Source organism: Prunus mume, linkage group LG5 (genome assembly GCF_029339155.1).
Source record: "Prunus mume cultivar Tortuosa linkage group LG5, ASM2933915v1, whole genome shotgun sequence".
Taxonomy (NCBI): domain Eukaryota; kingdom Viridiplantae; phylum Streptophyta; class Magnoliopsida; order Rosales; family Rosaceae; genus Prunus; species Prunus mume.
The window spans coordinates 14,172,385-14,244,473 of record NC_142702.1 but is presented as its reverse complement, the minus strand read 5'-3'; the positions used below and the strand labels follow the sequence as shown (position 1 = coordinate 14,244,473).

The 72,089-nt window shown below is 41.3% G+C and overlaps 4 protein-coding genes and 1 long non-coding RNA gene across 5 annotated transcripts; 1 reads left to right on the top strand and 4 right to left on the bottom strand.

Annotated features, from left to right (window-relative positions):
• Nucleotides 1-9,805: 9,805 nt before the first annotated feature.
• Nucleotides 9,806-11,146, bottom strand: LOC103343554 (uncharacterized). The gene has a single exon (XM_008247211.1). It carries the CDS (start codon nucleotides 11,144-11,146, stop codon nucleotides 9,806-9,808), a length of 1,341 nt encoding a protein of 446 aa, XP_008245433.1.
• A 17,043-nt stretch (nucleotides 11,147-28,189) lies between these two features.
• LOC148917033 (uncharacterized) lies at nucleotides 28,190-49,202 on the bottom strand. The gene is made up of 3 exons (XR_016127510.1): nucleotides 49,081-49,202; nucleotides 29,409-29,472; nucleotides 28,190-28,423 (listed from the first exon to the last, which is right to left on the bottom strand). It is a non-coding gene; the product is annotated as an uncharacterized LOC148917033 (long non-coding RNA).
• Nucleotides 31,285-34,263, top strand: LOC148917034 (uncharacterized). The gene is given in 3 exon segments (XM_089053683.1): nucleotides 31,285-31,466; nucleotides 31,851-34,111; nucleotides 34,114-34,263. Coding segments are annotated over 2 exon segments (2,349 nt in total). The 5' UTR covers nucleotides 31,285-31,466; nucleotides 31,851-31,854; the 3' UTR covers nucleotides 34,206-34,263.
• LOC103343556 (uncharacterized) lies at nucleotides 37,405-41,852 on the bottom strand. The gene is made up of 3 exons (XM_089051648.1): nucleotides 41,007-41,852; nucleotides 40,724-40,890; nucleotides 37,405-38,863 (listed from the first exon to the last, which is right to left on the bottom strand). The coding sequence occupies exons 1-3, from the start codon at nucleotides 41,850-41,852 to the stop codon at nucleotides 37,531-37,533; spliced, it is 2,346 nt and encodes a 781-aa protein (XP_088907774.1). The 3' UTR covers nucleotides 37,405-37,530.
• Nucleotides 49,203-54,981: 5,779 nt separating the features above from the next.
• LOC103343557 (uncharacterized) lies at nucleotides 54,982-56,661 on the bottom strand. Its single transcript, XM_008247214.2, has one exon. The coding sequence runs from the start codon at nucleotides 56,564-56,566 to the stop codon at nucleotides 55,154-55,156; it is 1,413 nt and encodes a 470-aa protein (XP_008245436.1). The 5' UTR covers nucleotides 56,567-56,661; the 3' UTR covers nucleotides 54,982-55,153.
• Nucleotides 56,662-72,089: the final 15,428 nt, after the last annotated feature.

Genomic DNA, 72,089 nt, shown 5'->3' with positions numbered 1-72,089 from the left:
AAAGATTGCATTAACTATTCCAAGGGATGTGAATCTTGTCAAAGACACGGTCCAATCCAGCAGGCTCCATCAGTTCACATGAATCCAGTAGTAAAGCCATGGCCCTTTAGAGGATGGGCAATGGACCTCATTGGCAAGATCTATCCAGCCAGCAGCACTGCTTTATCATTGTTGCCACAGACTATTTCACTAAGTGAGTAGAAGCCAAGGCTGTTAAATCCACTACATCTCAAGAGATCATCATTTTCATAGAAGAACAGATTATACAAAGATTTGGCATCCCAGAATCAATCACAACTGATAGAGGATCCTCTTTCATATCCAGAGAAATGCTGGACATGGCAGAGGCATTCAAAATCAGACTGCTCCAATCCACTCCTTATTATGCCCAAGCCAATGGACAGGCAGAATCAAGCAACAAAGTGATCATCAACATTATCAGAAAATGCTTGAGAAGAATCCAAAACAATGGCATGAGAAGCTGTCAGAAACTCTGTGGGCATATAGAACTTCAAAAAGTGAAGCAATCGCACGACTCTATGCGTTAACCTACGGTCATGATGCAATTCTGCCTATGGAGATAGCCGTTCAGTCCCTCGTAATTGCTCACCAACATAACTTAGTAGGAGAAAACTACTCCCAGGCCATGCTGTTGGAACTGGAAGGATTAGATGCAAGCACAAGAGTTTTGAAGAAGGAGAGATAGTCTGAAAGCAGTTCTGCCCCTTGGAAAACATGTGGCTGGTTATGGAAAATGGTCACCCACATGGGAAGGCCCTTTCATAATCAATCAGATCCTCGGAATGGGGGCATACAGGTTGCAAGATAGGGATGGAGAAATTCATACTGCCCCAATCAATGGCAAATGGTTAAAAAAGTTTTATCCAACCATGTGGGATTTGCAGGCTGTACAAACAGACCCTGGGATAGACACAAGACTACACTAAAAATCTTTTGATTCCTTTTAAAATTACCTTTGTTCTAGAATTATTTTGAGTTTGTTCCTTTTTGTACTTCTACTTCTGTTTTCTGTTTATTTCATCAATAAAAATCGAAAACTAGAGTTGCAACAAAAATAAACTTTATTTAAAATAAATAAGCCGTAGGGCTTTCCCCATGGCACTGTTCATAAAAAAGCGAAGATAACAAAATCAAAATCCTAATTTTCTGAGAGTCTCCTGCAGATTGGTTTTCTTGATAGAAAGTTCTTTTTGGAGCAGCACACCCTGATGAATTGAAGCCTCTGCAATCTCCAAGGCTGGCCTAGAAGCCGCAACCATGCTCTGCACAAGGAAGGTGGCCTTGGTCTTGGAGCTCAATCCAGCCCCGAGCCTATGCTGCACTTCCCGGCGCTCGCTAATTGCTTTTGAAGCCCGCAACTGCTTTCTCCAATTTGTCTGCAGAGCTTTGGCTTCTTTATACTCGCAACCATCCGGTCCAGTTCCGCTTTGCTAAGTCAGCCAAGTTGGCTTCGTGAGTGGCCTTGCAAAACTGAGGTTTTGAAGGTGGGCCTCAGATCTTCATAACGGTCGTGAAGGTTGTGCACATCCCTTGCCAAGCCAAGGCTCATCTAGAGTATGGGTTTTGGGGCCATGTTCTGCCTGTGCAGCAGATCCAGATCCTTCATCACCGGTCAAAGGCCTCTCGCCTCATTCATCTCGAGATCGGATCTTGATCTCTCCATTGCCTCTTCCACGCCTGGACTTTATCTTGCCTACAGGAGAGCTGAGCTTTTCCAACCTATCCACTGGGCATCTAGGTCCATGGCTTCAAGCCACCCGGTCAAGAAAAGAGGCCGTGGCAGATGAACTGCAAGGGAATGAATAGGCATCTGTGGAAGGAAGCATAAGTTAAAACCAGGCAGAAAAGAAGAAGACAAAAAGTACAAAAACACTCACAGAATAATCGGAGGTGCGAGGGGTAGTCCTCACCGCCAAGATCCCAGCAGCTTTTGGTATTTCTACCTGTAAAGGTTTGAGGGTCGAGAGAGAAGAAGGAATAGGACAAAACCACACAAGATAGGAAAAGACAGAGTAAGGGCGAACTCACCATAAAGCCGAACAGCGGCCGCCACTTCTACTACGGTTTCAGGAGCAGAATCACTTGTTCTGCTCCCGTGCTCGATCCGGATTGCTCCTTCCGGTCCTCACCGTTGGAGCAGCAGAGAATGTTCTACCTCTGATCATCAAAAGGGCCACCTCGGAGTTAGTTAGCCCTGTCCCTATATCTTCCTGCCGCCCGAGCCAAGGCAATGCTCTCCGCTATCACCTCAGCAGAATTTCATCCTACAGATGCAAGTCGAATGAAGAAATAAAAGTGCAGCAAGAACAAATACTGCCAAAAGTATAAAACTCACCTCTTCTTCCACTGTCTTGGCCTTCTCTTGAGGCTCCTCTCCTACTTCTTCTAGCTCTTCTAGCTCCCTTTCTTGCTCCACAGCCAAAGCCTCTCTCGATCATCATCCGTGCCAGAAGTGGTGGTAGGAACTGCCCTAGTTCCCTCTGGGGCCACATATTCTTCTACAATCTTCTTTCTAAGTCTTTTTGACTTAGTAAGAGGAGGAGAAGGACTTCCAGCTGCAACAAACAGAAAATGAGCCTTAAAATTATGACAGAACAGGATTATGAAGAACTCAAAAAGCTAAACTCAAAAGAATACCTGAGTCACAGACAAGGTTTCTTTTCTTTTTCTTCTAACAGGAGAAGTGGCCTCAACAGAGTCTGTTCTACCTGATCTTCTTCCTCTTCCTCTTCCTCTTCCCCATCCCCGGAGGGCAGCTCCAGATCCCCAAAGAGCAATAATGAATTAACTATGCAGAAAACAAAGTCAAGGGTCAATCCAGGTAGAGGAGTAATAGGAGAAGCTGAACAAACATCAAAACTTACCAAACACCTCTTCACTCTGGGCAAGTCGGCTACCAATATTCTTTGTCAAAGAGGGATCTGATTACAGACAGAATAAAAGATTAGCATCATCACTAAAATCAGAATGGGCAACAACATGCACTGAGAAATTACCTTCTATAACTTGCACATTGATGTCTTTAATGGTCTGCACCATGAATTTGTGAGTCTCCTCGTCTGCATGGACAGTCCAGTTGTCCCAACCCTTAAAGAGAACCTGAAGTGCGGTACTAGAAGCGTGCAGATCACGAATCGGCCTTCCACCAAGCATCAAACTCCGCAGAATCGCAAGAATTCGGGTTCCATGAAGGATAAAGGGATCTGCATTATTGTTAATCTTATTCATGCACACTGCATCTTTGTGGACCTCCAAGTCATCTGCATCCCTCCAAGAAGAGCCCGATTGCAACTTCATATGACTTGAGAGGTATGAGCCGAGGGCAGCCAAGCCGCCTTACAGGTTGGGATGATAGACTTCCGCCCCAAATGATAATTTGGAGGCTTTCCTCCTCCATGAGGCGATCTCTGGTAAGGTCACACTCAGAACTTCTTCCAAATCAGTCTGGCAGATTCTTCTTGGCTCCTTCTCAAACAGACGATGTCCAGCCGAAACCAAGGATAGGTTCTCCGATCACCACTGCAGACCTCTTGGTACAATGCTCAAGAACATCGTACTCATCAATTGACCTCTTGAGGGCTTCACGACAACAAAGGTTGAGCGTAACTCGATCCTCGTGCAAAACTATGTCCGAAACCTCAATTCAGAAAATAGACTCGCAGCGATCTGAATCATCCGTAAGGCACCAGGCAGATTGCGGGTACTCCAGGGGTGGCGATGCGAGTTCTTGAATAGATGAGCCGTAATCAGGCCCGAGTCCAACATCGCAGGATTATGCAAACTTCGCGGATGTCTATACTCAGCGAATCGCAGAAGAGCGATTAGGCAAGAATAAACTGTTCAGCCAATACATAAGAAACAACATACTGCTAGTCCTTGTCCTTCTCAAGATCAATTTTCGGAGATAATTGGAGAAGGAGCAATTACAGTTGATCGTATGGAGAAATGTTGAATGGCTTGGCTAGCTTCACTGGTTTTTCTTCGGTGGTAATCACCGACAACATCAACAGTCTTCTATGAGGCCTAAAACCAAAAATCTGAGCCATATCCGCAGAGTTGGAGCCATGGGGCCTATACGAAAGTCGAAGGTATTCTTGGCGAATTCCGAAACACAGAGCAAAGCGAGTTCTCATCTCTGTTGATAGATTGCCTGAGAAGTATGGCGTCATAAATTCCAGCCCGTTTCAGTGAGCCCCAAATCGGGAAGAAGCACATCAATCAAATCACCTACTTGATCGGACTGTTTCTCACTTCACTAGATGGGAACGAATGGCTCAAATTCTTGCTAACCCAAGAATGAGAAGCCAGTGAAGAACTCTCGAAACATAGAGGGGCCTCAGCATCCTTCTTCATCACTCCGTCATCTCGGGAGGAACGAGACCAAACCAGTGAGGCCCCAGCACTAAGGTATTTTCAAACAAATGGAGGACATTTTCATCTAGGTTTTTCTGGGCAAAAGGATGGAGCTTGCTCCTAACCTCTATCTCATGCTTATCTATCCCAATAATGTAACTGGAGGGACTGGAACAGAGGAAGGAGCACGGGATTTCGGGAAGACATTTCTCGGAGTTATTTTTCTAAAAGGAAGGTTGGCAGGAAGGGCAAGGCGGATTGAGCGAAAGGAGTTATCAAAAGAAAGAAAGCTCAAGAAGAATGAAGTCGAAAGTGCTAAGGTTTTGGTGAACAGGAGCAGTGGTTTTTAAGTTTCTTTTAAGAAGCGAAAACGTGGGAAAGAGTAGAACAATGACGTGAGAAGACAAAGCGTCACCGATATTGACTAGCTAATAAAGAGCTAGTAATGAAAATCGCCGGGCACTAGCTTAGTGGGGAAGAGTGGCGACGTGGGGTAACAGAGGAATTTACCACGCGCCAATTTAATGGCCATATCATTTAAGTCCAAATCGTTCCAAAACGATTCGGACTTAAGGCATTGTTTGGGCCTAAAAATTGACACACTCAGCCTAAAATAAGGCCCAGAGTAAGGTGCAAAAAATCAAAGCAATTTGGTCTTCGAGAAACAAGAAGATGGAAGCCCAAAAACCAGAAAAGCCCAGCCAAAGCTCATCAAAGCAAACAAAGCTAACCTGGGCCTCACAGGCCCGATGTGATAAAAAGGGAAGCCCAAAAATAGGAAACAATCCCACGTGACATCTCTGGGATAAAGAAAAGTCAGCAATGGCAACTATCATAGAAGAAGTGATTGAAAAGTTTATGACATCAAGTGTTCTGAAAAACCAAAACCCTGAAGATCAAATCCCTCTTACATATATATATATATATATATATATATTCAGAGATTTTTTCTATTTTACAGAGAAGGAAATTTTCCCAAAGAGATAAGCAAGTTACAATCTCGAGAAAGATAAGCAGGAAAGCAGGAAGCTGTCCAGAAAAGAAGTCAAATTAACCATCACGGGTGAAATCTCACAAGAGGCAGTTGAAATTGGGAAAAGAGATTAGGTTCTTTTTCAAGAAAAACAGGGAAGTGATTGCCTATTTGAGAGCCTATCTGCCAAAACTGATGAAATCCTATTTTCTTTCTTTCCATTAAAGAAGAGAAAAGGGGAGATATCTTTTTGCCGCCCAATATTAAACAGGATCACCATACTCCAGAAAAACATTTTACTATAAATACAAGAAGGAGTGAACAGGGTAGGACACACAAAAAATTCATCATCCAATCAAACAAAAATCCTACACAAGGAAATCATCAGCCAAATAGACAACTCAAAATCAACCAACAAGCCCACTTGAGTTTCAAGTAAAACCAGCTTCAGATCAGAATTCCCAAGGCTCAGACTTAAGAAGTAAGTCATTCAAAACGAGATTTCTCTCGTTACAAATTTGGTTCAAAAAAAAACCAAGGCAGGTAGAGCTTGAGTTCTCTCCAAATATGGAAAACCTCAACAAAATATATAGTGCAGTCTCTAGCCCACTGATGTCCTCAAAATCACTTCGCCTGCAGATCAAGAAACCACATTACTCGGAAGCTTCACAAAAGCTTAAGGTACATTGAAGCTCGCCAGAATCAACCTTTGGTATCGATTTATGATTGAAACCTAGCAGTCAAAGGTGTCAACGGTCGATCCGGCCCGGCATTTCCAGTCCGGCCGGATCGTAACCTTCCATCTCGACAGAATCAAGTTCCAGTTGTATCTTCATCTCTCTCTAGCATGAGTATTTATTGTTATAGTTTTGTAAAAGGCAGGTTCCTCCTGAAAAGCAGTTTAAATTCCATCAACCATTCTGGCCAGAACAACCTCTTTATACTGAGATAAATTGTTAAAGTCCTCACCAGTCTGAGGCAAGAAAAGAACTTACTTGGGAGATATTCCTCACCCAAATTCACAATCGTTTGTTTGCAGAAATCAGTAACTTGGGGCGCAAGTTATCCATTCCAAACTAAGTCTGCTAGAATTTTTATTATTAGTAGTGGCACGCTCGCACACCAAAGAAAGCTGACTTGTTGACCAGTCTATGGTTCTCAAGGCAGTGGGGAACTTTGCCCTTCCATCATAGGAGTAAACGCAAAACGGGTGAACACCAACATATGAGGTTTTAACCTCCTATCATACTCGCATCTCGTTTTCACCCAAATTTCAGGACCAACGATGAGGTCCGAACTAATCTCAATTAAACAATAAGAGCAAAGTTTAGCTCGTGGCTGCACCTAGTAACCATAGGCTGCCTACGTACCCTTACTAAGGGATCAAGCCACATGTAGTTCTTTCCTAAAACCCTTATACTTTAAATCACAATCACCAATTACAATCTCACATATCTCCCCATACGCCGGATATCCCAACGCCACGTATGAGGTCTGTCAACACGCTGGCTACTCCTACGACACGTGCAACCTCAACACAATATCACATATCTCCCCATACCCTAGATATACCAACGCCACGTATGGGGTCTGTCAATACGCCGACTACTCCTACGACACGTGCGACCTCAACACAATATCACATATCTCCCCATCGCGGATATACCAAAGCCACGTATGGGGTGCATCAACACGCCACTACTCCGACGACACGTCGACCTCAACACAATATCACATACCTCCCCATCGCCGGATATACCAACGCCACGTATGGGGTGTGTCAACACGCCGGCTACTCCTACAACACGTGCGACCTCAACACAATATTACATATCTCCCCATATGCCGGATATACCATCGCCACGTGGGGTCTGTCAACACGTCGGCTACTCCTATGACACGTGTGACGCGTCAACACAATATCACATATCTCCTATCGCGGATATACCAATGCCACGTATGGTGTCAACACGCCGGCTACTCCTACGACACGTGCGACGTTAACATCATAGGGTGGTACTTACGTGTAATCAATATCCGGGGAGGTACATAGGGTAGTGGATATAACACTTCAAACAGACATTATAAACTCCTTTTTACACCTTTATATACACACATAACTATATATATTAATTTCTAATATTGTAGAAGCCTCAACAACAATCTAACATCCGATAATCCCCTAATTTAGAATTATAAACTAATATCCTAATCCCACATACAATCAAGACCTGTCACTACGGTCATTTTAATCTTCCTAGGAAGGTAACACTACCTAGGAAGTCTCACGGTCAACACAGGGTCAAACTACCCAACCTTGATCAAACTGGCCCGTGGGGCCCACCACCTCCAAATCCTGTTCCAAAAGTTCCTATAGATTCTACAAGGCTTAGGACACACGTCCTACAAGTTTGGTCCAGATCGGACAGTCGGATCGCTAACTATCGCAAGATCGGACGACGACTATAAACCTAACCCTAGGGTTGGCATTTCCGGCGTACCCAGGACTCCGTTTTACAATCCGTCGGATCCTACACAATCCTAGGAATACCTAGATCAACATATAATAAATTTAAGACCATCCAACGGTCCAAACCTATCGAACCCGGATAACGCGTAATAGGTGATATCCGTTCGAGACTCAAACATTAACCAAATTGGAATCCGAGCACACCTATGCGCTCGTGACATCAAGGGGATTGCATTGGGACAAAAATGCCCGTGAGCCACATTGCCCACGTGCCGCCACACGCGCTGGCAGCTCGTGGGTGTCCAAAGCAATTAAGCATTGTCGTAAAATCTCAAAATCTCGACTCAAGACTCCTATCTTAGGTGTAACACCCTATTTGGAGTTACTTTTGTTCTTGGGCATACCCTAAAAACTGACCGGAAGTGGCCGGAATCGTGATCCCAAAACCGGCCGAACCCTAACTCGAAAATCAGACAATCTAGGCTCAAAATTATTGAAATCCTACTCAACCATCAGCTAGAGCTCGAGGAATAAGTGGATTTCCATACCTGATCACCAAAAATGGCGGCGGAAGAGAGAGATCGAACTCTGGAATTTTCCTCTCGAAACTCGTCGGTTTTCTGCAAAAATCCGGTGGTGTGGCTGCCGTCGGCATCGAGAACAGTGAGGATGGGCGCGGAGATTGGCGGTCATTTTGGGATCGCCCGCCCCAAACGTGGGCGGACTTGGCGGTGGCGGCTCGCGGAGCGTCGCGGCTGCTACATGGGGGTTTCGACGGAGAGAGAGAGCACTGGGAGAGAGAGAGAAAAAAGGAGGGCATTTCTGACTTTTATCCAAAAATCCCTTTTTCAAATAATTACGATTATGCCACTGAGTTTCATTCGATCATAACTCTCTCGTTACAACTCCCATTTGAGCCCACTACGTCTTTACGAACTCATCTCAGTACGACCTACATAATGGTATAGCCGGAATTCCAAAATTCCTTCCGAATAAGAAAATGACCAAAATACCCCTATCCTAAGGGTAAATTCGTAATTTCACTCAAATTAATTAAAACATGAAATAAATTTTGAGTCGGGGTGTTACAATCCACGAGTTTGGGATAGTCTTGATCCATTGTGGAGGATGAAAAGAAGAATGATCAAATCAAGAAATGCTTACGGAGATTGGGGAGGAAGCATGTACTCAAATATGTGGTTTTTGTTTTTGAATACAATGTTTACAATGTGGGGTACTCTTTTTCTTTTGTTTGGAGTTTTATCCCATTGGGTTTTCCCCAAACAAGGTTTTAATGAGGCACCAAAGTGTTCTTCCTTATCTTTTGTAAATTCTTATAATTTTAATAAAATTAATTAGTTAATAAATAATTTTTTTAATTTTAGTGTTTAATTTGTATAAAAGGGCACACTTGAGAAAATTTGCCCTGGACCTTAGAAAATCCAGGACCGGCTCTAGTATACGGGCAACATCCTCACGGTCGCTTTTGAGCGATTGTGGATAGCAATTCTCTAGGTGGTAAAACTGCAACAAAATGTGGTCACGTTACACACACGTGACTCTTTTTGACAATAGGCATGTCTTTCCTTATTTGTCCTTGATGGAGTCCAGAGGTGTTGGGCCTGAGCATAGAATGGTGTCGTCACACCTAATCTAAAAGAACAATGACTGTTGGCCGATGGAAAGTTGCCTTTAATTAAGACAGTCTAAATATAAAACATCTTTTGTCCAGTTGCCCTTTGATTTATTGAGCTGGAAACAAATCCAAGCAATGTACAAGTAATCCCATTGAAAACTTCTTTTAATTTATTATTATTATTTTTTTGGTTAATTTAATTCGGGAACAGTCAAATTCAAGGAAGATGAAGAAGAAGAAAGTTTTATTAAGCTCACAACAGGTTTTTGAAGACATTCGACAATCCATATTCTATAGCTGTATGTGAAGGTAGTCTGCTGGAATTACAGTGTATTGGCTGACTGGTGAAATGTTAAAGCTTTTCTTCTGTGGTCTCGAACTTGAAGTTGAAGGTATTGGTGCCACAATAAACCCCATCATCCATGTCGTTGGTAATTATTTTCCCGTCAGCAAGAGTTTCGCGCTCCGTATAGGAGAAGGGAACATCGTAAGAAGCCTTGGTCGCTAGAAGCCTCACCTTCACCATAGCCATTGCCGTCAGCACAACCTTATAGACAGCAACCTCGTTTACATTACATGTGAATGTTGTGGCTGTCCCGGTTTTTCTCCTCTCCACTGATTCTGCAAACTCATCAACCTCGATCTTTCCGTTGCCTGCGATGACTGGAACCTCACCGTCGATGCTTCTTTGGACGCCCAACTTGAACACGTTGGACTTCAAGCTTCCGCTCCTAGTTTTTTTATACGAGAGCTTCAGCTCTACAGTTTGAGTTTCTTCTGTACAGTTAACCGCCTCTCCCATGACAATTTCGACAACCTTCTTGTTGTAGATCATGGCCTCCCCGAGGCGGAAAGTGACGTTATAGATCTCCTTTGAAACTCCAAGCTCTTTCACCTCCTTGTTGTATGCTTCTGAGTCGTCGCTTGTAATTTTTTCAGTGACGGAAAATCTCTGGATGCTGGTTGAGTTATCTTCGTCTAGGCAGATCCAATCGCCCTTGGTCAGCCTCCACAATTTGCCCGAGGAATAGGAAAGGCCTCCATCGGCGCTGGCGAAGACCTCGTTCAAGCGGGTGCCGAGCAAGTTACCATTATGGCCCTTGAACGCCACATGTTTGGGAAGCATCATGAACAGCGATTCCCAATCGGTGACAGTGAACACATCGAACAACTTGGGGTTAGGGTCTCTATCTCCTACGTACAAGCCACCTCGAAGTGCTGGCTTATTTTGGCCGCTGAGCGTTGGCTCATATTGGCCGGTCTGATTGCCCTGATAAATGGTTAGGTATTCTTTACGTCCGGTATGGCGGACTCGGAGCACCAGTATATGGTTTGTGCTTTTATCATCGTCGACTAGGACATCATCATTTATGTACACCGGCTCGAACAAGGTACACAAGAGCTTAGATTTGTCTTCCTCTGGCTCATCAGCCACAGCAGTGATCAAGTAGCTATCAAGCCTACGCCTTACCCAGTATTTGTTGTTGTAGCAACACTTAATGTGGACAAGCCCCTTGTTGCCGCTACTCTTTGCCGTCTCCACTTCAAACTTCGCATATTGGCTCCCTGCCTCTTGTCCAGAGAACTTGAGATACCCTGCTGGCACATCGTTCTTGATGTCTTCATCTATGTACCGCAAGTATTTCCCGTTGGTATTTGATGTCACCACCACAAACCTTGGTAGGGTTGGCATTTTCTCTCTTCTTTCTCTCACTTTAATTCCTCAATTCTGTGTGCAAGATACATTCTGTCTTTGATGTTATTTGTAGTAAAACAAAAAATACTCAAAATGCCAGGATCAACAACGCAGCTTCTCAATGCTCAAGCAGCAAAATGTTCTCAGACAGACACGGAAGAAAATAGAAGGAAGAAGACTGAAGCAAAAAACTCAGAAGGAATAGAGAGAAAAAGCTAAAGCAACCTCACAGATTAATTCACCGTCAATGATAAAGGTTTTGCTACAACACTCATTACAAATAGAGACAACGTCTCTTTGAGAGACATAAAGACTTTCCAGCAAAAAAGAGAAAAGTTGCCCAGAGACAACAACCGACAGCATGCTTCATAGGGTAATACCAAAATAGTAAATTTAGGTTTTAGCTATAAAAAAATTTCACTTTTGGAAAAGGCCAAAACTTTTTCGAAAAAGACAGAAAAACCTCTCAACTTTCAAACTAAAGACATACAAATATAAAGAATTCCTTAAGAAATCCAAAAATAAATAAGAGCATTTTTGTCCATTTTAGCCTTTACAAAAATAAGCTCATTGTACCAATAAACAAAGCAAACCTTGCCGACAATGCTCTCATGCTTTTACTAAATGGATAAAGTATCAAACTTGGCTTTGGATTCCTTTGGCTTGGTTTAACTTTCAACATTATTTATCAAAAAAATGACCATGGCCTCGTGATGTCATGATCTCATGACATCAAGGCATCTCATTTTTAAGTTGATTGAATAAAGTAAGCTCACACCGACCATGAACATCACGGCATCTCATATTTTTAATGCAGCATTCAAGGTTAAAGAAAAGAAGGCTTTTTATCACAAAACATCTTTGACATTTCTGAAACTATCAGATTGCATCCTTAAATTTTTTTTGTATCATTCATGGTCCATAACATTAATATAGGTGCTCTTAAATAGTCCATCTGTTAAAAAAACTATTAAATCCAAGGACATAATTGTCAAATCAATCCAAAATTATAAATATATATATATATATATTTTATTTCCTTCCCTTCTCTCTATCTTTCTTCTTCTTCTTTCTCTCCATCAGATTCTTTGATGCTGCGCAGCAATGTCTATCAGTAAACAAATGAGATGCAGCCACAATTATGACATTCATTGATGCAGCCACAAAATATATCAAATAAATAATCACCTTGCTCAGATGAATATCATGGATGGTTAAAAAAAATTCTGTATAGAAGAAGGAGAAGGGGGGAGAGAGGAAGACTTACTGGGAAAGAATGAGTAACAAGGTTGAAGCTTAATCCTTTTCTGGTGGTTTCTGTTTGCAACTTCAATCAATGACTTGTTGAAATATAGACGTTTAAAGCTCATATTTTTCTCCTAAACATATGGGTTCTGTTAATATTTGAGTATCGGATTTTGATTAGTTTGAAAAGAAAAATGTTTATTTTGTGGGGGACCCATATGAATAAGCACATGTCGTTTTAGAGGCGCCTGACCTGATTCAAATGTAAATTGGGTACTTTTAATCACTTGTAAAATTCTTGTTGCTTGAATTGTCATATATAATATATTCCCAAAAAGAGAGAGAGAGAGAGAGAGAGAGAGAGATTAGCACAAGTGAACAAAACCGTAGGTTGTTAGTTCATATCGAGAGTAAAGCATCTAAAACCAAGTTCTGTAACTTTAATTTGATGGCTGTATATTTTTTCTATGCTTGTTAATTTTTCATGAGGACCCAACATGAAAAACCATTTCCCCTGGCATGCGAAATTTATTTTACTGTATGCCAAAGCTGGAGGAGAACTCCCTGATACAAAGCCACACTGTGTTCTGATCCATGACCGAACCGTCTCCTCGCCAACTAGTTGGAAATACCGATGTTACTACATCAGGGTGTTCGTGGCCTCCTAATCAGAGACAATATACTTCAACGTATAACTGTAAGGCTAACAAGGTTGTAGACATGGAAATTTTAGTGAAATAAAAATTCACTAATTTACAGTCAAAACTCAAAATTTAAAATTTCACTAGTCAAAGAAAATTAGAAAATTTGTGAGTCCTACACAAATACATGTGGCATATGACTCACGCATAGACCTGGCAAACGGGTCGTATTAACGGGTTTCGGTCGTGTTCGTGTCAACCCATTAAGTTAACGGGTTAACACGTCACGACCCGTTAAGTTAACGGGTGACAAATACTAGACCCAAACACGACCCGTTACAATTCGCGAATATCCGACACGACCCGTTAACCCGTTAAGACTAAACCAGAAAAAAAAAAAAAAAACTATCACAGTTTCTCTACCCGACACACCTTCTCTGTCTTTTTTCCCCCAAACCCCAACCCTAATTTTTCTTCCCTCTTTCCCTCTTTATTTCAGTCTTCTCACCCCAAAATAGTATATCTCTCTCACACAGATATATTAAAAACTCAACAACTACATAAACTGAGGAAGAAAGAAAATTCAAAATTGACTGAGAGAACCAAAACCAACAACCTCCTTCTTGATCCGTGATGGATGGGCTGCCGGAGTCTATTGAGTGAAGAGAAGAAGAGCATAAGAGAATCTTGACCAAAAAAGAGCAAAGAAGCAGAGAAGCAAAGAAGAAGAGAAGAAGAGAAGAACGGGAGGAAGAAGAAAAGGAAAAGGGGAAAGAGGAAAAAGACAAAAAAGAAAGAAGAAACAGACACGGAAAGAAGGAAACTAAAGAGGAAAAGGGGAAGAAGAAAAGAAAAGAAAAAATATTTTGCAAAACTACCAAATTACCCTCTTTAACGAGTGGATGCGAATATTCGCGAATTGACCCAACCCAACCCGTTAGCTTAACGGGTAGCTAACGGGTTCACCGTTTTCAACCCAACCCATTAAGCTCAACCCAAATCTGATAATTTCGTGCGAATTAGTGTCGTGTTAACGGTCGTGTGCAATATTGCTGTGTCTACTCACGCATACAAAGGTGTGCGCTGGAGATGACACATGTCAGCATCTAAGAGCGTCATCAATCAAATGAAATCATATGCCAAAAAGGAATAAATTAACCTTATTTGGTTCCTAAATCATGAGTTAATTTCCCTAAATGAAGGATTTTGACTTAATTAAGAGCTAAATTAAATCAATTAGTTCAAATTAAATCAAATCAGAAATCAATCTCACAAAACAAGGGATTCAGATTGGAATTCCAAATCAAGACCCAATTCTTTGCCTATAAATACTAGGCTCAAATTTGTGAGAAACGACCTGAAGAAAAAGAGGCACACACACTTTGGAAAACTTGAAAGCTCTCTACCGAAAGCAACATCTAGACTCTCAAGTTCTTCATCAAGCTCGAGGAGAATCACCAAGCATAACAAACACGTGTTGGTTCCTTCACCACCAAAGTTGAAGACAATCCACCATGTGACATTACTCATGGTCATGGCGTGTTCGAGATCAAGCTGTAACGGCCTTTGACGAAGTCTCAAATTCCAATTCAAGATCAAGTGCTTGGGACCTTGAACCACACACACTTTTGGAGATCAAATCAGAGTAAATTCTTTTATTTTTGTAAAAGAATACCCACAAAGATTGTAACATACACACTTGATAAATCAATACGAATATTATTATGTACACGTGTTCTTGTCTCATTTGTCGCAGGATTTTCATGTTTACAAAGGTATCCGAACTAAGTTTCTGAGTCGACTTGAGTATCTAAGAGTGGCCAGAATGGCTTTTGGTGAAGCTTAGTGCCCGTTTGGCATTGCTTATTTGGGGTGATATGTGATTTTTTTGAAATTTTTGGGAAGCCCAGCCCGGGAAAGTAGCTAATGAGATGCTTTCATTATTTGATTATGCAGGAATTAGTTTCGAAGAAGCGCTAGGTTTAGTGATTATGTGAGAATCATTTTTTGATTATGCGGGAATTAGTACCAACAACACTTTTAACAAAAAAGTTTACCAAATTCCAAACTGATTTCTCTCACAGCAAATCTAACAACGATTATTTTCACAGCACAGCAATGTCAAACTGGCCCAGTTTAAATCAAAGTGTCTGTTTGACATTGCTTATTTGGGGTGATAAGTGATTTTTAAAAAAATTTGGGAGCCCAGTTCCTTTGGTAAGCTATGAGAATATCACTTATTGTTAAAAATTGTTGTGAGAGAAAACTATAAGGAAAAGTAGCTAATGAGGTACTTTCATTTTCTGATTATGCAGGAATCAGTTTTGAAGGGGCGTTAGGTTTAATGATTATGCTGAAATCAGTACCAACAACACTTTTAACAAAAAGGTTACTAAACGCCAAACTGCTTTATCTCATTGTTGATTTCTCTCATAGCAAATTTGGCAGCGATTATTTTGTGACAGCATAGTAATGTCAAACTGGCCCTAAGTCTTGCAGTGTACCTGCCTAGTTTACAAGGCGGTTGTGTCCTTTTCTCTTTCTATCGTGGAAGAAGATGAAGTTTTTGAGCCTGACTCTTACGAAGAAGTGATGTCCATAGTCTTTGAGAACTCCTTGGATTTAGAAGATCGAACAGAGCACTGTATCACCCTTGTTGGCCTCCATATATCACAAACCACGAACCCTTCCCCCTCCCCCAATTTGTTGTCAAGGAGGTCCTCTGCGTCCTTAGGAACAATATGGGTCTTGTCAAAGTGGTGAAATCTAAGGAAAATGTGTGCGCTATGATCGTGGAAGATGAGGCCGTCACCAACCGGCTTTTGGAAGGTGACCCATGGTTTGTTAAAAGGCATGCCTTTACCTTGAAACCATGGCCATTGTATTGCTCCATAAAAGACATTGAAGTAAATCGGCCTATCTTTTGGGTTCAGGCCCATGGGATACTAAGGAATTTGTGCACAATGAAGAATGCTAGGTAGTTGGGAGAGAAAATTGGGTTAGTAATGGAAGAAGGAGGTGGCATTCAGAGGATTCTTAAGAACGAGAGTTGATTTGGATACCTCCAAACCTCGCCCCCCTGATTTTTCCATGCCTTATCCAGCCATGGGGCGTCTAAAGATTCGCTTAAAATATGAAGGGCTCGAGGATTTTTGCTTAGTCTGTGGCAGATTGGGCCACTCAAGAGGCTGCCAACATCCACCCAACCTTAGTTTCACAGTGGATGGATGGGGTTTTGGTGATGAAGTGAGAATGGCTGTCATCTCAAGTGCCCCAAATTCTCTCTTTCCTAGTCACCGGAGAAAGAGAGCTAGACTGGGATAACTGAGAAAGCAAATGGGAGCGAGAGGGTGGTGACCGGTGCGGCTTTCCAGCTGATACGCATGAGAGGGGTAGTCGTGATAATTTGGCTAACAACAATACAGGTTTATTGCCACAAAAAACAAATGAGGGAGAAGAACAGGGTCAGATGTCAGCAGTGCAGAGCCATCCTATAGTGACAACAAGGTTTGTCTCTACATCACAGTTTGCAGATCTATTTCCTAGGACTAGCAGCGCTGCAACCTCAACCCATAGGCCTACCTGGCAGATTATAGCAGGAAGTTAGAGAGAACAACAAGGAAGAAAAGAAGACATTACTTAAACAAGCAGCAGGATGCCACTAATAAGCAAACAAAGAAAATACCAGGACTTTTCTCGCCAATGATATGCACAACATAGCCTATCACACACCGTGAACAAGGTGATTGGTGTTAGGAAGGCCACAAATAGGCCCTATTTGGCTTCCTCTATGGCAACTTCCTACCTTACCCAAGAAAGGGCATCGGTGATGTTTCCTTCTATAAATCGTATCTTTTGGCATAGGTAAATTACACAAGAACTTATGTAAAATTGAATCCTAGAACTCACCCTCCAACACAATTCTTAAGGGAAGAAGGTGTCATTAGGCTCAAAGTGAATTGACGATATTAAATCATAGCACTTTGAATAGGGCTCAGGAGAGTTATAATCTCCATCATCAGAAATGTCGCACCCATGGTGTAACACCCCGACCCCAAATTTATTCAATGTTTAATTAATTTAAGTGGAATTGAAAAATTACCCGTGGGATAAGGGTATTTTGGTCATTTTCTACCCGGAAGGAATTTGGGAATTCCGGTTGTACCGTTGCGTAGAGCACGGTGAGATGAGTCCGTAGACACGTAGTGGGCTCGAATCGGAGTTGTAACGAGAGAGATATGGTCAAATGAAGCTCAGTGGCATAATCGTAAATATTTGGAAAATGGATTTTTGGTTAAAAGACGGAAATGCCCCCGTCTGTCTCTCTCTCTCCCCGCGCGTCTCTCTCCCGACAGCTCCTCCTCTCTCTCTCTTGAAACTCCGCCACCGTCCCATGGCGTGGGCGGACCGGTCTAAAGGCCGGCCACCGTCGAGACTGCCCTTCCCGACGTCGGCCGCCGCTCCCGCCGGAAAATGCGAGTTTTGGCGGTTTCGCGAAACCGCCGGCTCGATCTCCCTCCTCCGGCCACCGTTTCGGGTGATTGAGGTATGGATTCCTACCTATTTTTCATGATCTAGCTGATGGTTGGGTAGGAATTGATCAATTTGTAGCGTAGGCAACCCGATTTACGAATGGTGGGTTTGGCCGGATTTCGAGGGGAGATTCCGGCCACTTCCGGTCAGTTTTTGGGGTATGTCCAAGAACAAAAGTGACTCCAAATTAGGTGTATTACCTAGGGTAGGAGTCTTGGCTCACGATTTGGAGGATTTCCGGCGATGCGATATCGCTAGACACCCACGCGCCGTGGCGTGTGGCGGCGCGTGGCACTGTAGCTGAGGGCATTTTGTCCCATTGTGATCCTCTCGATGTCACGAGCGCGTAGGTGTGCTCGGATCTCATTTTGGGTACCGTTAGAGTTCCGAACGGATATCGCATATCGTGTATTTTCCGGGTTCGCTAGGTTTGGACCGTCGGATGGTCCTGAAATTATAATATGTTGATCTAGGTATTACCAGGATCGTGTAGGATTCGACGGATCGTAAAATGGAGTCCCGGATACTCCGAAAATGCCAACCCTAGGGTTAGGGTTTTAGCGACCGTCCGATCGTGCGATCGTGAGCGATCCGACCGTCCGATCTGGACCAAACTTGCAGGACGTGTGTCCTAGAGCCTGTAGAACCTATAGGAACTTGCGGATCGAAATTTGGAGGTCGTGGGCCCCGCGGGCCCGTTTGACCAAGTTTGGGTAGTTTGACCCTGGGTTGACCGCTAGACTTTCCTTGTAGTTCCCATCCCAGGAGGGCTAGAATGACCCTAGTGACAGGTCTCGAGTGTTGTTGAGTGAAACGGAGACCGTGAGCTTAAGATATAATTTAGTGAAATTAAATGGGGGAGTTTACGGTATGCTTTATTTGTGGAGGTTTATATAAGTTTAGAAATTATATCTTATATAATTAATTGTGTGGATGTTTAAAGGTAATTAAAGCGATTGAATGTTAGCTTACAGTGCTATACGCACTACCCCACGTACCCCATATTGTGATCATGTTGAGGGTGGTGAGAATGTAGCGGGCCCGGTGTGAGGTCGCACGCGTCTTTGGATTAGCCGGCGTGTTGCAGACCATACGTGGCGGGTGCGTCCCGGCGTATGAGGAGATATGGTTGTGTGAGTGGTGAGAATGTAGCGAGCCCGGTGTGGTCGCACGCATCTTTGGATTAGCGGCGTGTTGCGGACCCCATACGTGGCGGGTGCGTCCGGCGTATGAGGGGAGATGTGATTGTGTGAGGCTGGTGAGAATGTAGCGAGGCCCGGTGTGGTCGCACGCGTCTTTGGATTAGCCGGCGTGTTGCGGACCCCATACGTGGCGGGTGCGTCCGGCGTATGAGGAGATATGGTTGTGTGAGGGCTGGTGAGAATGTAGCCCGGTGTGAGTCGCACGCGCGTCTTTGGATTAGCCGGCGTGTTGGCGGACCCTACGTGGCGGGTGCGTCCGGCGTATGAGGAGATGTGATTGTGTGAGGTGGTGAGAATGTAGCGAGGCCCGGTGTGAGTCGCCGCGCGTCTTTGGATTAGCGGCGTGTTGGCACCCCATACGTGGCGGGTGTGTCCCGGCGTATGAGGAGATATGGTTGTGTGAGTGGTGAGAATGTAGCGAGCCCGGTGTGAGTCGCCGCGTCTTTGGATTAGCGGCGTGTTGCGGACCCTACATCGTGGCGGGTGCGTCCGGCGTATGAGGAGATATGGTTGTGTGAGGTGGTGAGAATGTAGCGGCCCGGTGTGAGGTCGCCGCGCGTCTTTGGATTAGCGGCGTGTTGGCGGACCCCATACGTGGCGGGTGCGTCCGACGTATGAGGAGATATGGTTGTGTGAGGCTGGTGAGAATGTAGCGGGCCCGGTGGTGAGTCGCCGCGCGTGTTTGGATTAGCCGGCGTGTTGGCGGACCCCATACGTGGCGGGTGCGTCCGGCGTATGAGGAGATATGGTTGTGTGAGGGCTGGTGAGAATGTAGCGGGCCCGGTGGTAGTCGCCGCGCGTCTTTGGATTAGCCGGCGTGTTGGCGGACCATCGTGGCGGGTGCGTCCGGCGTATGAGGGGAGATATGGTTGTGTGAGGCTGGTGAGAATGTAGCGGGCCCGGTGTGAGTCGCCGCAGCGTCTTTGGATTAGCGGCGTGTTGGCGGACCCCATACGTGGCGGGTGCGTCGGCGTATGAGGAGATATGGTTGTGTGAGGGCTGGTGAGAATGTAGCGAGGCCACTGTGGTGAGGTCGCACGCAGCGTCTTTGGATTAGCAGCGTGTTGCCCCATACGAGGCGACGTCCCGTCGTATGAGGGGTGATATTGTGATTGTGTTTGGTGGATTGTGATGGATAAATATTAGAATATATGAATTGGGTATGGCTGTAAAGGTTTATTTGATATTAGGAGCCAGGATAGATACGGAAGAGCTACGTGTGGCTTGATCCCTTAGCAGGGTACGTAGGCAGCCTGAAGTTACTAGGTGCAGCCACAGATTAGACCCCACTTAGGTGGTCTTGTTGAGATTGGTTTGGACCTCGTTGTTGGTCCCAAAACTTGGTTGAATTGAGGCTTGTCCTGGGGACTAAGTGAGTGAAGGTGCGCGTGAGTAGATTTTGAAGTTGTTATATGCATGTTTGATGCATTAAGTTATATTAAGAACTTTGTGGGCAGTCTTGCTAGAATCATTTGAAGGCCGGAGGCCATTTATGTAAATTGCATGAGCTTATATTGTGCATGCTGCCAGTTGGGTTATAAAATGCGTTCTTTGCAGGTGGAAATTTTGGGGAATGTTCAATTTATAGGGGAGACTCTGCCGAAATTTCGGCAGAAAGTCTCGTGCCCTTAATCCTCTATGGCAAATGAGGACGTAGATTTAAGGAGTGAACCCGGCATGGGGGTGATGCCGGGGTCTCCAGGGTTCGCCCCGAGTTCGGAAAATTCGGGACGGGTCCTGTCACATGGACATTAAGTCAGCAAAACCATAATTGAAATTTTATAAATATTGTATGAAGAATAAACAAAGAAACGAAGAAGAAATTGAACGAAGAACCAAAGAAGAACTGCACTCACTGTTTGACTATGGAGCAATACGTCTACGAACAAACTCTACGTACAAAGATTCCCAATCTAATACGGTTTTCTTTTTTAGGTTTATGTGGGTTTTAAATTTGAGGGCATTTGTGTCTATTTAGGTGAGTTTTCTACTATATTTGTAATTTTTTACAAAAATGAACATTTTTAAAAAAGAAAAATTAGGTATTAGACATAAAAATCTTTACTAATGAGGATTTGATACCTAGAGTATTTTTGTTTCGGTTTTGATATATAGGAATCAAATTTTGTTTTGGATTTGGCCAAATAGGAGGCCCAGATTCGTTGGGCCTGTCTAAATTATAAAGGTAAAATACAATTTTACCCTTTTTGCTTAAAAGGGTTCCAAAATCAGATCTCACTCTTTCTTCATCTCTCTTGGACCGACGCCGCTTCCTCGGATCATGGCTTCTCGGCCACCAGCGATGACAACTGGTAACAAGTAGGGTGCAATCTATGCTGCTATGGCTTCTAACTTTCATGTGGTTAGTCTTGAGCTATTTTCTGCTGGTTATATATCTGATTTCTTTCAATTTATGGTCCTTCAAAAACTTCTTGATGACCCAACTTCCAGGCTTCTCTTGCCTCAACAACACCATGGCTGTGCAAAATTCTCGTTGTCCACACTCCTTCTGCATGACAGGACCCGCCGGAATATCCTCAGAAGGCGGACCGTCTTGTGCCGACATCATACGATGCGGGCCCACTTACTAAAACCCAAGACATTCTACCAAAATTTTGGCGAGTCTCCCCTGTAAAATGCTCAAACCAACAATAAACAACCTGCAATAATTTACATCAATATACAACCCAATGCCAGCATGCTTTTACAAACTACAATCCAACACAAAATGGCCTCCGGCCTCAAGTAGTAGCCTAACATGGGCAATAACAGAGCGTCTACAGAATTTGTTTACAACAAACAGGGGAGTAGAAAGAATTTATACAGACCCTATTAGCAGACGACAAGTTCGGAGCTCGTGACTTGCTCGAATGCCTTCAGAGCAACTCATGCTGGGGGCGCAAAAGCAGAAAGATGTGAGTGGACAGAAATAAAGTTTCACTTTAAAACAACATAGTAACCCCACCATGTAAAAATAATGCTCTAGCATGCAGTTTCACAATTCAGAAACCAAAACTCAAACACAAAAATCCCAAAGTCCAAAACATCTCCACAACTCAGGCTCACAACTCATTTCCCAAAATATATGCAACTCTCAACACCCGTAAATACCCATATATAAATATACATATAGCTAGGACTCTAGTATAGTATATATATACTCCACTCCAAACTAATGTACCGGGGAGACAATCCAACCGGGGGATTGTTGGCTGGTACGCAGGATTTTCGAACGAACCAGCGTCCGGGATGAGTAGTCCAACCGGGGGACGGAACTCCATAGCTCACACGCCGGCACTGCCAACGACACGTGTAGCTCACAAATCTCATATCAAGTCCTACGCGCGCAGATATCATCACCCCACCGGCACGCCAACGGCGTGTGTGATGATACTCAAGCATTATACATACTCTCCCATACGCCGCATCGCCAACGACACGTATGGAAAGTGTCTCACACACCGCATCGCCAACGCCATGTGTGAGACCCGTAATCTCATGGCCTTCCCACCCCACCGGCACTGCCAACGACGTGTGTGGGAAGCCTAGTAACTAGGGAATGGTACTCACCTACCATACTCATATCTCACAACCATCCATCAAACTCCTATCTTTCCACAATCTCACCACAACAACCTCTCATACTCTATACATAGACAATATAGATAGCCATCCCAAAATCCATATCAACATAATCATCATACTCAAATATATATGTTCATATTCAAAATATATATCCAAGATATATAAACATATTCAAATCATCGACCAAAGACTTATTACATCAAAGTCACCATCATTTAAAGTATATGCACAAAACTTTCATAATTAAAAACCATGCATATGCTTAAAACAAAGTCCACTCACAAGTAATCCCAAGCTGCCCGGCCCCGTGAGGGTCCCGCCTGCTGCGAGTGATCAACCGAAGTACCTATTCCAAGATACAAATCCTTGATTAACGATCGTACTTCCAAAACGGAAATTCACGAAAGGAAATACTTAAATCCCCAAGTTCCCGGTGCGCTCACGTCCAAAGGAACATCCTAGGGTCCGGTTACAGATTGGAATTCGCTTCCCAATCGCACGGTGATCGCGATTTCCCTAAACTTCACATTATTGAATCGGAACATCCGGGGCTCCAATTCACGATCCGCGAATTCCTACAGGTTTCTAAGAGTACCTAAATCAACATACTTCAATTTGGAAACGATCCAACGGTCAGAACTTATCGAACCCGGATAACGCACAATATGCGAAATCCGTTCGATAGTCAAACGATATCCAAATTGAGATCCGCGAAATCCTACGCACTCGTGACAGCCTAAGGATCTCAACAGGACGAAAAACAACTTCACCCACCTTGCCCACGCGCCGCCACACGCGCCGGCAGCGCGGTGTGTAGAGAGATTTCCGGCGACGGAAAATCTCCAAACCAACGCTCACCCTTCCAATCCTAGATACTACTCGAAGAGTGGAGCAACTTTTTCAACTACGGCAACATCCAATTCGGACGGCAAGTGGCCGGAATTTCAAATTGAAATCCGGCCAAAACCTAGATTTCCAATTCGGTTCCAAAACTCAAAATCGATCCAAACCTAAACAACAGTCAGCTAGAATACGTAAAAAGGAGAAGAAACCTCACCGGTTCACCGGAATTGGGCGGAGACGACAGATCAACAATCGGAAACTTCCGGTTTGAACCAGATCAGACGTCGAATTGAGGTTTCCGGGAAATTGGGTGGGTCTTGATCGGGCTTGAGACGAGTCGAATGGGACCGGTGCCCCTTCCGTTGCGGAGCCGAGAGAATCGAAGAGAGAGAAAGAGAGTCGGGAGAGAGAAACGGGAGAGAGAGAGAGAGTGTACGCGGGAGGAAGAGAGAGAAAGTGAGGTAAAACTGAAAATCTGATTTTTACTAAACCCTTCGAATATTTACGTTACGCCACCGAACAAGTTTTGATCGCCAAAACTTCGTTAAATCTCGATTCAGGCCTACCGCCTTTGTCTACGGTTTCGTCTCAGTACCACCTACGCAACCACACCACTCACGGTCCCAAAATCTTCCCGGATAAGAAAGTGACCAAAATCACCCTTAACCCAGGAATAATTAAATATTTTCCCTTAATTAGATTAAATAGGAAAATAAACGGGGTCGGGGTGTTACATTCTACCCTCCTTATAGAAATTTCGTCCCCGAAATTCACATACCTGTCAATGGAAGAGATAAGGATACTTGGCCCGCATCTGCTCTTCGGGTTCCCAAGTAGCTTCTTCAACAGTTTGACTTCTCCACAAGACTTTCACTACCGGGATGGATCTAGAACGCAACTTCTTTCTTTCCTATCCAAGATCTGTACTGGTTGTTCCTCATACGTCAAATCTTCTTCCAATTCCACAGGTTGGTATTCTAATACATGGGAAGGATCTGGCATGTATTTCCGAAGCATAGATACATGGAATACATCATGAACTTGAGACAGTTCTGGAGGTAAGGCTAGTCTGTAAGCCACAGGTCTAATTCGCTCCGTGATCTCATAGGGTCCAATGTAACGAGGGCTTAACTTCCCACGTTTCCCAAATCTCATCACACCCTTCCAAGGAGATAACTTCAGGAACACCCAATCCCCAACTGTAAACTCAAGATCTTTGGACCTGTTATCTGCATAACTCTTCTGTCGGTCTTGTGCAGTTTTCAACTTCTCTTTTATAATCTTCACCTTCTCATTTGTTACTCGGATACTATCCACTTTTTCCAGTTTCTTGTCACCCACTTCATTCCAACAAATAGGAGTCCTGCACTGCCTCCCATACAACGCCTCATAAGGAGCCATCCCAATACTCGAATGATAGCTGTTATTATAAGCGAACTCCACCAAGGCAAGGTGAACATCCCATGCATCTTTAAACTGTAACACACAGGACCTCAACATGTCCTCCAGAGTCTGGATAGTCCTTTCCGATTGTCCATCGGTTTGTGGGTGAAAAGCAGTACTGAATTGCAATCTAGTACCCATAGCTTCTTGCAAACACCTCCAAAATCGAGAAGTGAATCTAGGATCCCTGTCCGATACAATGGATACAGGTGCTCCATGCAATCTGACAATCCTCATCCACAAAAAGTTTTGCCAACCTTGTCAAAGGATAGGTCTCCTTGATGGGTAGGAAATGAGCAGACTTGGTAAGTCTATCCACTATCACCCAAATTCCATCATGACCCTTTGAAGTACGTGGAAGCTTAAAAACAAAATCCATGGTAATACGCTCCCACTTCCATTCAGGAATCTGAAGTGGTTGCATGAGTCCCGATGGCTTCTGTCGCTCTGCCTTCACTTGTTGACATATCAAACATCTGCTCACATATTTAGCAATGTCTCCCTTCATATGCGGCCATGAATAATATGCCCGTAGCGTCCGGTACATCTTCGTACTACCCGGATGCATGGTGTAAGTGGAGCAGTGAGCTTCTTCCATGATTTCTCTTTTCAACTCAACATTCTTACCAGGTACACATAAACAAGCTCCTTTTACCAAGGCTCCGTCTCCCCTTATAGCATAATCCTTCCGCGTTCCATTCTCTACTTCTCCCCTTATCCTACAGAGTATAGGATCTTCCAACTGGCCTGCAATTACCCGTTCCACCATAATGGGTCTCACATGCAAGCTAGCAAGGATTCCACCTTGTTGAGTCATCTCCATTTCTACTCCATCTTTCCGTAGTTCCACCAACAACGGAAGATAGGCCGCCTTAATATGGGCTAAGTTCGCAGGAGCCTTCCTACTCAATGCGTCTGCAACCACATTAGCTCGGCCTGGGTGATACTCAATCGTACAATCATAATCCTTGATCAATTCCAACCAGCGCCGTTGTCTCATATTCAGTTCCTTCTGGGTAAAGAAATACTTGAGGCTCTTATGATCCGTGAAAATCTGACAGGTCTCACCATACAAGTAATGTCGCCAAATCTTCAGAGCAAACACTACTGCGGCAAGTTCCAAGTCATGGACTGGATAATTTCGCTCATGCTTTTTGAGTTGCCTCGAGGCATAAGCAATCACCCGGTCATGTTGCATCAAAACACATCCCAAACCTGTAAAGATGCATCATCTGTAGATCACAAAGCCCCAGAGTTATCGGAAGAGCCAAAGCAGTGCGGTGGTCAACCGCTTCTTCAATTCAAAACTCGTTCGCACTCTTCCGTCCACTCAAATGCAACATCCTTCCTTGTCAACCGCGAGAGGGGTGTTGCTATCGAAGAAAACCCTTCCACAAATCGACGATAGTAACCTGCTAACCCCAGAAAACTTCGTACTTCCGTTACACTTGTGGGTTGTACCCAATTCACAATAGCCTCAATCTTCTGTGGGTCCACATAAATCCCTTCCGTTGAGATTACATGTCCAAGGAACACCACTCTATCCAGCCAAAACTGACACTTGCTAAATTTGGCATAGAGTTGCTTCCTTCTTAAAGTCCTTAATACCAACCTCAGGTGCTTCTTATGTCCTTCCAAAGTCTTAGAATAAACCAAGATATCATCTATGAACACAATCACAAAGTGATCCAAATAAAGTCGAAACACTCTGTTCATGAGATCCATAAATGCTGCTGGAGCATTCGTCAACCCGAACGGCATCACCAGAAATTCATAATGTCCATACCGCGTTCTGAATGCGGTCTTGGGGACATCCTCTTCTCTGATCCTCAATCGATGGTATCCTGACCTCAGATCAATCTTAGAGAAATACTAAAACTTCCTGTCATGGGTGTCGGCCTCACACTGACATAGGGTACGAAATTGTGTGCTACGAAAGAATGTGTGGCCCCCGGGTCAATTAAAACACGAGCAAGATAGCCGAAAATAGGGATCATACCAGTAATCACATCCGGAGTGGCTGTGCCTCCTGCTGGGTCATAGAAAACACCCTAGCTTTGAGTGGTAGAACGCCAGCTGACCCTTGAATTTCTGCCACTTCTTCCCGAGAAGATGGCGGTGCCACTCTTTGGAAGATCCCGCCGCAGAGGAAGTAGCACCACTCGACTGATCTTGACCCATGGTACCTGCCTGCTGGGCTCCGATCCTCGTGACCGGTACATCAATGGGTAAATCGTGGCAAAACCTCTTGGTATGCCCCTGTCCACAAAAATAGCATCTTGGGCCGCTCAAGCTTGGTTTACCCTTGAATGGAATGGGGCAATCCTTTGCAAAATGCCCCACCTGTCCGCAATCTGTAATATGTCAACCTACCGCTCGGAGGGAGTCCTAGCTGTGCTAGATGCAGTCGTTGCTCAAAATTGAGTCCATCTTTGCCGGACGAGTACCGGATCTCCCACTACAGGCGTAATCGATCCTCGTCCACCCGACCATCCACCACTAGCGAGCTGAACTAGATCCTCCTCTCTTGGATGGGCCCCGACTTGGGCCACCCAATCCTGCGCATCTCTCCGGCGTCTTCCTGCACTCAAGGCACATGTCCTAGATACTCTGCAGCCTTGAGCTAAAGCTCTCATGTTAGGATACGTGCTAGCGAACCACGCATTGAATCTCCCACCATAGACCGCCTTCAAAACGTCGCACGGTCCTCTTGAGCCACTAATTCCGGTGCAAACCTCGATTCATTAAACTTGTGCTCATATTCGCCACCGACATTGATCCTTGCTTGGATATAAGAACTCTGTCTTTTTGGCATAGCGATAGGAAGGTGGATAGAACTGATCGAAAAGATCCTTTGGAATTCCTCCCAGGTAATTGCAGCTGGATTCCCATAGCCCCTCTTTGCAGCTTTCCACCAGTGATAGGCATTCCCTTTTAACAGAAAGGTAGCTAAACGGACCCTATCTTCATCAGGACACTCCAGTACCTCGAAAATCCGCTCCACATCAGTAATCCAGACTCGGCCTCTGCCGGATCCGGGCCACCCATGAACTCTTTGGCTCCGAGCTCTTTCACCCTTTTAATTTCCGAACTTTCAGATTCGCCTCCGCAAAGCAGTAGTCATGGTGCGGGTGAATTGACTCAACACATGGCGCAAGTCCAGGGCATTCTCTCCGGCAGGTGGAGATGGTGGAGGAGATGGAACTGGAGGTGAAGGAGGTGGTGACGGAGATGGTGGTGGAGGATTTGGGCCCCATCTTTGACCACGACCTCGTGTTCTCGGTCGGCGTGTTGCCATGGTTCTACACAAAGAAACCATCGAATCATTAGATCAACAATGCAGCAAAAGTGCAAGTGTCGAAGGAAAATGAACCTAATGCTCTGATACCAAGCTGACAGGACCCGCCGGAATATCCTCAGAATCGGGCGGACCCGTCTTAGTGCCGACATCATACTGATGCCGGGCCCACTTACTAAAACCCAAGACATTCTACCAAAATTTTGGCAGAGTCTCCCCTGTAAAATGCTCAAACCAACAATAAACAACCTGCAATAATTTACATCAATATACAACCCAACTGCCAAAGCATGCTTTTACAAACTACAATCCAACACAAAATGGCCTCCGGCCTCAAGTAGTAGCCTAACATGGGCAATAACAGAGCGTCTACAGAATTTGTTTACAACAAACAGGGGAGTAGAAAGAATTTATACAGACCCTATTAACAGACGACAAGTTCGAGCTCGTGACTTGCTCGAATGCCTTCAGGAGCAACTACTGTCTGGGGGGCGCAAAACAGAAAGATGTGAGTGGACAGAAATAAAGTTTCACTTTAAAACAACATAGTAACCCCACCATGTAAAAATAATGCTCTAGCATGCAGTTTCACAATTCAGAAACCAAAACTCAAACACAAAAATCCCAAAGTCCAAAACATCTCCACAACTCAGGCTCACAACTCATTTCCCAAAATATATGCAACTCTCAACACCCGTAAATACCCATATATAAATATACATATAGCTAGGACTCTAGTATAGTATATATATACTCCACTCCAAACTAATGTACCGGGGAGACAATCCAACCGGGGGATTGTTGGCTGGTACGCAGGATTTTCGAACCGAACCAGCGTCCGGGATGAGTAGTCAGCAACCGGGGGACGGAACTCCATAGCTCACACGCCGGCACTGCCAGCGACACGTGTAGCTCACAAATCTCATATCAAGTCCTACGCGCGCAGACAGTATCATCACCCCACCGGCACTGCCAACGACGTGTGTGATGATACTCAAGCATTATACATACTCTCCCCATACGCCGGCACTGCCAACGACACGTATGGAAAGTGTCTCACACACCGCACTGCCAGCGCCATGTGTGAGACCCGTAATCTCATGGCCTTCCCACCCCACCGGCACTGCCAACGACGTGTGTGGGAAGCCTAGTAACTAGGGAATGGTACTCACCTACCATACTCATATCTCACAACCATCCATCAAACTCCTATCTTTCCACAATCTCACCACAACAACCTCTCATACTCTATACATAGACAATATAGATAGCCATCCCAAAATCCATATCAACATAATCATCATACTCAAATATATATGTTCATATTCAAAATATATATCCAAGATATATAAACATATTCAAATCATCGACCAAAGACTTATTACATCAAAGTCACCATCATTTAAAGTATATGCACAAAACTTTCATAATTAAAAACCATGCATATGCTTAAAACAAAGTCCACTCACAAGTAATCCCAAGCTGCCCGGCCCCGTGAGGGTCCCGCCTGCTGCGAGTGATCAACCGAAGTACCTATTCCAAGATACAAATCCTTGATTAACAGACGTACTTCCAAAACGGAAATTCACGAAAGGAAATACTTAAATCCCCAAGTTCCCGGTGCGCTCACGTCCCAAAGGAACATCCTAGGGTCCGGTTACAGATTGGAATTCGCTTCCCAATCGCACGGTGATCGCGATTTCCCTAAACTTCACATTATTGAATCGGAACATCCGGGGCTCCAATTCACGATCCGCGAATTCCTACAGGTTTCTAAGAGTACCTAAATCAACATACTTCAATTTGGAAACGATCCAACGGTCAGAACTTATCGAACCCGGATAACGCACAATATGCGAAATCCGTTCGATAGTCAAACGATATCCAAATTGAGATCCGCGAAATCCTACGCACTCGTGACAGCCTAAGGATCTCAACAGGACGAAAAACAACTTCACCCACCTTGCCCACGCGCCGCCACACGCGCCGGCAGCGCGGTGTGTAGAGAGATTTCCGGCGACGGAAAATCTCCAAACCAACGCTCACCCTTCCAATCCTAGATACTACTCGAAGAGTGGAGCAACTTTTTCAACTACGGCAACATCCAATTCGGACGGCAAGTGGCCGGAATTTCAAATTGAAATCCGGCCAAAACCTAGATTTCCAATTCGGTTCCAAAACTCAAAATCGATCCAAACCTAAACAACAGTCAGCTAGAATACGTAAAAAGGAGAAGAAACCTCACCGGTTCACCGGAATTGGGCGGAGACGACAGATCAACAATCGGAAACTTCCGGTTTGAACGAATCGGCGACGTCGGAATTCGAGGTTTCCGCGGGAAATTGGGTGGGTCTTGATCGGGCTTGAGGAGTCGAATGGGACCGGTCGGCCCTTCCGTTCGAGCCGAGAATCAAGAGAGAGAAAGAGAGAGTCGGGAGAGAGAAACGGGAGAGAGAGAGAGTGTACGCGGGAGGAAGAGAGAGAAAGTGAGGGTAAAACTGAAAATCTGATTTTTACTAAACCCTTCGGAATATTTACAGTTACGCCACCGAACAAGTTTTGATCGCTAAAACTTCGTTAAATCTCCGATTCAGGCCTACACTTTGTCTACGGTTTCGTCTCAGTACCACCTACGCAACCACACCACTCACGGTCCCAAAATCTTCCCGGATAAGAAAGTGACCAAAATCACCCTTAACCCAGGAATAATTAAATATTTTCCCTTAATTAGATTAAATAGGAAAATAAACGGGGTCGGGGTGTTACATTCTGCATTACTTTTCTACCATTATCAGAGACCCATCTACATCCAAGTCCACGAGAGATTATTGACCCATCACGCTCGGACTTAGGGATGACAGAACACGGTCAAAAATCCTACGAATCGCAAAATCGTCATAGAATACTCTGGCGATCTTCGATTCAATAGCATACCCTCATATGCGTGGACGGACCCACAGTGGGGTCAATGGGGTCAAACGACCCTATGGACTCCAAGAAAGTAAGGTAGAAGGCTCCTTTGAATTGCTATGTGACCCCATGAAAAGTGGAGAAGAAGTTGCAGAGGTTTTGAGGAAGAAGAAGATGAACAAATCTGTTCTTTTTGAAAAGGAGCTGGCCAAACGCAGCGTCGTTTGGCCCACTTCTAATTTTAAATCGGTTACCAAAACGAGCGTCGTTTTGGTAGCAAATTTTTTTAAAAGCTATGGCCAAAGCAGTCGTTTTGGGCCACCTGACAGAATTTTTTAAAGACACAGCCAAAGCAGCGTCGTTTTGGTCCAGCCTTTAAAAAAAAAGGAGATCACTTGTATATTGGGACAGACCTGCCCCCATCTCTCCCGATTTTTCAACTTCAAAACCCCCATTTTCTAAACCCTCAAACCTAAATCCCCAATCTCCACCTCCCACAAACCTTTAACCCTCTCCCCCACCAAGCCTTTAAGCCCCAACTCCTCCATTGCCGCCGCTTCTAGCAGCGCCGCCGCTTCCAAAAGCTTTGCTTCGCTTCCACCACCTCACAATTCAAGGTAAATTCTAACTCTAAACCTAAATAACTTGAATTGAAATTGAATGTATGATTATATTATATTGTTTTGATATATTGGATGTCTTATTTATGAATTTGTTGTGGTTAATTAGTATAAATTTGGTGTTCTCTTTAATTGAATTGAAATTGAATGTATGATTATATTATATTGTTTTGATATATTGGATGTTTTATTTATGAATTTGTTGTGGTTAATTGGTATAAATTTGGTGTTCTCTTTAATTGAATTGAAATTGAATGTATGATTATATTATATTGTTTTGATATATTGGATGTTTTATTTATGAATTTGTTGTGGTTAATTGGTATAAATTTGGTGTTCTCTTTAATTGATTTTACTTATTATTTTGATTAATTTATGTAGAATTATGGAAAGATTTTTTAAGAGGAAGTCATCATTGGGTAGTTCGGATAGTGTGGGTAATTCAAGAACTTCAAGTTCAAGACAAAGTGAGTTAGATGGGGTTTTGGCTAATCTTCAGGCAGACCCGGGACTAAGAATTCGTATGATTGAGTATGATACTAATATTAGAGATGAGGTTCGAAGAGCATATCTACAAAAAGGACCTTGTCAACCTAGAGGTCATTCTTTCCCACAAAGTAATATCTCAGGAATTAATCGACGCTTCATTCCCCAATGGTTTGATGAATTTGATTGGTTGGAGTATAGTGTATCTAAAGATGCTGCATTTTGTCTTTATTGCTATCTCTTTAAATCCAATTTTGAGCAAGTGGGTAGTGAAGCCTTCACTGGAGCAGGGTTTAAGAATTGGAAGAAAGGGAGAGAAAGAATGAAGGTGCATGTTGGACCGGTTGGTAGTGTTCATAATAAAGCTAGAGAAGCTGCTACAAACTTGATGAATCAAAATACACATATTGAAACGGCTGTGAGCAAACACTCCGAACAAGCTCGTGTGGCATATCGAAGATGCTTAATTGCTTCAATCAAGTGCATTAAGTTTCTATTGAGACAAGGTCTTTCTTTCCGTGGAAATGATGAAAGTGCCACTTCAAGCAATAGGGGAAATTACTTGGAGCTATTGCAATTCCTTGCAGACAATGATGAGAAAGTTAAAGAAGTTGTGTTGGAAAATGCTCCGGGGAATCTCAAGTTAGTAGCTCCAAAGATTCAAAAAGATATTGTCAATGCATGTGCCGGGGAAACACTTGATGTTATCATGAGTGGTTTAAAAGATAGATTATTTTCTATATTGGTGGATGAAGCACGTGATATTTCTGTGAAGGAGCAAATGGCTATGGTGTTGCGTTATGTGGACGACAAAGGGCATGTAATTGAAAGGTTTGTGGGGGTTCAACATGTTACCGACACCACTTCAAGTTCACTAAAGGATGCCATTGACATATTCTTTTCTTCCAATGGTTTAAGCTTTTCTAAGTTACGAGGACAAGGTTATGATGGAGCTAGCAATATGAGAGGTGAGTTGAATGGCCTCAAAACAAAGATTTTGAGAGAACAACCTTGTGCATACTATGTTCATTGCTTTGCTCATCAACTTCAACTAGCACTTGTTGCCGTAGCAAAGAAGAATATTGATATTGCCTCTTTCTTCACAACCACTAATAGTGTGGTTAACCATGTTGGAGCGTCTTGTAAGCGGCGTGATGCACTTAGAGCACAACTTCAAGAAGAGCTTGTGATAGCTTTTGAAAATGATTGTCTTATAACGGGGCGAGGTTTGCATCAAGAAACAAGTCTCAAACGTGCCGGTGACACACGATGGAGCTCACATTACGGTACCATTATTAGCATCATTTCTATGTTTTCATCTGTGATTCATGTGCTTCAAATGATTATTGATGATAATCCCAATGATAGTGCCGGTGAAGCAAATAAGATTCAAAGGGAAATGCTTACTTTTCAGTTTGTGTTTCACCTATTCTTAATGAAAGCTATATTGGGACTCACAAATGATGTGTCACAAGCATTGCAAAAGAAAGATCAAGAAATTGTGAATGCAATGGCTTTGGTGAAATCATGCAAGGAAAGGCTACATTGGATGAGGAATAATGGGTTTGATGCATTGGTTGAAGAGGTGTCTTCATTTTGTGACAAACATCATATTGATGTTCCTAACATGGATGATGCCTTCGTACTTCCAGGGAGGTCAAGGCGTAATGCTCCAATAAAGACAAATCGTCATCATTATCGTGTGGAGCTCTTTATTTATGTCATTGATGAGCAACTTACGGAGTTAGATGATCGTTTTAATGAGGTAAATACTGAGTTGCTTATTTGTTTGGCATGTTTGAGTCCGAATGATTCATTTGTAGCTTTTGATAAACAAAAGCTACTTCGTCTTGCTCAATTTTATCCTCAAGACTTTTCGGATGGGGATCTTTTGGCACTTGAAGATCAACTTGAACTTTATATTCACTATGTGTGTTCAAGTAGTGATTTCTTTGACTTGCAAGGGATTGGTGATCTTGCAAAAAAAATGGTGGAGACAAGGATGCATCGAGCATTCAATTATGTGTATTTGCTTATTACATTGGCTCTAGTTTTACCGGTTGCTACTGCTTCAGTTGAGAGGGCATTTTCCGTCATGAATATTATCAAAGGTCCACTTCGGAACAAAATGGGAGATCAATGGTTGAGTGATAACTTGTTTATGTTGAGAAGGATGTTTTTGATTGTATTGAAAATGAAGCTATAATGCTTCGTTTTCAAAATATGAAACCTCGTCGTGGCCAATTGTAATTTGTAATGTTGTTTTTTACATGAATTATGAATGAATGTACTGTAGTTTCATTTTCAATGTTATATTAATCTTTAAAAAAAAAATTGAACTTTTACACTATGATCCTACGACATCAAATTCCTGGGTCCGTCCCTGCTCATATGGTTCTTGATTTGTGCTCACTTCAATAATATTTGTTTCCCCTCCGTCAGAAGTGTATATTGTCCCATTCTGATCATCCATTTGCACCTCCACTATAGGACAACATATATCAAGTTATAAGATACACTAACGCACACCTGTCAACCATGTTATCGAGCAGAAAGGGATTGGGTCCTCTCTGAGTTTAAAGCCGGCAAGAGCCCCACAAGAAATAATTTATTTTAAGTTTGTCGAAAGACTTGAAAGGAATTCTTGTTTTGTGTAAACTTAGGAAAATATCAAACCCCCACCCAGGACACTATTTCATTTTGCTCTTTCCTATGTTTTATTTTGAGTGCTGCTAAACAAACTTTAAAATTAATTTAGTACACCCTATAATCTAAGTTAACCCTAATATTTTAATTAAAATGTAAAATTAACTAAGTACACCCTATTTAACTACCAAAAATAGCCATAGTACAACACTTTAATACCAATCCTAAACTAAACTAATACTTGCTGCATTATTCATGAGCACCAAGCAATACGAAGACTTTTCTACGTATGATAAGGGTTGAATATAGTGAGTAAGGTGTACTTATTAAAATTTTATTTGTTTTACAATTCAATATATCTTTTTTGGTCATTTTATATTAGGGTAAATTAGTAATTCAATAAATTGTTTGGTAGTAGGGTATACTCAATTCATTTTAGGGTTCGTTCAGCAACACCCTTTATTTTTTTATGGTTTTACGATATTTTATTTTATTTGCACTTCTTTATTATTTATTAATTTTTCATTTATCTATTGAAAGATGTTATTCTTCCCAACTAACAATTTCTATTTGTTTCCCATTTGGGATGAGACCCACTTCACGAAGAAGATTACTATTTTCTGATTAATAAGGCTATTCATCCATATTTGAAGCATCTGTACCAAATTTTAGACTGTATCGAGTCCTTTCTGTTCTCATTGATCTGACCTATGAGGATGTTATCAACATGATTGTACTGAAACAAATATTGACAAATGATCTAATTTAGCTGCAACTTCTTATTATAAAGCTCACTTACTATGCATTTGTCTGAAAATGGTATTGCAAAACTACATTGTACAGGTTATGCATGTGGTTATGCACAAACTATATTGCAGTTTTGGAAACTGCATTGCAGTTTTCATTTAATTACAATTTGATTTTTGCTCTTTCCTTGGCATTCAACCTCACCAATTTGAAGAGTAGAGGCTACCCAGATGAGGAATTAGGTGGGCAAGAGAAGAGTAGAACCACCCAAGAGCAAGGGAACTCAAAATTAGATTTTTGGAAACTGCATTGCAGTTTTCATTAAATTACAATTGGATTTTTGCTCTTTCCTTGGCCTTCAACCTCGCCAATTTGAAGAGTAGGGGCTACCCAGATGAGGAATTGGGAGAGCAAGAGAAGAGTAGAACTACCCAAGAGTCAGGGAACGTAAAATTGGACTTTTGGAAACTGCATTGCAGTTTTCATTTAATTATAATTGGATTTTTGCTCTTTCCTTGGACTTCAACCTCACCAATTTGAAGAGTAGAGGCTACCCAGATGAGGAATTGGGAGGGCAAGAGAAGGGAACTCAAAATTGGACTTTTGGAAATTGCATTGTAGTTTTCATTTAATTACAATTGGATTTTTGTTCTTTCCTTGGCCTTCAACCTCACCAATTTTAAGAGTAGAGGCTACCCAGATGAAGAATTGGGTGGGCAAGAGAAGAGTAGAACTACCCAAGAGTAAGGGAACTCAAAATTGGACTTTTAGAAACTGCATTGCAGTTTTCATTTAATTACAATTGGAATTTTGTTTTTTCCTTAGCCTTCAACCTCACCAATTTGAAGAGTAGAGGCTATCCATATGAGGAATTGGGTGGGCAAGAGAAGAGTAGAACCACCCAAGAGCAAGGGAACTCAAAATTGGATAAAATTGTTCATCTTGGTTCCTCCATTTTGCTTCAATAAAATTAATTTTTGTTTTTGAAGCTTTTTTGTTTTTTTTTTGTTTTTTTTAACATAATTGATATCTACATTGTATTTTTGTTGTAGTTTTTATGTTTTTATTTGCAGTTTTTGTGTGAAAAAGTGTTGAAATGATTTTTATTTTATTTTATATGTTTTAAAAACCGTTGATTGTTTATGTAAATATTGTATAACTGAATAAATATTACAAAATCAAGTTTGGTGTAGTGGTTTTTGAGTGAGCCTTCCTCCTGTGAGGCTGAAAGTTCGAGTCCCTTCAATGACACAAAATCTATATTTTTAAAGGTGAATAAAGGGCAACGGAGTTGGTCCCTTGTAGATGGTGGCTGTGGCCGGCGTGGGCCGAAGTGGTGGCCGGTAATTTTGATATTTTTTAATGATATTTTTGTAAAATTAGGTACTACATTTTGGCTTTTGCCTTATGCTAATTAGATGAAATTGTATTCCTATCTTCCAAATTAATAAACTATATTGTGGTTTAAAACTAAAGCTCCCTTTTTAAAATTAGGGGTCAAGTTTTGGCTATTTTTGATAAATTCTCTAACAAAAACTCATTTATTTCTTTGAAAAGTGAGACACACGTGTAGCATTCTAACTGGTGTACACAGGCGACGATCCTCACAGTTGCTTTTGAGCGGTTGTGGATAGCAATTCTCTAGGTAGTAAAACTTAAACAAAATCATGGTCACGTTGACAGAAATCTTTTACAGTCTTGACAATAGCAGGTCTTTCCTTATTTGTCCTTAATGGAGTCCAAAGGAGCATGGAATAGTGTCGTCTGCACCTAATCTAAAAGAACAATGATTGTCGGCCGACGGAAAGTTGCCTGACGGAGGAGGTCTAAATAGGACCTTTAATTAAGACGGTCTAAATAGAAAACATTTTTTGACCAGTTCCTAATTTCAATTTACATTACCTTAATAAATGCACTGTGCCCTTTGATTTATTGAGCTGGAAATAAATCCAAGCAATGTACAAGTAATCCCATTGAAAACTTCTTTTAATTTATGATTTTTCCTTTTTTTTTTCTTGTCAATTTAATTCGGGAACAGTCAAATTCAAGGAAGAAGTAGAAGAAGAAGAAAGTTTTATTAAGCTCACAACAGGTTCTTGAAGACATTCGACAATCCATATTGTATAGCTGTATGTGAGGGTAGTCTGCGGGAATTACAGTGTATTGGCTGACTGGTGAAATGTTAAAGCTTTTCTCCTGTGGTCTCGAACTTGAAGTTGAAGGTATTGGTGCCACAGTAAACCCCATCATCCATGTCGTTGGTAATTATATTCCCGTCAGCAAGAGTTTCGTGCTCCGAATAGGAGAAGGGAACATCGTAAGAAGCCCTGGTCGCTAGAAGCCTCACCTTCACCATAGCCATTGCCGTCAGCACAACCTTATAAACAGCAACTTCGTTTACATTACAAGTGAATGTTGTGGCTGTCCCGGTTTTTCTCCTCTCCACTGATTCTGCAAACTCATCAACCTCGATCTTTCCGTTGTCTGCCATGACTGGAACCTCACCGTCGATGCTGCTTTGGACTCCCAACTTGAACACGCTGGACTTCAAGCTTCCGCTCCTAGTTTTTTTGTACGAGAGCTTTAGCTCTACAGTTTGAGTTTCTTCGGTAAGGTTAACCGCCTCTCCCATGACAATTTCGACAACCTTCTTGTTGTAGATCATGGCGTCCCCGAGGCGGAAAGTGACGTTATGTATCTCCTTTGAAACTCCAAGCTCTTTCACCTCCCTGTTGTATGCTTCTGAGTCGTCGCTTTTAATTTTTTCAGTGACGGGAAATCTCTTGATGCTGGTTGAGTTAACTGCGTCAAGGCAGATCCAATTGCCCTTAGTCAGCCTCCACAATTTGCCCGAGGAATTGGAGAGGCCTCCATCGGCGCTGGCGAAGACCTCGTTCAAGCGGGTGCCGAGCAAGTTACCATTATGGCCCTTGAACGCCACATGTTTGGGAAGCATCATGAACAGCGATTCCCAATCGGTGACAGTGAACACATCGAACTTCTCCAGGTTAGGGTATTTCTCTCCTACGTACAGGCCTCCGCTTAGCCCTGGCCTGCTATTGTCCTGATGAATTCTCAGGTACTCTCCACGTCCGGTATGGCGGAATCGGAGCACCAGTATATGGTTTGTGCTTTCATCATCGCCGACTAGGAAATCATCATTTATGTACACTGGCTCGAACAAGGTACACGAGTACTGAGATTTGTCTTCCACTGGTTCATCAGCCACAGCAGCGATCAAGTAGTTACTAGAGCTAGTGCGATGCGTTACCCAGTATTTGTTGTTGTAGCAACACTTAATGTGGACAAGCCCCTCGTTGCCGCTACTCTTTGCCATCTCCACTTCAAACTTTGCGTATTGGCTCCCTGCCTCTTGTCCAGAGAACTTGAGATACCCTGCTTGCACATCGTTCTTGATGTCTTCATCTATGTAGCGCAAGTATTTCCCGTTGGTGTTTGATGTCACCACCACAAACCTTGGTAGGGTTGGCATTTTCTCTCTCTCTTCTTTCTCTCACTTAAATTCCTCAATTCTGTGTGCAAGATACATTCTGTGTCTTTGATGTTATTTATCCGAAAAATGACCATGGCCTCGTGACGTCGTGATCTCATGACATCAAGGCATCTCATCTTGAAGTTGATAGAATAAAGTAAGCTCACACCGACCATGGACATCACGGCATCTCATATTTTTAATATGGAATTCAGTATTCAAGGTTAAAGGAAAGAATTATATATGCCTTGCTTCGCTATCGTTGTGGCTGAATGCTTTGCTTTGCGAGATGGTTTGGCTTATGATGTTCACAATGGATGGAGTAAAAAGATGATTGAAGGTGATTCTATGCTTATTATCCACTGTGTCAATCCGGCAGCTTCCATCCCTCGGAGTATTAGACTGCTTGTGCATGATATTATCTTGGTACGCTCCCTCTTTGAGGACGTGGCTTTCAAAAAAGTCTAATTCTGAATGAATTTAATTGTTGGGCATCAATAAAAATACACATTAAATATGTACAATTTCAATTATGTTGTTAAACATATTTTCATTTTAATAATATATTTGTCAATTGCATTTAATATTTATTTGTTTTATGTTAAAATTATTAGGAATTAATCAATAGAGCCATGAACTATATAGCATGGTTTATATAATTTAATGTATACTTTTTATTTCTAGAAATACTATAGAAACTATGTAAGTACAAAAAAAATATGATTATTAAATTTTAAGCTAATAACTTTAGTTAACCCACTTATTGCAAAATTCCTCCTTCCGCCGCATGAGTTGCCTTTGAATTGTTCCCCTTCCATTTTATTTTTAATATTTTCGAGCTTGTGTGGCCGTATGATTTCTGTTTGTAATTGAACTCTTTCCGTAAAACAAAAGAAAATGGACAACCATTACAAGATTGGATAAATTTTTATTTTTTTTGGGTCGAAACAAGATTGGATAACATAGACGAGCAAAACCATAATTGAAATTTTATAAATATAGTTTGAAGAATAAACGAAGAAACGAAGAATAAATTGAACGAAGAACTAAGGAAGAACTGCACTCACCGTTTGACTATGGCAGCAATACGTCTACTAATAAACTCTACGTACAAAGATTCCCAATCTAATAGGGTTTTCTTTTTTAGGTTTATGTGGGTTTTAAATTTGAGGATATTTGTGTTTATTTAGGTGTGTTCTCTGCTATATTTGAAATTTTTTATAAAAACGGACTTTTTTTTAATTAGAGGTCAAATTTTGGCTTTTTTTCATAAATTCTCTAATAGAAACTCATTTGTTTCTTTGAAAAGTGAGATACACGTGTAGCATTCTAACTGGTGTATAGTTGGTAAAACTGCAACAAAATAGTGGTCACGTTACACACACGCGACTCTTTTTGACAATGGGCAGGTCTTTCCTTATTTGTCCTTGATGGAGTCCAAAGGTGTTGGGCCTGAGCATGGAATGGTGTCGTCTGCACCTAATTTAAAAGAACAATAATTGTTGGCCGATGGAAAGTCGCCTGACGGAGGAGGTCAAAATAGGACCTTTAATTAAGACAGTCTAAATAGAAAACATTTTCTGACCAGTTGCCCTTTGATTTTGAGCTGGAAATAAATCCAAGCAATGTACAAGTGATCCCATTGAAAACTTCTTTTAATTTATGATTTTTCCTTCTGTTTTTTTTCTTGTTAATTTAATTCGGGAACAGTCAAATTCAAGGAAGAAAAAGAAGAAGAAGAAAGTTTTATTAAGCTCACAACAGGTTATTGAAGACATTCGACAATCCATATTCTATAGCCGTATGTGAGGGTAGTCTGCGGGAATTACACAGTATTGGCTGACTGGTGAAATGTTAAAGCTTTTCTTCTGTGGTCTCGAACTTGAAGTCGAAGGTATTGGTGCCACAGTAAACCCCATCATCCATGTCGTTGGTAATTATTTTCCCACCAGCAAGAGTTACGCGCTGCGTATAGGAGAAGGGAACATCGTAAGAAGCCTTGGTCGCTAGAAGCCTCACCTTCACCATAGCCATTGCCTTTAGCACAACCTTATAAAAAGCATCCTCGTTTACACTACATGTGAATATTGTGGCCGTCCCGGTTTTTCTCCCCTCCACTGATCCTGCAAACTCATCAACCTCGATCTTTCGGTACGGTTAACCACCTCTCCGATGACAATTTCGACAACCTTCTTGTTGTAGATCATGGCGTCCCCGAGGCGGAAAGTGACGTTATAGATCTCCTTTGAAATTCCAAGCTCTTTCACCTCCTTGTTGTATGCTTCTGAGTCGTCGCTTGTAATTTTTTCAGTGACCGAAAAAATCTTGATGCTGGTTGAGTCATCTGCGTCAAGGCAGATCAAATCTCCCTTGGTCAGCCTCCACAATTTGCCCGAGGAATAGGAGAGGCCTCCATCAGCGCTGGCGAAGACCTCGTTCAAGTTGGTGCCGAGCAAGTTACCATTATGGCCCTTGAACGCCACATGTTTGGGAAGCATCATGAACAGCGATTCCCAATCGGTGACAGTGAACACATCGAACAACTTGGGGTTATGGTCTTTATCTTCTACGTACAAGCCTCCGCTTAGCTTGTCATTGGCCTGATAAATGGTTAGGTACTCTCCACGTCCGGTATGGCGGAATCGGAGCACCAGTATATGGTTTGTGCTTTTATCATCGCCGACTAGGAAATCATCATTTATGTACACCGGCTCGAACAAGGTACACGAGTACTTAGATTTGTCTTCCACTGGTTCATCAGCCACAGCAGCGATCAAGTAGCTATTAGAGCTACGCCTTACCCAGTATTTGTTGTTGTAACAACACTTAATATGGACAAGCCCCTCATTGCCGCTACTCCTTGCCATCTCCACTTCAAACTTGGCATATTGGCTCCCTGCCTCTTGTCCAGAGAACTTGAGATACCCTGCTGGCACATCATCATCTATGTAGCACAAGTATTTCCCGTTGGTGTTTGATGTCACCACGACAAACCTTGGTAGGGTTGGCATTTTCTCTCTTCTTTCTCTCACTTTAATTCCTCAATTCTGTGTGCAAGATACATTCACTACAAAAAAAAGTGGGCAATAGACTGTTGAATTATATATAATAAAAACAAAGCTAACTATTAACTCAAATCAATAAAATATTACAAATTTTCAAGTTTCCAATACACTTGTAAGTTCCCAATATACTTTTAAGTTCACGATAAAAGATTTTTCAAGTTTCCAATACACTTGTATTTTTTTTTTTTAAAAGACTAAAGCTTTTAATATGCACCGCGATAAACCAAAACCAGGCCAATTACCACCTAGTTTTCAACGTTACCAATGTTGTTTTGTATTAAAAATTCAAACTTTGAGTTTTTATTTTTATTTTAAAGAAACTAAAGCTTTTAATATATGCAAAAAGATAATTAATTAATTAGGGAATCAGAATTTTTTGGACATGCGATTTTATGAGGCGTCCATCGGACGGTAGAGAAGATTCAAAGAGGCGTAGGAAGCAATCAGTCACCTTACTTTGGTTGACTTTAAAGTTTGACCCGGCCAATAAGAGGAGCGTATGAAATGTGTTATATAAATTTTATTGAGGAAAAAAAATTGCTTCAATGCAGATCCTCACAAGGGAGCTGAAGAAACGCAAGTTGTTTCATTACGATGCTGGGAAAGAAAAGAAGCCCAGGAGACCCCATCCCACCACCTCCACCCTTGTCACCCAAGAAGAAATTTTAGCTATGGAGCAAGAAGAATGACATTCAAGTATCTGGAAATTGCAACCAAATCGCAGATGGTTGTTCGCATTTGGTTCAGTCCTCCATTGCAGGAAACTATTGTAAACCCTTATCAACCATATTCCAATCAGCTGAACTGTAGAGGCCCACATCAAAGCTGTCACAATCGTCCGAATGATCAACAACCAAGCGTTCATCTTCAATATCTAATTCTTCAATTTTAAAATTTGACCCAAGATTTTAAACCCCATCTTCCACTCTGTTCTATAATGACACTTCTTAGAGTCCTCTGTTTTGCACATTGTACTAATTTGTAACATAAAAAAACACCAGATGACAATTCGCATTGTTGCTGCTGCCACAGTCCATAAATCCTTTGGTAGATTCCATTTATAATAATAGAAGAATTGACAGGACCCGCCCCGAATTTCAAACGGGGCGGATCCATCTTAGTGCCGACATCATACGATGCCGGGCCCACTTACTAAAACCCAAGACATTCTACCAAAATTTTGGCGAGTCTCCCCTGTAACATGCTCAAACCAACAATAAACAACCTGCAATAATTTACATCAATATACGATCCAACTGCCAAGCATGCTTTTAACATACTACAATCCAACACAAAATGGCCTCCGGCCTCAAGTAGTAGCCTAACATGGGCAATAACAGAGCGTCTACAGAATTTATTTACAACAAACAGGGGAGTAGAAAGAATTTATACTGAGACCTATTAACACGACAAGTTCGAGCTCGTGACTTGCTCGAATGCCTTCAGAGCAACTCATGCTGGCGCAAAACAGAAAGATGTGAGTGGACAGAAATAAAGTTTCACTTTAAAACAACATAGTAACCCCACCATGTAAAAATAATGCTCTAGCATGCAGTTTCACAATTCAGAAACCAAAACTCAAGCACAAAAATCCCAAAGTCCAAAACATCTCCACAACTCAAGTTCACAACTCATTTCCCAAAATATATGCAGCTCTCAACACCCGTAAATACCCATATATAAATATACATATAGCTAGGACTCTAGTATAGTATATATACTTCACTCCAAACTAATGTACCGGGGAGACAATCCAACCGGGGGATTGTTGGCTGGTACGCAGGATTTTCGAACCGGAACCCGCGTCCGGGATGAGTAGTCCAACCGGGGGACGGAACTCCATAGCTCACACGCCGGCACTGCCAACGACACGTGTAGCTCACAAATCTCATAACAAGTCCTACGCGCGCAGACAGTATCATCACCCCACCGGCACTGCCAACGACGTGTGTGATGATACTCAAGCAATATACATACTCTCCCCATACGCCGGCACTGCCAACGACACGTATGGAAAGTGTCTCACACACCGGCACTGCCAACGCCATGTGTGAGACCCGTAATCTCTTGGCCTTCCCACCCCACCGGCACTGCCAACGACGTGTGTGGGAAGCTTAGTAACTAGGGAATGGTACTCACCTACCATACTCATATCTCACAACCATCCATCAAACTCCTATCTTTCCACAATCTCACACAACAACCTCTCATACTCTATACATAGACAATATAGATAGCCATCCCAAAATCCATATCAATATAATCATCATACTCAAATATATATATTTATACTCAAAAATATATAGCCAAGACATATAAACATATTCAAATCATCAACCAAAGACTTATTAAATCAAAGTCACCATCATTTAAAGTATATGCACAAAACTTTCATAATTAAAAACCATGCATATGCTTAAAACAAAGTCCACTCACAAGTAATCCCAAGCTGCCCGGCCCCGTGAGGGTCCCGCCTTGAGAGTGATCAACCGAAGTACCTATTCCAAGATACAAATCCTTGATTAACAGACGTACTTCCAAAACGGAAATTCACGAAAGGAAATACTTAAATCCCCAAGTTCCCGGTGCGCTCACGTCCAAAGGAATATCCTAAGGTCCGGTTATGATTGGAATTCGCTTCCCAATCGCACGGTGATCGCGATTTCCTAAACTTCATATTATTGAATCGGAACATCCGGGGCTCCAATTCACGATCCGCGAATTCCTATAGGTTTCTAAGAGTACCTAAATCAACATACTTCAATTTGGAAACGATCCAACGGTCAGAACTTATCGAACCCGGATAACGCACAATATGCGAAATCCGTTCGATAATCAAACGATATCCAAATTGAGATCCGCGAAATCCTACACACTCGTGACAGCCTAAGGATCTCAACAGGACGAAAAACAACTTCACCCACCTTGCCCACGCGCCGCCACACGCGCCGGCAGCGCGCGGGTGTGTAGAGAGATTTCCGGCGACGGAAAATCTCCAAACCAACGTCCACCCTTCCAATCCTAGATACTACTCGAAGAATGGAGCAACTTTTTCAACTACAGCAACATCCAATTCGGACGGCAAGTGGCCGGAATTTCAAATTGAAATCCGGCCAAAACCTAAGTTTCAAATTCGGTTCCAAACTTCAATTTCGATCCAATCCTAACCCAAAATCAGCTAGAACACGTAAAGAGGATGAGAAACCTCACCTTACCCGTCGGGAATGGTGGCTGGAGGTGAGAGATCGAGCGGTGAGAAGTTCTGCGAAACCGCCGTTTTCGCAAATTACGGACAATACGGCGGTGCGATGGTGGACGGTCGGGGACGGAAGGCGGGAGTGGCGGTTCGTTTGGAACCGGTGCCGTCAATCGGGTGGCGGAGATGACGGTGGTGTGGGTTATTCTGCTCGGATGAGCGATCGGGAGGAGCTCGCGGGAGAGAGAGAAGACGCACGGAGGGGAGAGAGAGAAAGTGAGGTAAATGTGAAAAAACTGATTTTTACCCCAAATTGACTTCGAAATAATTACGGTTCGCCACCGAACAAGTTTTGATCGCCAAAGCTTCGTTAAATCTCCGATTCAGGCCTACCGCTGTCTACGGTTTCGTCTCAGTACCACCTACGCAACCACACCACTCACGGTCCCAAAATCTTCCCGGAGAAGAATTTGACCAAAATTACCCTTAACCCAGAAATAATTAAATATTTTCCCTTAATTAAATTAAATAGGAAAATAAACGGGGTCGGGGTGTTACATTCTACCCTCCTTATAGAAAATTTCGTCCCCGAAATTCACATACCTGTCAATGGAAGAGATAAGGATACTTGGCTCGCATCTGCTCTTCGGGTTCCCAAGTAGCTTCTTCAACAGTTTGGCTTCTCCACAAAACTTTCACTACCGGGATGGATCTAGAACGCAACTTCTGTTCTTTCCTATCCAAGATCTGTATGGGTTGTTCCTCATACGTCAAATCTTCTTCCAATTCCACAGGTTGGTATTCTAATACATGGGAAGGATCTGGCATGTATTTCCGAAGCATAGATACGTGGAATACATCATGAACTTGAGACAGTTCTGGAGGTAAGGCTAGTCGGTAAGCCACAGGTCCAATGCGCTCCGTGATCTCATAGGGTCCAATGTAACGAGGGCTTAACTTCCCACGTTTCCCAAATCTCATCACACCCTTCCAAGGAGATAACTTCAGGAACACCCAATCCCCAACTGTAAACTCAAGATCTTTGGACCTGTTATCTGCATAACTCTTCTGTCGGTCTTGTGCAATTTTCAACTTCTCTTTTATAATCTTCACCTTCTCATTTGTTACTCGGATACTATCCACTTTTTCCAGTTTCTTGTCACCCACTTCATTCCAACAAATAGGAGTCCTGCACTGCCTCCCGTATAACGCCTCATAAGGAGCCATCCCAATACTCGAATGATAGCTGTTATTATAAGCGAATTCCACCAAGGCAAGGTGAACATCCCATGCATCTTTAAACTGTAACACACAGGACCTCAACATGTCCTCCAGAGTCTGGATAGTCCTTTCCGATTGTCCATCGGTTTGTGGGTGAAAAGCAGTACTGAATTGCAATCTAGTACCCATAGCTTCTTGCAAACACCTCCAAAATCGAGAAGTGAACCTAGGATCCCTGTCCGATACAATGGATACAGGTGCTCCATGCAATCTGACAATCTCGTCCACAAAAAGTTTTGCCAACCTTGTCAAAGGATAGGTCTCCTTGATGGGTAGAAAATGAGCAGACTTGGTAAGTCTATCCACTATCACCCAAATTCCATCATGACCCTTTGAAGTACGTGGAAGCTTAAAAACAAAATCCATGGTAATACGCTCCCACTTCCATTCAGGAATCTGAAGTGGTTGCATGAGTCCCGATGGCTTCTGTCGCTCTGCCTTCACTTGTTGACATATCAAACATCTGCTCACATACTTAGCAATGTCTCCCTTCATATGCGGCCATGAATAATATGCCCGTAGCGTCCGGTACATCTTCGTACTACCCGGATGCATGGTGTAAGTAGAGCAATGAGCTTCCTCCAAGATTTCTCTTTTCAACTCAACATTCTTACCAGGTACACATAGACAAGCTCCTTTCACCAAGGCTCCGTCTCCCCTTACAGCATAATCTTTCCGCGTTCCATTCTCTACTTCTCCCCTTATCCTACAGAGTATAGGATCTTCCAACTGGCCTGCAATTACCCGTTCCACCATAATGGGTCTCACATGCAAGCTAGCAAGGATTCCACCTTGTTGAGTCATCTCCATTTCTACTCCATCTTTCCGTAGTTCCACCAACAACGGAAGATAGGCCGCCTTAATATGGGCTAAGTTCGCAGGAGCCTTCCTACTCAATGCATCTGCAACCACATTAGCTCGGCCTGGGTGATACTCGATCGTACAATCATAATCCTTGATCAATTCCAACCAGCGCCGTTGTCTCATATTCAGTTCCTTCTGAGTAAAGAAATACTTGAGGCTCTTATGATCCGTGAAAATCTGACAGGTCTCACCATACAGGTAATGTCGCCAAATCTTCAGAGCAAACACTACTGCGGCAAGTTCCAAGTCATGGATCTGGATAATTTCGCTCATGCTTTTTGAGTTGCCTCGAGGCATAAGCAATCACCCGGTCATGTTGCATCAAAACACATCCCAATCCCTGTAAAGATGCATCATCAGATCACAAAGCCCCGAGTTATCGGGAAGAGCCAAAACAGTGCGGTGGTCAACCGCTTCTTCAACTCCGAAAACTCTGTTCGCACTCTTCCGTCCACTCAAATGCAACATCCTTCCTTGTCAACCGCGAGAGGGGTGTCGCTATCGAAGAAAACCCTTCCACAAATCGACGATAGTAACTGCTAACCCGAAAACTTCGTACTTCATTACACTTGTGGGTTGTACCCAATTCACAATAGCCTCAATCTTCTGTGGGTCCACATAAATCCCTTCCGTTGAGATTACATGTCCAAGAAACACCACTCTATCCAGCCAAAACTGACACTTGCTAAATTTGGCATAGAGTTGCTTCCTTCTTAAAGTCCTCAATACCAACCTCAGGTGCTTCTTATGTCCTTCCAAAGTCTTAGAATAAACCAAGATATCATCTATGAACACAATCACAAAGTGATCCAAATAAGGTCGAAACACTCTGTTCATGAGATCCATAAATGCTGCTGGAGCATTCGTCAACCCGAACGGCATCACCAGAAATTCATAATGTCCATACCGCGTTCGAATGCGGTCTTGGGGACATCCTCTTCTCTGATCCTCAACTGATGGTATCCTGACCTCAGATCAATCTTAGAGAAATACTTGGCATCCTTCAACTGATCAAACAAATCATCAATCCGCGGCAAAGGATACCGGTTACGTACTGTCACCTTATTCAACTGCCGGTAATCAATACATAACCTCATGGTCCCATCCTTCTTCCTCACAAACAACACCGGTGCACCCCATGGGGAAACACTAGGTCGGATGAAACCCATATCCACTAATTCCTGCAACTGAATCTTCAACTCCCGGAGTTCAGCTGGTGCCATCCTATAAGGAGTTAGATAGATAGGGTTGGTGCCTGGAAGAAGTTCAATAGTGAACTCAATTTCCCTTTCAGGAGGTAACCCCGGAAGATCGTCTGGAAAGACATCAGGAAACTCACTAACAACAGGAATATCTTCCAGATTCAAGGTGATCTCTCGGGTGTCGATGATATGAGCTAAAAATCCTTCACATCCTTTCTCGAGTAATCTCTTAGCTGTAATAGCAGAGATAAGGCAAGTAGGGAGAATTCTACGTTCCCCCCGGAAAATTACTTTAGGCTGTCCCGGACTCGGAATGTCACTTCCTTCCGGTAGCAATCCACGGACGCATGATGCTTCTCTAGCCAATCCATCCCCAGGATGATATCCAAATCCACCAATTCTAAAGGGATCAAATTGGCTTCCAACCATGCATCTTCTACTTGAACATAGCATTCTCTGAATACCCGGTCTGCAAACATGACTTCCCCCGTGGGTAGAGAAATACTAAAACTTCCTGTCATAGGTGTCGGCCTCACACTGACATAGGGTACAAAATTGTGTGCTACGAAAGAATGTGTGGCCCCCGGGTCAATTAAAACACGAGCAAGATAGCCGAAAATAGGGATCATACCAGTAATCACATCCGGAGTGGCCTGTGCCTCCTGCTGGGTCATAGAGAACACCCTAGCCTGAGTGGTAGAACGCCCAGGCTGACCTCTTGAATTTCTGCCACTTCTTCCCGAGAAGATGACGGTGCCTCGCCATCGGAAGATCCCGCTGCAGAGGAAGTAGCACCACTCGACTCGTCGACCCATGGTACCGCCTCGCTGGGCTCCAATCCCACCGTACATCACGGGTAAATCTGGGCAAAACCTCTTGGTATGCCCCTGCCCACAAAAATAGCATACTTGGGCCGCCGCTGCTTGGTTTACCTTGAATGGAATGGGGCAATCCTTTGCAAAATGCCCCACCTGTCCGCAATCAGTAACATGTCAACCCGTCTGCTGAGGGAGTCCTAGCTGTGCTAGATGCAGGCTCTTGCTCAAATCGAGTCCATGCCACGAGTACGGATCTCCCACTACCCGAATCGATCTCGCCCACGACCATCCGCCACTAGCGTAGCTGGAACTAGATCCTCCTCTCTTGGATGGACTCGACTTGGGCCACCCAATCCTGCATCTCTCCGTCTTCCTGCACCCAAGGCACATGTCCTAGATACTCTGTCAGCTTGAGCTAAAGCTCTCATGTTGGGATACGTGCTAGCAAGGTAACCACGCATGAATCTCCCACCATAGACCGCCTTCAAAGCGCCTGCACCGGTCCTCTTCTAGCCACTAATTCCGGTGCAAACCTCGGCGCTTCATTAAACTTGTGCTCATATTCGCCACCGACATAGACCCTTGCTTCGATATAAGAACTCTGTCTTTTTGGCATAGCGATAGGAAGGTGGATAGAACTGATCAGAAAAGATCCTTTGAAATTCCTCCTGTAATTGCAGCTGGATTCCCATAGCCCCTCTTTGCAGCTTTCCACCAGTGATAGGCATTCCCTTTTAATGAAAGGTAGCCAAACGGACCCTATCTTCATCAGACACTCCAGACCTCAAAAATCCGCTCCACATCAAGAATCCAAGACTCAGCCTCTGCCGGATCTGGGCCACCCATGAACTCTTTGGCTCCGAGCTCTTTCACCCTTTTAATTTCCGAACTTTCAAGATTACGCCTCCCCCGCAGCAGTAGTCATGGTGCGGGTGAATTGACTCAGCACATGGCGCAAGTCCAGGGCATTCTCTCCGGCAGGTGGAGATGGTGGAGGAGATGGAACTGGAGGTGAAGGAGGTGGTGACGGAGATGGTGGTGGAGGATTTGGGCCCCATCTTTGACCACGACCTCGTGTTCTCGGTCGGCGTGTTGCCATGGTTCTACACAAAGAAACCATCGAATCATTAGATCAACAATGCAGCAAAAGTGCAAGTGTCGAAGGAAAATGAACCTAATGCTCTGATACCAAGCTGACAGGACCCGCCCGAATTTCCCGGCGGGCGGATCCCGTTAGTGCCGACATCATACTGATGCCGGGCCCACTTACTAAAACCCAAGACATTCTACCAAAATTTTGGCAGAGTCTCCCCTGTAACATGCTCAAACCAACAATAAACAACCTGCAATAATTTACATCAATATACGATCCAACTGCCAGCATGCTTTTAACATACTACAATCCAACACAAAATGGCCTCCGGCCTCAAGTAGTAGCCTAACATGGGCAATAACAGAGCGTCTACAGAATTTATTTACAACAAACAGGGGAGTAGAAAGAATTTATACAGACCCTATTAACAGACGACAAGTTCGGAGCTCGTGACTTGCTCGAATGCCTTCAGGAGCAACTCTGTCTGGGGGCGCAAAGCAGAAAGATGTGAGTGGATGAAATAAAGTTTCACTTTAAAACAACATAGTAACCCCACCATGTAAAAATAATGCTCTAGCATGCAGTTTCACAATTCAGAAACCAAAACTCAAGCACAAAAATCCCAAAGTCCAAAACATCTCCACAACTCAAGTTCACAACTCATTTCCCAAAATATATGCAACTCTCAACACCCGTAAATACCCATATATAAATATACATATAGCTAGGACTCTAGTATAGTATATATACTTCACTCCAAACTAATGTACCGGGGAGACAATCCAACCGGGGGATTGTTGGCTGGTACGCAGGATTTTCGAACCGAACCCGCGTCCGGGATGAGTAGTCCAACCGGGGCGGAACTCCATAGCTCACACGCCGGCACGCCAGCGACACGTGTAGCTCACAAATCTCATAACAAGTCCTACGCGCGCAGACATCATCACCCCACCGGCATCGCCAACGACGTGTGTGATGATACTCAAGCAATATACATACTCTCCCCATACGCCGGCACGCCAACGACACGTATGGAAAGTGTCTCACACACCGCATCGCCAACGCCATGTGTGAGACCCGTAATCTCTTGGCCTTCCCACCCCACCGGCACTGCCAACGACGTGTGTGGGAAGCTTAGTAACTAGGGAATGGTACTCACCTACCATACTCATATCTCACAACCATCCATCAAACTCCTATCTTTCCACAATCTCACACAACAACCTCTCATACTCTATACATAGACAATATAGATAGCCATCCCAAAATCCATATCAATATAATCATCATACTCAAATATATATATTTATACTCAAAAATATATAGCCAAGACATATAAACATATTCAAATCATCAACCAAAGACTTATTAAATCAAAGTCACCATCATTTAAAGTATATGCACAAAACTTTCATAATTAAAACCATGCATATGCTTAAAACAAAGTCCACTCACAAGTAATCCCAAGCTGCCCGGCCCCGTGAGGGTCCCGCCTTGAGAGTGATCAACCGAAGTACCTATTCCAAGATACAAATCCTTGATTAACAGACGTACTTCCAAAACGGAAATTCACGAAAGGAAATACTTAAATCCCCAAGTTCTGGTGCGCTCACGTCCAAAGGAATATCCTAAGGTCCGATTCTGATTGGAATTCGCTTCCCAATCGCACGGTGATCGCGATTTCCCTAAACTTCATATTATTGAATCGGAACATCCGGGGCTCCAATTCACGATCCGCGAATTCCTATAGGTTTCTAAGAGTACCTAAATCAACATACTTCAATTTGGAAACGATCCAACGGTCAGAACTTATCGAACCCGGATAACGCACAATATGCGAAATCCGTTCGATAATCAAACGATATCCAAATTGAGATCCGCGAAATCCTACACACTCGTGACAGCCTAAGGATCTCAACAGGACGAAAAACAACTTCACCCACCTTGCCCACGCGCCGCCACACGCGCCGGCAGCGCGGTGTGTAGAGAGATTTCCGGCGACGGAAAATCTCCAAACCAACGTCCACCCTTCCAATCCTAGATACTACTCGAAGAATGGAGCAACTTTTTCAACTACAGCAACATCCAATTCGGACGGCAAGTGGCCGGAATTTCAAATTGAAATCCGGCCAAAACCTAAGTTTCAAATTCGGTTCCAAACTTCAATTTCGATCCAATCCTAACCCAAAATCAGCTAGAACACGTAAAGAGGATGAGAAACCTCACCTTACCCGTCGGGAATGGTGGCTGGAGGTGAGAGATCGAGCGGTGAGAAGTTCTCGAAACCGCCGTTTTCGCAAATTACGGACAATACGGCGGTGCGATGGTGGGACGATCGGGGGGCGGGAGTGGCGGTTCGTTTGGAACCTGCCGCCAATCGGGTGGCGGAGATGACGGTGGTGTGGTTATTCTGCGGATGAACAGCGAATCGGGAGGAGCTCGCGGGAGAGAGAAGACGCACGGAGGGGAGAGAGAGAAAGTGAGGTAAATGTGAAAAACTGATTTTTACCCCAAATTGACTTCGAAATAATTACGGTTCGCCACCGAACAAGTTTTGATCGCCAAAGCTTCGTTAAATCTCCGATTCAGGCCTACCGCCTGTCTACGGTTTCGTCTCAGTACCACCTACGCAACCACACCACTCACGGTCCCAAAATCTTCCCGGAGAAGAATTTGACCAAAATTACCCTTAACCCAGAAATAATTAAATATTTTCCCTTAATTAAATTAAATAGGAAAATAAACGGGGTCGGGGTGTTACAAGAATCCATAAAAATCTTCACGAAGAAATGAGTTCGATTTTCTGGATATAACGTGTGCCTGAGAGAACACTAAAAGTACCTCTTCTTCCTGTTGTCTTGTCTCACATCCGATTTATAACTCAGAGCTTTGTTATCATAGTTTTTCAAAACAACATATTTCTGCAGAATTACCATATATATGTGTCAGTGCAGCAATCAAGCCCGGTCAACTCTCCTCCAATTCCTCTACAAGATCTTCTCCTTCATTGCCTTGATTAGATATAGCTGTCACTGATTCTAATTACTGATTAATTGTAATTGATCGTATTTCATATTTCTTACCTTTTGTATCTCTACTAAAGTGTGTATATAATCTGTATCAATGCTAATCAAATATTCATCAGGAAATTCTCTTTTTCATGGCATCAGCCTTTCAATTCTTCCCTTGAAGTCTCACCCTATCTTTCTTTCCGATCCTCATGGCCTCCTCTCTTCCCGGCCCAAACACCTCCCACTTCCTCAAACTTGACGCCTCCAATTATCTTCTCTGGCTCCGCCAAATGAAGCCGTTCCTCATCGGTCATGACCTCTGGAAGTTTGTCGATGGATCAAATCCTTCACCATCTGAATTTATCACTTTAACTACCACTACTCCCTCTGCTGCCCCCGACACTCCCTCCTCAACCACTACTGTTACCAAATCTAAACCTGATTTTCCCTCTTGGTACCAATAGGACCAACTCATCAGCTACATCACCACAACTCTATCTCCTGCTGTTCTCTTCTTAACGGTGGGTCATGAATCTGCCCAATCAATTTGGGAGTGCTTGCGGAACCATTATGCCCAATGCAATCTTGCAAGTGCGTCCAGCCTTCGATTCCAACTTCATGACATGACAAAAGGATCTCAAACGATAGATGAGTATCTCAATCATGCAAAATCTCTTGTCGATGCCCTCTTCTCCATTCAAAAGCCCGTCTCCGATGAAGATTTTGTCACGGCTGTTCTCTTTGGCCTTAGTTCTGACTTCTCCATGCTTATCACCACCATCCTGAGTCAACCCACTCTGCCAAGCTTCACAGACCTCCGCTCTCGTCTGCTAGTCCTTAAGAACCAGACCTCTCCCTCCTCGGCCTCCGCAGACAATACCACAGCCCCTCATCACCACTCACCCTCCATCTCAGCCAGGCTCATCCACCTCTCACCAAAGATCCTCCCATCTGTGCGGTGGTTCTCGTGGCAGGGGCCATGAGTTAAAAACAAAAAACAAAAACAAAAAGAGAAGTGCTATATGCTCGAAGCACACAACATTAAAGGAAGAGTTCACTAAGGCCTTTTGTCGGGGAGTTCACCAAAAGACTTAGCAGAGGGGCAACTTTCAGGCACTTCCAAGGCTTTCTTTGGCTAGGGGAGATGCAGCTGCACCTCCTTGCGCTTTTGTAGGTCCGTCAGTGTTCTTTGTGTGTTCATTTACAAGCCCAAATCGTACAGTAAAAGTCTTTCCACATCTTTTTCCAATAGTTTTTGGCTCTAGAAAATGGAATGTCTCTCCTCATAACAAACGGATGAGATGTACTGGCTTAAGCTCTCCCTTTCTTTTACAAACGTAAGCATACATCGAATTGAATAAAAATAATGGTAACAGAGATCCCTGGTAAGGTCATCATAAGTCCAAATTTCAAATGTCATTGTTCGTTTTAGTTTATTTTTTTCCCCTTTATGACCATATATAACAGTGTTAGTGTATAACCTATAATCAAATTCATAAATACTAATTTAAACATCAGATGCCTTTTCAAATGTCATTCATTTTTTTATTTTTAAAATCAGAAAGAAGCTTACATTCAATAAGGAACCGAAATACAACATTAAAGAAATATTGGAACTCAACACACTGCATAAATGTGGCCTCATTAAAACCTTACCTTCAAAAAATTCAAGAAGAGAAAAATCTGGTGAAGGAAAAAGAGTACCACACTTGCTCAAACAAAAGTAAAACAAACTAGTCATTATTTCATCGACACCTCTTTATTTCATGTGGAGAACATCAATCACAGGCTTTCTTGTATGGTCTCATACTTGAAGTTGTAGGAATTGACGCCAGTGTAAACGCCATCGTCCATGGTCTGGGTAACAGTTGTGCCGTTAATAAGCGTATCCCGCTGAGTGTAGGAGAATGGAACATCGCATGAGCCCCTAGTCGCCATGAGACTCACTTTCACCATAGACATTGGGGGCACAACAACCCTGTACACAGTCTCTACTTCACTTTCGGAGGTGTTGGTTTCCCCCCACTGGAATTCTGTCGCGAATTCAGTCGATATTTCAATCTCTCCTTTTGCAATCAAAGGAACTCCAGTTTGTACTTTGGTCGAGAGGCCCAACTTCATTGAAACGCTAGAATTCCAAGTACTGCTCCGGCTGTCTTTGTACGAGAGCCTCAAGTCTATTGTGTTTTCTTCTTGAGTTCGGTTAACGGCATCTCCGGTGGCCATGGAGACAACTCTTTGGCTATAGATCCGGGAGTCAAGGAGGCGAAAGTTAACGTTGTAAATGCTCCTAGACACAACAAGCTCTTCCACCTCCATTTGCGCCTCTTTGACGATACTAGGGCGGCCAGCATTGAGACAGGACTCGAACCCGTCCGTGGTCAGTCTAAAGCAGAAATTATCATTGCCCAAGTTGCGGAGAGCAACCTTGTTGTCATTAAGCTTAATAGGCCAAAACAACATGTCCTTGTTGCTTTCGTTACCATCAAGATTGGAGTCGGCCCAGATCCAGTTAGGGCTGCGCCTCCAGAACTTTCCAAAGTGATTGGATTTGATCCGAACACTCCCATCCCCGTTAGAGAACACCTCGTTCCCCACACTGGATTCTCCAACGTCAGTGGATGAGAATTGCAAGAAAGGGAGGCGCTTAAACGTGCGGGCGCTCAGGTATTTCCCATTGTCGCCCTTGAAGGAGACATGCTTGGGCAATACCAACAGCGTTTCCCAATCAACGATTAAGCAGATGTCGCACAAATCCTTGTCAGGCGCCGCAGATCCTGCAAACAAGCACGAGTCTTTTGGCGGGGCCACCCTCCATAAGCATGCATAGTGCCCGAGCTGGACGTGTCGAAATCGGACCCCTTGAGCGGGATCCTTATTGTCTACGTAGACGGGCTCGAACAAGGTGCAAGACCATTTGGATTGGTCTTCCTCGGGTTCATTCGCTCCAGCAACAATCCAATAGTGGTTTTCCGACCACCTGACCCAGTATTTATTGTTGTAGCAGCATCTTATGTGCACCAGTCCGTTCCCGCCCTTTGCCATCTCCACATGGAACTTTGAATACAGACTCACGACCTCATCACCGGAGAACTTGAGAAACCCATGAATCTGCACATCTTCCTTTACGTAGCTCAAGTATTTGGCATTGTACCTTGATTTCAACACCATATACCTTGGCAATGTGTTCACCATTTTCTCTTAATTAATTCTAGAAACAATGTATAGCTACTCTCTGTTAGGCGGTTCGAGAGGTCCCAGGAAGAAGATGGTGTGGTTGGTTGGAATTCGTCACTCTTCTTAAATAGACTTCAGAAAATAGAGTAAACAAATCATGATAAGATATAGGAAGATAGTGTAGGGTAAAGGAAGATTTTCATCCAGAAAATAATGGCAACAAGCTAAAAGGTGATACACGTGCACAAAAGGGGAAGAGACAAGGTAGATAGATGAAATGCAAAGAATCCAAGAATGGAAGAGCTGAGGAGATAAGAGGAGAAGGGCACGTGAACCATGTGGGAAAGCAATAATGCCACATAACATTAATGGTTGCAGCTTTAATTTCGTACGTTGGTTGGTGGCCTGGTTGGGTTTTTGTCATATGAATAATGTTTTCGTACTAAACTCATCAAAACTGCATTAATGGTTGCAAGTGAACCATGTAGACCACATAACATTAATGATTGCAGATTTCGTACATTGGTTGGTGGCTTGGTTGGGTTTTTGTCATATGAATAACGTCGGCCAGTGCATGCGAACACTTGGTGGTGTTCATGTATGAGTGTACAGGTACATGCATGGTGGCAGATTAGGTTGGCATTGATTTTGACATTTCATTTCATAATCATAAGCATCCAAATTTAGGGAGGTTTGAGAGATAAACTTGTGAGAGAAGCCTCAATTCTGTGAGAAGAGAAATCCTCCTTGAAGAGAACCCTTTTCATCTTATGAACAATAATTACAAAAACAAATAAAGAAGATGGCCCACCATCCCCAATTCTATCGTTGTCTTCCTTCTCCTTGATCTTTTTCCTGCCTGCATCAGTTTCAAGCCATTTGTTGCTCCACATGAGTTTCATCTTGGACTATACTACTACAGCAAATAGGGGTTGATATGGTTTATCAGAAAATTGGGTTTATTTGATTTTATTTCGTGAGCAAATAGGTTTCGAAAGATGTTGTATAGGATGAAATTCACGTGTGGTGAGCAATAGGCATGGTCGCTTTTAAGCGATGCGAGAAACGTGTTGTATATGGCCCAAGATTTGGGATCTTCCGTGGCGCAGATGAGTTGGACACGATAAGGATTTTTGGAGATGGTGGACCAATAATTGTTTGTTTGTTTGTTTGTTTTTTTTGTTGTTCTTCGAATCACACTTTCAATTGACGAAAGGGAAATTTCAGCTTTTGTAAATGACCAAAGACAAAACCAAAAAGACACAAAGCCTTTGCATATTTGGAACTAAAGACATGCAGGTCCTTCAACTAAAAAGCCAAAGACAGCATGTGAAGGATGCTGGCACAAAAGCCAACCAAGCCATGCAACAAAACACCATCAGACAAACCATGCAACCAAGAGCCTTGTCCCCTTATTGTACGGAAAATTCTACCATGGGCGTGGTGTATTCATGCGCCCAAATTACTAACCATTGGATGAGTAAGTGGAGATGTGGGTTAAATCCACACCATTGAATGTTGGTAACCGGTTAAAAGAGTTGCTGTAGGTAAAAGTGAATAAAATAAAACAAGAAAAGAAAAATAGAACGATTCAAAGGGAGAAGGGCAAAGAAGATGTTGAATTGCTGAGGCAATCCCACCAACTCTCTCTTCTATAATGTTTTGGACCTCCATATTCCATAAACTTGTAATATCATAAATTACAATAGAAAGGATCTCTATTACATGGTTAAGGTAATTGTGGACATTGGAGATGTAAAATTTGTACTTATTCTTGTAAATGCAATGGTTTATAACATTAAAGACTCATATTACAATGCTTTGAACGTAAGCTCTCCATAAACTCGTAACGCAAATCCTGAATCTCGTACATTACAATATTTAGGTTCTCATTTATGATTTTTTGCACCATGATTACAAGTCTGAGGTTCTTCCTTATCCCTAGCGTTGTAATATCCTTATTTAGAATTGAAATGATCCCTCTTACAATGATAAGGTAAGGGTAGACTTTGGAGAAGTAAAGGTGGTCTTTATTCTTGTAAACATAAGGGTTTATAGTATTAAGGACCTCTTTTACAATGGTTTGGACCTCCATGTTCCATAAACTTGTAAAGTGTATCCATAAACTTGTAATATCATAAATTACAATAGAAAGGATCTCTATTAAATGGTTAAGGTAATGGTGGACCTTGGAGATGTAAAATTGGTACTTATTATTGTAAATGCAATGGTTTATAATATTAAGGACTCGTATTACAGTGCTTTGGACGTAGGCTCTCCATAAACTCGTAATGCAGATCCTTAAACTTGTACATTACAAGATTTGGGTTCTCATTTATGATTTTTTGCATCATGATTTCAAGTTTGGGGTTTTTCCTTATCCATAGCGTTGTAATATCCTGATTTACAATTGAAAGGATCCCACTTACAATGATAAGGTAAGGGTAGACTTTAACGTTGTAAATGTGGTCCTTATTCTTGTAAACACAAGGGTTTACAGTATTACGGACCTCTTTTACAATATTTTGGACCTCCACGTTCCATAAACTTGGAACGTATATCCATAAATTTGTAATATCATAAATTACAATAAAAAGGATCTCTATTACAAAGATAAGGTAATGGTGGAACTTGGAAATGTAAACGTGGTTCATATTCTAGTAAACGCAACGATTTACAACACTAAGGGCTTGTATGCAATTACTGTTGTCTGTTTGGCAATTGCATCACAGTATGCAATTATCATCGCCTGTTGGCAATTGCATAATATGTGAAACATGTTCAAATTTCTCCCAAGGCCTTGGTACTTGGCTGTATAAATGTGGTCCTTATTTTTGTAAACACAAGGATTTACAATATGCGCAAAATTTGCTTTCTATTAGAGAACTCTAAGTTCAAAATGACGTATAACTACAAAATATCAAGAGCAGGTAATTTGTAATTTTTAATCTGTAACTGGTATATTCTGGCATGACAATTGCATTTACTTACAATAGCATAAATTAAATAACTTTAAATACATAACCAAAAATCCAACAAAAAGGGGCTATATATCTAAAACAAATTGTCTTCAAAACATTATAGGTTACAACGTAAAATATAGAATATAAAGATTAGTCTCAACAAGTCTCATCCAATGGGAAACACATTGAACACCTACATAAAACATAAAATAAAAATCATTATTCTCAATTGTGTTACAAAATGCAATATAGAATGTGAATCCTATGTATTACTCTAATATAAAAAATTCAATCATATGTATGACTCTAACATCAAGAACATATTTTATGGATATAATTATTACATGAATATGATTATTATGAAAAACAACACTATGCCATGATCCAATGAAAATCAGATTCAACGAGAGAGGTATTTCAATAAAACAGATTTATTGAACTAAACTCCCCTAAAATATTTTCAAATTGGAAAGATATCCTTGTATGGCCATTAAACTAAACTACCCTAAAATAGAGCCTTAACCAATAGTTTGGTCCAGCCTCTATGTCAAACAGAGAATGAAAAATCATTTCTTGACATCAAATTAGAGATCTTACACAAAATAGAAAGAATATCAAAGAGGTTAGACAGACTGTAAAACTAGGGCTTATACAAAAGTCAGGAAACATAAACAAGAAAAACCTAAAGCATGCAAAGTGTAATAGACAGAAAACAGTGAAAAAGACGATAAAAGTGATCAAACATTAAAAGGCAACAAGGATTAAATAAGCAATTGCATATTGGTCCTCATGCAATTGCATAATGTTACTTATGCAAGTACTTAATAGTAATGCAATTGACAGACAGAAATAAACTAAACTCAACACGAGAAATGCAATCAACTGCCAAAACTTGGCCTTTAATTGATTTCTAACAGAAATTGCATTGCTTAACTATTTTCTGAGACTACCGGAATTATAAATTTTGTCTGCATTGCATGAGTTGTGTTATTATTTAGATAGTACACATATACATCACAAACTAGAACACAATTTATGCTCTTATTTTTGCCAGTCAGTGACACTATTTATGGTCTTACTAGCATAATGCACCACACATCAAAAACTTGTGTTTTCTGAAGCAATTGCACTATAAGTTTCTGTTCTTGTTCACTTGCACTGCACCTCCTATTCAAATTATATAAACGAGTTCTCATAAAGAAGCATGGAAGAAGACAATGACTCAAACAGAATCCTACATGCAAGCATTTGTTTTGTGCATGTCATAGTAAAAGCAGCAGCCCCAAATAAATTCACTCATTATCCATATCATACACAAGTACATTATCAAAATAAAAAAGCCACCAAAATCACCACCCAATTTATTATTAACGATATGAAAAATATGAATGGAAATTTCAACATTTAATTTGAACTTAAGGAGCACCATCCATATTCAACAAATATATATATATATATATACATATATATATCAATGGAAATTTCAAAATTTATGAAAAATATTTATTACCAGGCATAAATCCTATAATATGAATGATAAAAAAGAAACAGGTTCTAAAACTTCAAACTGGCATGCCAAAAAATGGAATTTAAATATAAAATTTCATACCAAGCGGATTGAGAGGAAATCCAACTAATAATAAAGTAAATTTGGAATGCCAAAAAAATTCAACAAAAAACCTGAACAACATAAAAACCAAAAAATATTAGGCTAAACAAGAAATGGAAGATAATAAAAAAGAAATATGAAACAAAACCAAGGAAAATAATTGTTGCTGAGGAGTGGGGTTTTCAGTGAATCTTAAATCTGTGATGAGATGGAGTTCAAGATTCAAATATACAACAGTAAGACATTATACATGGGTTGAGATTGAAGATGCCGCACGTTTTTTGCATCAAGCCTTTATTACTGTCGAGAGAGAGGAGAGCTTATCAGTCTGTGTATGGGAGGAAGACTCAGTCACTGCCGTGGAGAAATAGAGGAGTCAACTTGTGAGATGGGTTGTTTGTTGGTCACCGTCGACAAAGTGATGTGGGAGCTTTTCTGTTTCTGAAAAAAAAAAATCTCAAATGACACTACTACAAAAAGTGACAAAGACGACCAGAAAAAAACGACGGTCTAAGTGAAAATTGTCGTCGTTTTTTAAAAGACGACGGTTCTATAAAACCGCCGTGTAATAACACCTTAGACACCTAAAAAATAGAGATTCAAATGGTTGTTCATAAACAACGACGTACCTAATTAAAAAACCGATGTCTATTTGAAACAGGATTTCCGCAGTGTAAAATCAAAGCAAATAAAGAACGGCAGAAGTTATGAATCGACCGACGTTGAAAGTAAAGACGAAGATTTCAAAAAAAGCCGCCGTTTTTACGCAGAAAATAACACGACCAAGTTTTCGTATAAGGCGCCATATAATTACAAATAAATCCACGGCGGTAAAATACAAAATATCGCCGTATTAAATTAATGCACAACGACGGAAAATAAAAATATATTGACATCTTTCTTGTATAGTTCTGCGACGGTATCTTTAAATCTCACCACGTTTGTTTTTCATTTAACGACGTATTATAAAATTTAACGTCGTATTTATTTCCTTTATACGTCATACCTTATATTTAAACCGTCGTCTTAATACGAATTTTTTTTATCAATTTATTTCTTTGATTTTGTTATCATACGTCATACTATATGTAAAGATGACGCTTTTTATAAAAAAACGTCGTCTATTATATGTAAAGATAACGATTTTTATAAAAACCGTCGTCTATTATGTGTAAAGATGATGATTTTTATAAAAACCATCGTCTATTATATGTAAAGATGACGATTTTATAAAACCGTCGTCTATTATATGTAAAGATGACGATTTTTATTAAAAACCGTCGTCTATTATATGTAAAGATGACGATTTTTATACAAACTGTCGTCTATTATGTGTAAAGATGACGATTTTTTTAAAAACGTCATCTATTATGTGTAAAGATGACGATTTTATAAAACCGTCGTCTATTATATGTAAAGATGACGCTTTTTATAAAAACCGAAAAAACCGTCATCTATTATATGTAAAGATGACGCTTTTTATAAAAAACCGTCGTCTATTATATGTAAAGATGACGCTTTTTATAAAAATCAAAAAAAGCGTCGTCTATTATATGTAAAGATGATGCTTTTTATAAAAAAAACCGTCATCTATTATATGTAAAGATGACGTTTTTTTATTTTAAAAAGGGTCGTCTATTATATATAAAGATGACGCTTTTCATAAAAAATGGTTGTCTATTATATGTAAAGATGATGGTTTGTTATAATAACCGTTAAATCATGATTGTTCATTTATAACCGTCGAAATTTTTTGTCCCGTTACTTTATCTCTGAATGTTTATTTTTTTCGATTTTTGGTGTAGATGATCTCGAAGTATAAACAAACAAGTTTGACGGTTGGATCGTTGAAACTAGTTTCTTAGAATGCGTATGCCATCAAAACAATATATTCACTAACAATTAAGAGTTTATTTATACTTTCGTTAAATATAACATAAGATTTTGTGGTATCCACTAGTGTAAATATTTTAAATTGAAGATCAAATTCAGTCATTGTATTCATATAGGGTCAAGGAGTGTACCGGTAAAAATTCATCAAAATCGGAGTTAAAATAACCATTAAATCATTATTTTTCATTTATAACCGTCGAAATTTTTTGTCTCGTTACTTGATCTCTGAATGTTTATTTTTTCTGATTTTTGGCGTATGATCTCGAAGTATAAACAAACACGTTTGACGGTTGGATCATTAAAACTAGTTTCTTAGAATGCGTATGCCATCAAAACAATATATTCACTAACAATTAAGAGTTTATTTATACTTTCGTTAAATATGACATAAGATTTTGTGGTAACCACTAGTGTAAATATTTTAAATTGAAGATCAAATTCAATCATTGTATTCATATTGGGTCAAGGAGTGTAGTGGTAAAAAATCATCAAAATCGGAGTTAAAATAACCGCTAAATCATGATTTTTCATTTATAACCATCGAAATTTTTTGTCCCGTTACTTTATCTCTGAATGTTTATTTTTTTCTATTTTTGGTGTAGATGATCCGAAGTATAAACAAACAAGTTTGACGGTTGGATCGTTGAAACTAGTTTCTTAAAATGCATATGCCATAAAAAAAAAATATTCACTAACAATTAAGAGTTTATTTATACTTTCGTTAAATATAACATAAGATTTTGTGGTATCCACTAGTGTAAATATTTTAAATTGAAGATCAAATTCAATCATTGTATTCATATAGGGTCAAGGAGTGTAGTGGAAAAAAACGTCTATTGTATGTAAAGATGACGCTTTTTATAAAAACCGTCGTCTATTGTACGTAAAGATGACGCTTTTTATAAAAATCGCCGCCTATTGTATGCGTAAAGATGACGCTTTTATAAAAACCGTCTGTCTATTGTATATAAAGATGACGCTTTTATAAAAACCGTCGTCCTATTATATGTAAAGATGACACTTTTATAAAAAACCGTCGTATATTATATGTAAAGATGACAATTTTTTAAAAAAAAAAGCGTCGTCTTTTAAAACACGCTAAAAAATAGCGGCTTAAGTGAATTCGCGCTCGATAAATTTTCAAATTTTCACCCGTCTTTGAAAATCTTATCTCTCATTAACAAGCGTCGTCTTTTAAAACACGCTAAAAAAAGTCTACTTAAGTGAATTCGCGCTTGTCAAATTTTCAGATTTTCCCCCGTCTCTAAAAACCTTATCTCTCCCTCCTTGAAACCCTCCTGCACTCTCTAAAACACCCTCATGAAACTCTCTACAAAATCATCAAAAGATCGATATCAATGAAGGAGTTGAGAGATTGAGGTCTTAGCAAATCCATAAGAGAGGGATGTTCTGTATTTGAGAATCAAAGCTGATTGAAAGGTTTGATTTGAAAGTCACCTAATCTCTTAATACCCTTCTATATCTTGCTAGTGAATTCTGGATTAGTCTCTTTGCGTTTTTGGTATGTTCTTTGTATCTCTAATTTCAGATTTTGTCTCTCTTGATTTGTCTGATTTGTTTACATATTTTTTTTATTTCTGGTTTCTTTTTAGATTTTCTGATTTGGTTATCGGAGATGAGGAGGAAGCTTATGATTTATAACTTTTTCTTTTGCAGGTTTTCTATGTGAGTGTTTTTTTGTTGTTGAAAATTTGCAGGTTCTCGATGGTCTTTTTTATGCTCATTTTACAAGTTTTCTATGGAAATATGGACCAATGGTAAAATTTCACTTCCACCTAATTTTTTATGTTTATAATCTTAGCTTCTTTTTTTTTTTCCCCTCTTTGTCATTTTGATTTATTTACAGGGATGATGGAGGAGACTTCAGTTGTGCATCATTTGTATGTTTGGATTAGGAGTACGTAGGTCTTGTTAGGAATTATGTTTGTTGTAGAATAAAGATTGGTTAACTATGTAATAACTATTGAATCTTCAAATTTTATGAAAGAAACTATTTTTGATAAAGCATTATGGTTGATTTTCTAGTTAAAATCGTTGTATAGCATCATAGGAAATCAAAAAGCATTATTGTACGTAAAGATGACTTTTTTTATAAAAATCGTCGTCCATTGTATGTAAAGAGGATGCTTTTTATAAAAACCGTCCTCTATTATACGTAAAGATGACGCTTTTTATAAAACCGTCGTCTATTATACGTAAAGATGATGCTTTTTATAAAAACCGTCGTCTATTGTATGCGTAAAGATGACGCTTTTTATAAAAAAACCGTCGTCTATTGTATCGTAAAGATGACGCTTTTTAAAAAACCGTCGTCTATTGTATGTAAAGATGACGCTTTTTATAAAAAAAGGTCGTCTATTGTATGTAAAGATGACGTCTTTATAAACAATCCACGACGGTTTTCATAAAAAATCGTCATCTTTACATACAATACACGACGGTTTTATTAAAAATAGTCGTCTTTCCTCCTATAATTAATGATCTTTACCTCTAAACAACGACGATTTTCTTTAAAAACCGTTATCTTTACTGATAAACAACGACGGTGAAAAGCCGTTGTAGTTTGAAACTCAAATAGACGGCAGTCGATTTCACGACCGGGCGAAAACCTTTTACACGACGGTGGTTTCCCGTCGTCTATTTCGATTTTTGTAGTAGTGTGAGATGAGGGATTAGGGTTGAAATGAAGAGATGCTATGGTGTAGAAAGGCCCACCATAATCTTTTCTATGTACGTTATGTGATTAATTGCAAGTGGACAATATCGCTCAAATTAATATAGTAGTAAGTAGAGTATCGTTCCAACAGGGATCAAGTAATCTATTAAATACTAGAGTGATTTATTTCTAATTATAATTGAATTAAACGAAAAGAGAATTATGATGATTAAAATCTAATCACGTAAGCAAAATAAATTGAGATTAAGGAAATAATGTAAAAGATGAAAACAAAGATGATAAAGCACTAGGGCACCGATTTCGCCTAGCTAATCCCACCCAAATCCTTATAGCTTGTTAATTCTAATTACCTAACATGTGATAATCGTTTTCTCTTACCTCACCAATACTCTCTTCTGAGTTATATCAGTTGTATTCCTTACAGTCAACCCACTCTATTCCTAGTTATCGATTTAGATAGCTAAGAACCCATTAAGATTTGTGGAAAACAATAAAGACTACACAAATCATAACCTAGTCTTCCGAGTCGGCTATGTAATTTATGGTACTTGTTACAAGAAGCTATTTACTAGGAATCTCCTTCCAGTCTCAACCTAATTCTTCCAATCATGCAATTAGTGGCCAATTAATTGAAAGCATTAAGAACGGTAACAAGCACTCAACATGTATAGATAAATAAAATTAACAATATCAAAGAATTTGAGTATTCATAGCTAGGCTATATCGTAGCCCTAGTAAAAGAAATTAGTTCATGAAGGACTTATTGAGAATCATGATGGTTGATGAAGACATGCACTACTACAAAAAAGGAAAACCACGACGGGAATTCACCGTCGTGTATTCTGTTTTCAAATGGTCGTGGAATCCACCGACATCTTTTCCATAACAAAACCACGACGGTGAATAACCGTCGTTGTTAAAACAAAAAACGTCATCAAAAAATAAAAACCGACGTCTTTGTGCTGCAAAAAGACATAAAAAACAGTCGAGGATGAGAATAGACGACCAACTCCAACAAAAAAAACGTCGTTAAAAAGGAAACAGATGACAAATATAAATACGACGTCTTTACAATCATAATAGACGACGTTATTGACACCTACTACGTCACAACATTTCCCACAACCGTCGTAAAATAAATTTTCCACTTCGATTTCTATGAATTATGACGTGGAAATAGATGTCAGGGTCATTACTTACGACGCATATATTTACAGAGACGACGTTGAATTTGATAAATAACGTCGGTTCCAAATAAATGAGAGCCGTATTACAGAATTTATACGTCATATTTTGAAAATAAACGACGTGAAAAAAGATGGTGTCATTAATTACGACACAGTAATTTATAATGACGACGTTGTAGTCTATATACAACGTCGTCACCATTAAAAAGACTGTCGTCTTTAATAATTTATACGTCTTCATTTAAAAAATTGACGTCGTCTAATTCATATATCTTAACGTCGACAAGTTTAATGGACTTCAAATATCGTCGTAAAATATATTTTCCACTTTGATTTTTCTACGAATTATGACGTGGAAATAGATGTCAGGTTCATTAATTACGCCGTATGTATTTACTTAGAAGACGTTGAAATGAATAAACAACGTCGGTTCCAAATAAATGAGAGCCGTATTACAGAATTTATATGTCATATTTTGAAAATAAACGACGTGGAAAAAATGATGGGGTCATTAATTACGACACAGTAATTTATAAGGACGACGTTGTCGTCTATATACAACGTCGGTACCATGAAAAAGACCGTCGTGTTTAATAATTTATACGTCTTCATTAAAAAAATTGACGTCGTCTAATTCATAAATCTTAACGTCGACAAATTTAATGGACTTCAAATACCATCGTGAATTCATCCTTTTCCACTTCGTTTATGAAAGAACATGCGACGTGGTAAATTCATGACGACGTCGTCTTTTGTAACGTTCAGGTTAAAGTTCTCGTCTTTTAGACGTCGGTGTTATGGGATTGAGTCGTGTTATTTTGAATTACATGGCGGTTCTTTATGCTTGTCCGACGTGTTATCCTGGATTACTGTTTCACAATAGCGTCGTGGTTCTTCATTGTTACTTTGCTTTAAGATGTCGGTAAATATATTGCGGTCGTTGAATGCTCCAAAACGTCGTTATTTATTAGAACAGACGTTTGTTTTTCACATTTTTATCAAAACCGTCGTGTTTTGTAATTTGGAACCAGTAATTTTTGTACTGATTGTTTTGTGGCCAAAACCTGTATAATGAAAGTGAAGAAATCACATTACAATATATTACAAAATTAATGTCATACACTGCCAATTAAAAGCATCATTCAACCCATATATCTTCACACCCATCTCGAATATTTTGACTCCCTAACTCAACCACCACTTCATCAAATGTGTCAACATTTGGCATCCCCTAGTAAATGGCTCACACTCAATTCTCACATCACCTAAGACATCATCACCAATAACATCATTATATTATCTATTAGGCATTGATAACACTACCGACCAACCACGATGCATCGGGTCGTCAACAAAAAATACTTGTTTGACTTGAGAAGCCAAAACAAATTGGTCATTCCTATGTCCAATTTTACTCAAATCTACAAGGGTAAATCCAAGTTCGTCCACTACAAGACCAGAAGTATTATCAATCCAATCACACCTAAAGACTGGGATTGTAAACTTTTGGTAGTGAAGGTCCCAAATTTCTTGAATGATACCATAGAAACCCATATTTGAGAGAATTGGGTTTTATCCTTGGCACTAGCAACTTGCATAGTATGTGCAAGTAAATAAACTCCACTATTTTGAGTTGTCCGCACATCATCTTGTGCTTTGATGTTGAATTTAATACTTTTAATGAGATAGCTCTATATAATGGCACTGCCATGTTTGGACCAAATTGCTAGCCACCTTAAATTTTCTGATACGCCATGATTGTCTTCCTCATTAAGTTCACTTTGAACCTGCAAATTAATCATAACTTAATTCAATCTAACATAGAAAGAAGAAAATTAAAAGTCCAATATGTTATTCAATAACATATACCTTGAAGCGTAGCCATTGAATGAAAGTGCTATTGTGCTTATCCTGCAGCCACTTTGTTCTCTTTCTAAATTTTGGATAAGCGGTCTGGATGTGGATCATATGTTGCCTACATGACACACAAAATTCAAGTATTACGGTCCCAAACATATAAGATAAACATAAGAAATAATTTAAAATGGAAACTTAAAGAATAAAACTCATACGTACTCGATATAAGGTAGGACTTCCTCCGTCATTCTCCAAGACATATAGATGTGCTTGGTTCAACAGTCCCGATCAACTAACTCATACGACTCGATATAAGGTAGGACTTCTCCGTATTCTCCAAGACATATAGATGTGTTTGGTTCAACAGGTCCCGATCAACTACTCACTTTGTGCAACCCGATAATGGCTTTGAAACTCCCATCTTTTGGCTTGAAGGCACTCCAACTGTACTAACATCAGATAAATGCTCGGTACAAAACTCTACAGCTTCTTCACTCTATACCGCTCAGCAATGCAACCTTCGGGACGAGTACGATTCTGAACATACCCCTTTAGCACTTTCATATATCTTTCAAACGGATACATCCATCTAAAATATACTGGCCCACACGACGAACTTCTCTGACAAGATGTACTACTAGATGAACCATGATATCAAAGAATGAAGGGGGAAAGTACTTCTCAAGCAAACACAAAGTAACTACTACATCTTCTTCCAACTTATCTAGCTTGGAAACATCAATAGTCTTTGCACATATAGCATTGAAGAAGAAGCACAAACGAGTTATTGCATACCTTGCAGGCTTCTCCAAAACAGAACGAATTGCCACAGGGAGCAATTGTTGCATTAAGGTATGACAATCATGTGATTTAAGGCCAAGAAGTCTTGAATCTTGTAAAGATACAAGATTTTTTATATTTGAAGAATAACCTTCAGGGACCTTCATACCATAGAAAGAATTGCAAACCTCTCTCTTCTCTGCTCTTGACAAATTCCAAGGCCCGGGAGGCAAACGAGTACGTCTTTCTCCATACTCGGGTTGCAAATCAGTTTTGACCCCCATGTTCAATAAATCTAATCGAGCAGCAATCCCATCTTTATTTTTTCCAGGGATCTCCAGCAATGTACCAATGATACTATCGCAAACATTCTTCTCAATGTGCATAACATCTAGGACATGCCTCACAGGAAGGTATTTCTAATACTCGAGATCAAAGAATATTGATTTCTTCTTCCAACAAACTCTGTCACCATCTTCAACCATATGCAGCACTTCTTCTCCGGTTAATGGCTCAGGAGGCGTGCCATATTCAGGTTTCCCATTAAAAGCTGCACGTTGCCTCCTATATGGATGATTGATCGGTAACCATTTTCTATGCCCAATGTAACAAATTTTGTGGCCATTTTTCAACCTGTGACTAGGTGTATCATCGCCGCATATTGGACAAGCTTTATATCCTTTAACAACACAACCAGATAAGTTTCCATAGGCGGGGAAATCATTAATTGTCCACATTAATGCAGCTCTGAGTGTAAAGTATTCTCCATTATGTGCATCATACACTCCTCCAATCCCATCCCACAAAGATTTTAAATCATCAATCAAAGGCTCCAAGTAGACGTCTATATCATTTCCGGGTTGTTTAGGACCGGAAATCAATAAGGTCAACATCATGAACTTTCGTTTCATGCACAGCCATGGAGGGAGATTATATGTAACTAAGATAACTGGCCAGCAACTATATCTGCTACTTAGAGAACTGTGGGGATTGAATCCATCAGATGAAAGAGCCAATCTCAAGTTTCTCGGCTCATTACCAAACTCGGGCCATTTATCATCAAGAAGTTTCCAAGACGGGGAATCCGCTGGATGAGACATATAACCGTCAATTGATTTTCTAGCAGCATGCCAAGTCAAACTCTTAGCGTCTCATGTGATCGAAACATCCTTTTAAACCTTGGAATTGGAGGAAAATACCACACCACCTTCGCTGGCACACCCTCTTTCAAGATTGAATCTTTGCCTTCCTTCCACCTTGAGATACCACAATTAGGACAATGAGTTAAATCCTCATACTCCTTCCTATACAAGATGCAATCATTGGGGCATGCGTGCATTTTCTCATAACTCAGCCCCAATGCACACAAAGTCTTTTTGCCTCATACATAGAGGCCGGTATTGTATTTCCTTCTGAAGCAAATCGCCTTGAAGTATCAATAATTCAGTAAATGACATCACTCATCCCATATTTTGCCTTCAAATTATACAACTTCACTAATGCCGATAACTCGTGTACTTTCTACAACCAGGGTACAATGGTTGATCTCCATCCCCAATCACATTGGCAAACTCATAAGGATCAGATCCAAAATCACCAAAATCATTATCATCCATCTCTATTTCTTCGGACACAAAACTGTACCTACTATGGTCATCATCTTCTTCAACATTTCTACTAGCATTAGTAGCTTGCTTCCCAAGGTTCTCCGTGAAATGTCCAATTCTTATAACTTTGGTCAACTCCATTAAAGTATAAGTGATCCCTTATAATTCCAACCCCAAACAATTTCAAATTAACACATTTAACACATGGACAACGGATATGTGTGGTAGTTAGAAGATTTTCTATAGAAAAGTTCAAAAATGCTTCCACCCCTAACTCATATGCCTTCGATCTTCTATCCGAGTGCATCCATGACTTATCCATCTCCGACACTATACCCTATTATATATAATAAAGTGAAAAGACAAGCAATGACCATCACTATAGCAGATTATATAAAGTCTAATAGCAAGTAATATACAACAGAGACGACGGTTTTTAAACAAAAACAGACGTATTTGACATATATAGACGACGGATTTTACGTCGTCTAATTATAACCACGACGGTAGTTAAATAACACCGTCGTGTATAAGTAATAAAAACGACGGTTTAAAGTAAAAACCGTTGTCGTATGCCTGAAAACGCGTCGATATCCAATTTATTTTCAAGATCCCAAAACCCTATTAAGAACACAACATAGACATGAAACCAAGCAAGAAACCAACATATACATGAAACCAACATATACTAAGCATGAAAACAATAAATCCATTCCCAATTCAACATAACAGAGAGTGATTAAAAGATCCGACAAAATGAAATCCATTCCCAATTCAACATAACAGAGAGTGATCAAGAAAACATTAAACAGAAAATCCATGAACCCATACCTCCATTATTAACAGATCGCAAAACATATACCTAAAACCCTTTAACAAAACAACGTAATATATCATTCAATGAATTTACAAGGGGAAGAGAGGGTTTGTACTTACAGGTTGGCAGA

What these genes read in the sequence shown, in the direction of transcription:
- LOC103343554 (XM_008247211.1), bottom strand. Translation starts at nt 11,146, where the DNA reads ATGCCAACCCTACCAAGGTTTGTGGTGGTGACATCAAATACCAACGGG.
- LOC103343556 (XM_089051648.1), bottom strand. Translation starts at nt 41,852, where the DNA reads ATGCCAACCCTACCAAGGTTTGTCGTGGTGACATCAAACACCAACGGG. An exon ending in TCGAAATTGTCATCGGAGAG is followed by an intron (nt 40,891 to 41,006) that starts GTGGTTAACCGT and finishes GCTTTTTATAAG; the next exon opens with GTTGTGCTAAAGGCAATGGC. An exon ending in ACCAATACCTTCGACTTCAA is followed by an intron (nt 38,864 to 40,723) that starts GTTCGAGACCAC and finishes GGAATTTAAGTG; the next exon opens with AGAGAAAGAAGAGAGAGAGA.
- LOC103343557 (XM_008247214.2), bottom strand. Translation starts at nt 56,566, where the DNA reads ATGGTGAACACATTGCCAAGGTATATGGTGTTGAAATCAAGGTACAAT.